The 72,089-nt window shown below is 35.2% G+C and overlaps 2 protein-coding genes across 2 annotated transcripts; both read left to right on the top strand.

Moving 5' to 3' along the window:
* Positions 1 to 1,663: 1,663 nt before the first annotated feature.
* Positions 1,664 to 5,541, top strand: LOC141618661 (protein FAR1-RELATED SEQUENCE 9-like). Its single transcript, XM_074435749.1, has 5 exons — positions 1,664 to 1,669; positions 2,489 to 2,545; positions 2,711 to 2,759; positions 3,315 to 3,812; positions 4,043 to 5,541. The coding sequence occupies exons 1-5, from the start codon at positions 1,664 to 1,666 to the stop codon at positions 5,539 to 5,541; spliced, it is 2,109 nt and encodes a 702-aa protein (XP_074291850.1).
* Positions 5,542 to 38,101: 32,560 nt separating this feature from the next.
* Positions 38,102 to 39,460, top strand: LOC141618659 (uncharacterized). Its single transcript, XM_074435748.1, has 3 exons — positions 38,102 to 38,299; positions 38,715 to 39,062; positions 39,164 to 39,460. The coding sequence occupies exons 1-3, from the start codon at positions 38,102 to 38,104 to the stop codon at positions 39,458 to 39,460; spliced, it is 843 nt and encodes a 280-aa protein (XP_074291849.1).
* The last annotated feature ends 32,629 nt before the right edge of the window (positions 39,461 to 72,089 follow it).

Raw genomic sequence — 72,089 nt, 5'->3', positions numbered from 1 at the left:
TTTAGGACCCCTACGAACAATTCTTACACCATTGATATCATTGGTCCGTAGAGAAATGCCATATGCATGTTCAATGCGAGGTGCAGTTGGGTGTATGAGGAAAAGCTGAGACCAATTCCTACAGACCAACGCCATATTTGCCTTATCTTCGTTAAAATCTAGTTGGTTAAATATGTTAGTCACTAGATCTTGATTATTGAAAACATCATCAAGTAGGGCTTGATAACAGTTGTCGGTAAACTGAACTTTGGCTAAGGGAGCAAATGACAAACCCATAGCCTCTTTTTTTTCACTTATGTAATTCTTGACAAAAAGTGCTTTATCTTCTTCATGAATATTGACTACCCACCCCTTGCACCAATTGGCCATACTTGGCTATGTATAAGTAGTTGACCAGTAAGAGAATGACCTACAAACATCACAAATTGAACTCTCGAATGAAAAAACTAGAAATAGGAACGAGTAAGGAAAAGAGTACAAGCAGTCCGTCATTTGAAAAGCACATAAAGCATGCCGAAAAACACTAAGATAAATTCAGGAAATATCACATTAAGCCAAAGAATACAGTAATGCATCCAAGTTTAGAGAGAGCATTAAAATGTAGTCTATCATTATTTTGGGGAAGGAAGGGATGAAACATAAAAATAGACAAAACTATGCAGGTTTTCTTACAACATACTTTGGTCAACAAAGATCATTTATAGTTGAGTTTGTTGGGTTTGGTGGGAAATAATCTTTCACTGATCGACCTCCTTTTATTTGTGTAATTTTGGCTGGTGTGTTTTTCTTCCTTGCAACAGTTTTTCGCCTCATATCTGTGAATGTATTGACTGATGTTAACACAAGTGAAATTAGAAATTTCGGCAAATGCACAACCGAGAGCATTTAGATTTTGGTAAATATGCAGATTTTCCGAGTCAAGGGCACTCTACTAATTAAGCATTGGCACCTTATCGACAATGAACCTACTGCTAATTTTAAAGTGACGACGTGTTTGATGCGGACAGGGCCTTATTTGATGCACATTGAACCCTATTTTATGCACGCTGTACCTTATTTCATGCACGGACAGAGGACAAGTATCCTAAAACCTCAACTTACTTGGCTAAAAAATACTGAAAACAACAAGCAACTCGACTATTTTTTCAGATCCAAACAATATAGATCATTTAAAACCAAAAGACTCTCACAAAATACAGAAATTCAATTATCTAAAAGTACTTGAACATGCAATCAGAATAAAAACTCATAAATCCGCAAATTCAATTATTTAAAATTACTTGAACATGCAATCAGAACAAAAATGCAGAAATCACTAAACTATAAGCAACGTATAACTCTGATTTTCTATGCAAATGTGTTCAACACATTAAAACTCTGAATTTCTGTCCCGAATCTAAGAATTCATTATAGAATAACAATTAAAATACCTTAATTAGGGAAATTACTACAAATTAGGGTTAATAGTTTAATAAGAATTGATGAATCTCGGAGGAATTGATGAATGTCGAAGGGAAAAATACATGCATGATAAAATTACAGGACAATCGCCATTATCGGAAGCATAGTACCTGAATTAGTAGGAATGAGATTGATAAATCTCGCGAAAATGCTCCTGACGAATGGATTGAACCGTAATATGAGAAGCAGGTGATCGGAAACGATGAAGGTAGGGTAGAGATGAGCAGCGACGACGATCGGAGAAGACGAACGGAAATGGCGACGGTTGGAAACGCGGATGATGAGGGTGGTAGAGAGAGAAGAAGATGAGTGAGAAAGGGAAAATTGGGAAATGATTGAAGTTGAAGGGTTTGGGAGTTGAGCGCGTAAATTGTAATATTATTAGGATTATTAATTAGTAATGTTAATATTAGTAGTATTATTAGTGGTTCTCATGGTTCTCATCATCCTAGTGGTTCTCATATGATCCCGAATCTATATATATATATATATATATATATATATATATATATATATATATATATATATATATATATATATATATATATATATATATATATAGGAATGAGATCATGTGAGTATTACTTATATATTTGAGGATTGAGGATTAATACTATGATAGGTATTTAGGATGAAAACAAGCAAGGGCAAATTTGTAATTTAACACTTGCCTATATAAACCACTTTTTACAGTCAAAACCGTTATTTCCTCCTTTTTCTTCTTCTCCCTTCAACTTCTCTCTCTACTGTAGCTTATTCCTCCATTGTTGAGCTGGAAAACCCTAGAATTTAGGCGTCATCTCCGTTTTTCGTCCTCATTCTTCACAATTATCATATTATTCCAATTAGTTCGTTTGCTCAGGTACGTAATTGGCGTTTTTCGTCCCTAAGTTTCGAATTCGTTGTAACATTACTCTGTTTGTTCTTCTTTCGTTTGAATAATTTGAATTTCATCTTGCTTTTGTTTGTTATTTTCAATTTAATTTTGTGTTTTCTAAAACTCGGTACGTTTTTGTTTTATTTCCAGGTTTTGCTGCTCATTCTTCACAATTATCATATTATTCCAATTATTTCCTTTATTCAGGTACGTAATTGTCGTTTTTCGTCCCTATGTTTCGCCTTCGTTGTTATCTTACTCTGTTTGTTCTTCTTTTCGTTTATATGCTTTGAATTTCATCTTGATTTATTTGTTATTTTCAATTTACTTTTGTGCTTCCTAAAATTCTGTACGTTTTTGTTTGCTTTCTAGGTTTTCCTGCTCAAAATCTCTGCATATTCAATCATCATTGCGATGTCTGGTATGTTATTCTTCTTAATTTTGTACTTTCAGCGTATTCTCGAATCTCTGCGTATTCTCTCTTTATTTTGTACTTTCAGCTTTCAATCACATGTTCGTTATACTTTTGGTACATATTTTTTGTTCATTGACGTTCTTATTTTGCTCAATATGTGATATTGTTTTCTACACCTGGTGATATTGTTTATGTTGATATGTACCATTGTATATTCACCTTTGTGATATTGTTTTTCAACTTCATGTGTGATATTGTTCCAGAGTACGTGATATTGTTTTCCTGGACATGTGATATTGTTCAGCCACTTGTGTGATATTGTTCCTGCAACATTCCTTGTGATATCGTTTTCCATCTTCATGTGTGATATGTTTCCCAAACAACGTGATATTATTTTCCTGGATATGTGATATTGTTCAGCCACTTGTGTGATTTTGATTTCGTCCATATCTTTAAGACTTTTTCTTGTTATTTTACATTTTACTTTTCTTGCCAGATCCTACAAGTAATGTAACTTCTTCTTCCTGAATGATCTTCATGTCTCTGCTATTACCTCTAAAGATAGTAATGATATTGTTGAGTCCTCAATTACTTCTATTATTCTGATTGAACCACCTGATGCATCTAGTTCTACTCCACATGTTGAACAACATTTTGTTCCTTCTCGTGTGCATCAACTACTTTTGGACTCCATACCTGGTGGTAGTGAATTGTGGACAAGGAATGTTGCACCTGAGTTTAAACCTTATATTGGCCAGTTGTTTGGGACGTTGGAAGAAGCTATTAGTTTTTATGATGTGTATGCAGAAGCATGTGGTTTTGAACCTAGGAAGTCTTCTCAAAAAAGGTCTGTTTCTGATGATGTGAAGTATAAATTTGTTGTTTGCAACCGTGAAGGTTTTAGAGATCGTAAGAGGAAGGCTACTGTTTTAGATAGTGGAAAGGAGCAGGCAACTCCCAGGCCTTTTGATATAAGGAACACTAAATTAACTAGGATTGGTTGTACTGCTATGATTGAGTTTTGCTATAATGGGGATGGTTATGTTGTTTTTCAGTTTCGTGAGTGGCATAATCACCGTCTTTGTTCACTTAGAAATCAACAGTTTCAAAAAAAAAACACAGGCACCTCCATCTTTACCATAAAAAGACAATTATTGATCATTCAAGGGTTAATCAAGGGCCAACAAGGGCATTTAGAAATATCAAGGAATATGTAGATGGCTATGAGAATGTTGGAGCTCAACTGGTTGATTTTAAGAATTTTGGAAGGGATATCTAATGTTTCATAGGAGACCGGGATGCTCAACTGTTTGTTAACTATTTTGAGGATAAACGTGATACCACTGAAGGTTTTTACTTTGCTTATGAGGTGGATTCTGGTAAATGCTTGGTTCATGCATTTTGGTGTGATGCAGAGTCTCGTAGAAACTATGCTTTGTTTGGTGATTACATCACTTACGATCCAACTTACAGTACGAATAAGTATTGTATGCTTTTCACTCCTTTTACTGGCGTAGACCACCACAAAAGGTCAGTTACTTTTGCTTCTGCCTTGCTATTTCATGAGGATGAAGATTCGTTCACGTGGGTCTTTCAAAAGTTCCTTGATGCTATGGGACAGCGAGAGCCACACTGTATAATAACTGATCAGTGTGCTGGAATAAAGCTGGGTTTGCGTGCTGTCTTCAAACATGCTAAGCGCAGATATTGCATGTGGCATATCATGCAAAAGCTTACTGATAAGGTTGGGCCTGTAATATCGAAAGAGACTGATTTTGTCAGCCGTTTGAATGCTATTGTTTGGGATGCTGAGTTAGAACCTCTTGAATTTGAAGAAAAGTGGTGTCAGTTGGTCAATGAGCATAATCTTGAAGGTAATTCCTGGTTGTCAACCATGTTTAGAAAAAGGAGAAAATGGATCCCAGCTTATTTTCGTGATGTTCCTATGGGTTGTCTCTTACGAACAACTCAACGTTCTGAGAGTCAGAATAATTTTTTCAAGCGTTTTGGAAATGCACATGGTACACTTGTTGAATTCTTGATGCGGTTTCAAAACGCCATTGATGTACAGCGCCATACTCAAAAACAACTTGATAGAGACGATGATTGTACTCTTCTACAATTAGCGACTTCTCTTAAGTTGGAAGCTCATGCATCCAAGGTTTATACAAATGCTGCTTTCGCAGATTTTCAAGTAGAAGCTTCTGCTTCTATTTGTTCCCTTAGTGTTGGTGGCTTCACACCACCTGCAAACGATGGAGAATTAATTGGTATTGCTGATGCCAGAACGCAGAAGACCTACCAAGTCGTCTACAATTCTCTAACGAATGACGCTGAATGTTCTTGCAAGTTGTTCAACAGGAAGGGTATTATTTGTAGACACATTATATGGGTTTACTCTGGAAAACAAGTACACACTTTGCCCGATAAATACATTCTTATGCGGTGGACCAAGAATGCACATAAGATCCCTCTTTATGGTCCACGTGGTGAGTTAATTGAGGATTTTAACGCCACTGATTTACGAATGATGGAAATGTGCAAGTTATGGTCAGAGTTCTACGCGACCATCAGTGTGCTCAAGAATGTGTCTACAAAGGACATCACTGATCTTGTTGACACACTTAAACAATTCAGGGTGAAAGTCAATCCGCAATCAGAGTCAATGACCAAAGAGCAGGAGTTGGAGATGCTTCTTGGGTGCAGTTCCTCAACTGAGGTGAGGATTCTACCACCTCGTCAGGCAAAGAACAAGGGTAGGGGGAAGAGAATGATCTCCAAAAAGTAACAATGCATAGCTAAAGCGGAGAAGCCTAAAAGGCTTTGTCGTAATTGCAAACAAATGGCTCACCATGATAAACGTAACTGTCCTAATGCTTTTTTACCTGATGCCGACAATAAGGTATGTTCACCATGAAAAGTCTATGTATGAAACTTTTTATATATGCTGTATGGTCACGAGTCAGAAACAATACCACATGTTATTTAAAATAATATCACATCTTATACTAAACAGTATCACTATTTGACTATAACAGAATGTGATATTATTTGAGGATAACAGAATGTGTCAACACATCTGTCTCAACTTTCTTTTATATTTTCCTGGTAATTTTAGAAACAATACCACACCTTATTAGAAATAATATCACACTTTTGTAGTACACAAAGATCACCGCTGAGGATAACGAATGTGATATTGTTTGTAATTGTTCTGAGATAGAAACAATATCACACTTTATTTGAAATAATATCACTCTTTATATAAAATAATATCACTGTTTCACCTTTTTGTATTTTCAGGGTAGTTCAGATGAGGATGATGCTGATGATGGTTGATCGGTCGAAGGAGTTTTTGTTGATGGCGCTCATTAATTATAGCAGCAGCAAATAGACGACATTCTTAGTGACTAGTATATTAATATAGACCACAACATTCATTAAAGTTTAGATTATACTTTATTTTATATAGAAAATACTCGTACTCGGAGAATATTTGATTATTTTATTTGTCTCAATTGTCTTGTTTTTGTATTTTGTGATACTGAGAAACAATATCACACCTTACATTTATATATTTCACATCTTACTTTAAACAGTATCACTACATCAGAACTACTATATATGCCTTTTGCTTTAAGATTTTCACATCTTGTGTTTTGTGTGTTGTCAAAATATGGCATTCATAATATGCTTCAGCTTTTCTAACACAATATCAACTTGTGTACACAACAATATCACAACATTGTGAAAACAATATCAACGTAAGACTTAAACTTTCATATTCATATTGTGATATTGTTTAGTCATCTGTGTGATATTGTTTACCAAACTGTGTGATACTGAGAAGCAATATCAACCTGTGTACACAACAATATCACAACATTCTAAAAACAATATCAACGTGAGATTTAACAATCCATATCCATAGTGATATTTTAAAGTAAACAGTGTGGTATTGTTTTAGCCCTGTGTGATATTGAGAAGCAATATCACAGCAACTATTACACAATATCACACCAAACGTGAAATAATATCACACTTTAGCAAGAGTTAAATGAGATCCAAAATAGCCATCACTACTTTACCATTATAAAAAGTTACTATTACATTCCTTTTTGTACTACCATTACATACCCTTTAGTTTAATTACAACTTCGTTCTAACAAATATAATAGTCCTAATTCCTTCCTCTACCTCTACCGCGGTTCTTCGGATTTGTAACGGTCTTAATCCTACCACGTTTGTATGTTATTGCGGGCTCGTTCCTACGATCTTCACCATCTTTTCCTAATCGGCTCCTCTCAGAAAGCATATCCATACCAACAAATCATTATTATTTCTGGACACCTTTGTCCTAATTACTATCTATCTTTTTGTATATACAATTGTAAATGGTTTTTACCTTTTCCTAGGAGATTGCCGAAAAATTGGCAATTCTGTGTTAATAATCGGTTTCTTAGTACAATCCTCCTTTGCTGTTTCCGGAACATCTTCTTTATTTGTCTCCTCCACAACAACATCAGCATTCTCTTTTGTTTGAACTTCTGCCATTGGTACTTCCTCTTTCTGCTTCCCTTTCGCCTTTTCGTTGTTCTTCCTCTGTTGCTTCAATCTCTTCCATATTTCATCCTTCCCATCTGAAAATTCTTTTACTTTTTTGATCAAAGGTGTTCTGTTCTCATTTATGTCAGCTAAAAGCAATGCTGCTGCCATTTCTAGCCAGTAGTATCGCCTATACACTTTTTGGTTCAGGTCGGCTTCAAACATTACACCGTCATATCGAATCATGTGCATCATTAAGAACTTTCCAAACTCAGTATTGTTCATCTCTGTCTTTTGCCAAGGGAAGTTGATGTTGACAACATCAAACAATATTATATCATCTGCTCTTTTCACGTTCTTCTTTGCTAAGTAGTCACTCATGTGCTCCGTCTACAATATTACGGTTGACCATTAGTGATAATTTCACAAACACAGAAATCCATTATTTCAATGTTAATATACACCAATACTTTAAAGAACTATCAATTAATCATACCACCAAATCTGCAACTTTGTGTATTTGTGTTTGCTCCCAGTCGGTGTACTCTGTGTTGTCCAGCACTTCTACTGTCTCGGTTTTGAAATTTATACAAATACAGAAATAATGTTCTTTCCATACCATTGGAATAAAAACCAGATCTGCTTGCAGGTTACAGGGAACTGTGTTTCTTCTAATGAATTCGTCCAATTCTTCGAACATCTTTTCTTTAATCAATTCCCTGTCTCCAGCTCCTTCGGTTTTTATTTCCTGTTTTGAATATATATGTTACAAGTCCTATTTTTGTTTTAAAGAGTGATTATATTTAATCAAACTAAATGGACAGCTTAACATGTGTCGAATCCCAAAAAACATCCAACTTGTTTCACATTTTTCTGTGTGCTCAATATGGTTCAGAATGAGGGACCAACATTCAATCACATTGCTACTGACGTGCTCATTTGGATGCAATGACAATATATCGTTTCCGACAAGATATTGATCATTACTGAATTTGGCAACCACCTCACTGCTCCAAACATTAACACAAACCAAATTAAAATAGTGCAGACAATATCACACTTCTCTAAAAACAATATCACATCCCTTAAGAAACAATATCACAAAAAATAGCAGTTATGATAAAAATAAAAGTACCATCAAATTTAAATAGTGCAAACAATATCACACTACTCTGAAAACAATATCACACTCTTTAAGAAACAGTATCAGAGAAACATACTCTAATGGGAAACTGTGGTCGTCCAATAGGCAGTAGTCAAGCACTTGTTTCCTCATGGTCAACATCTTTGCACACAGTGATTTGTTAGCCTTTATAAACCTTGAGACGACCTCCACGTTAGAATCTGCCACACCACAGTTGTATGTGCTCCCAAGGCCATCTGATTTCCCCCTCCTACTGCTTCCCACTACACTGGCAGAACCATCTTCTACCACAACTACAAAAATATTTATTTTTGTTATTTGAATATATAATGATTATATACAATGAAAATAAGTCAGTGTTGAAGAAAATAACCTGTTTTTTTTTTACAGGAGTTTGAACATTCTTTTTCCCACCTTTCCCTCTCTTTCTTTTGCTTGCTGCTTTCCTCTTTGCTAGTAATTTAGGAAACAGTGTCCCTTTGATTGCATTAAGGTTTGTAACCTTCCTCAGGACATGACTCCTAAATTTATTTAAATCGCTCAACACAAGCGTTGCTGCAATCTCCCCCCTGTACATCTACCTCTTCTTTTCATCATTCAGTTCACATTTAAAATCTTCACCCACAAAAAACATCATGTGGAACATCATGAATAATCCACAATCCAGATTCAACTCTTTTGTTTGCTAATCAAAGGCGACATTTGTTAGCACATAGTCCTGTACTTTCGCCCCACTTTCATAACCATTACTGTTGAGGTAGTGCACGTAAACAGCTCCCTGTTTATGTTTATAATAAATAACTATCAAATTTCAATCTTTAGCTAACAAAAGCATTATATCCTTAGTTCTTATTTTTAAATATAGTACTTACAGTTAAATGAGCAAGGTGTACATGCTCCTCGTCCTCAAAATGATCATATTCTCGGTTGTCCAAGTAGAACATTTTATCCCTCTTGGTGTCAATACAGACGCAAATGTAGTGGTCTTGATATAGCAAAGGTATGAACACCTATAGAAATATTTTATAGAAAATAACACTGTCCTTCACAGACCATAGCATACAATATCACAAGTAATGAGTGATAATATCACAGAATATATAATACAATATCACAACTAAAATAGCTACTTGATTTAAGAAATAATATCAATACTTACTTCTGACAATATCAGATAATTAACATAACAGTATCGAACTAAAAGTACTTTTAAATTCTTACCATATCTGAATTCAAATTCAGTGGCTGTTTATATTGATTTGACCACATGTCCCATGTCCTCCATACGTCTTCCTTCAGTCTTGTCAGTTCATCAACATCTTCTTCATCTACAAGTAAGATTTTCTCCATACCACCCTGTTTGTTTATAACAGAATTGATTAGTCGTGTTGACACATTTTTACACGTAATTTAAAACACAAGGAACACATGAAGTTTATGTTTTCCATACCGAGTGGGCAAGGCCATAGAAAATCCTTGTCGGTCTGTTGCTGTCTTTTGGCGCCATTTCAAACTGATTGAGCAATATTGCCCATGCCTCAATAATCACTGCATCTATTTTAGTGTCGGGCAACAAAGACTCAATATCGCTCTTTGGTATGGAATGGTAAATACCAAAGTCACAGACAATCTTTCTGTACCATTTTCCAAAAAAATTAGCATATTAGTTTTTAAATTATTTTTATGTAGTAGATTAATTAATGTCTTACATTCAAAAAATAAACTTACGTCTTCTTAATCGCATGATCTGTAAGGAAGCAATAATCTATGACTTCCTTCCGACGCTTCAAGACAGTCTCAAATAAATGGTCCTGTCTGACCATGAAATCTGAGACAAGTGCAGCAATCCTGTCTGGCAAACCACAGTCCATAGTACACCCCAAATTATGAGGTACCATATCTGCTGATTCAGGTATTTTGTTCATGCTGTCTGCGTGCAACAAATAGTCATTGATGCTCCACGTTCTCTCTGTTTCCAACTGAACATTTGGCACAACCTCCTTCATATGAGACCCCACACTTTTATCATCATTCTTCTCCCCAGCCTCTTTTCCACTGCCTTCTGTGCATGGGTTCTTAGTATTCAGGTCCTCAATAGTTGGTACATTGTTAACATTTTCCTCAACATCTTTTCCAATTCCCTCCTCAACATTTGTTACGTTCTCAACATTTGCTTTATTCCCATCCCTTTTTGCAGCCTCCTCATTCATTTCCCGAACCTCTTTTTCAATGCCCTCATTTGGTTTATCTGTATTAACCTCCTCAACAGTCTTGGTCCCTCCTAAACCAACATTGATTACACCTTCATCAAGCTATGTCAACACATATGTCTCCTCATTTATTTTTCCACACTCTTTTTCAACGCTTTCTTGATTAAGTGTATCACGATTCAACTCTTCATTGAATTCCGCTGCAACGGGACTTCCTACTCCTACACCAATACTGGATATAACATCATTCAATTTTTAATTCATGTCATTATCCAGTCCATCATCTTGGTCTTCATCATCACCACTGTCCAAGTTAGTAACATAATTAATATCATCATCCTGTTGTTTGTCATCACATGCCAAGTCATCATCACTGTTCTGAAGATCTTTATCTGTACATCCACCGTATTTTTTGTTCAATTCCTTGTACTGCACTTTCAACATTTCAGTCCAAACATCAAATGATGGCATCCCTTCTTTTGCTTTCTTCATTTCATATGACCTCGCTATCAACATGTCCATCAAGTTATGATATCCAAGATCTTTCATGAAAGGCAGCGTTTGAGTCTCCGTTGTACTGTTTTCAGGATTCTCAACCTCTTCTTCAGCAGCAGCATGTTCTTTAGGATCAACATCTTCCGCACCATCTACCTTCGCACCAGATTGTGTAGATGTAGTTGCTTCACCCATTGAACTTTTTGCTTTCATAGTGATCAGTTTTCTCATGTTACGTACATACCTACCTATGAACAATTCATTGTCCCTCTTCATACGTAGATAAATTTCATGAGCACGCTGCCAAATTACAAAATAAATATATTAAACACTAAAATAGACTCTTTGATAATAAGAAGATATGACACAATAATAAGGTTATTTAATATCAACTTTCATAACAATATCACAGCCTACTACAAATAATATCACAATAGTGCAAAAACAATATCATAACAATTTTTAAATCAATATCACAACAATCTGTTATTCAATATCATTTGCTTTTCTAAACTATATCACAATTATTAATTAACAATATCACAATATCATACAATATATCAAACAATATCATATCTAAAATAATTATCAGATAGCAAATGCTTTTATTCAATATCAATATCATAATAATATCACATCAGACTCAAAACAATATCACACTAGTTCAAAAACAATATCACAATAATATTTTAATATCATAGCTAAAATAATTATCAGATAGGAATTTATTTCATTAGTGCTTACATCCATTGCCCTTGCTCTGATTTGTTCATCAGTTTCAACACCACTAGGCAACTTTACCATCATATACCCCTCTTTTGTTTCCACTTAAGCTTCATGATCAGACGTCTGAGTCAGTAATATCTCTGGAGCTGCTGAAAAATATGGTGTTTTTTTAGGGACTTCTTGTTGCTGATAGATGGGGTACTGAATCTTTGATATTGGAGCATTCCCCAAAGATCCTATTTTTTTCTCATCATCCACTCTCTTTGACAATTTTTTATCGTCCCAATGTTGGATGAGTGGTAAAGTGTGTTCCAAAAAATCGCCCTTGAAATCGAACCTATGCATATATGCTAGCATAAGAACTATTACACATCCACTGACAGTTGACTTTCCCCCTTCTTTGAACACCCTAACACTTCTAACCATTTCCTCAAATACGTATTCACACCAATCAAATTGGCTTATCCTTGTCACATGCTCAACAGCCTTTACCAGTTTCAAGTCCAGAGATTTATTTGAAGACGGTGCTAGGAAAATAGACATGCTGTAAATTACAAACATTCTTTTAAATTCATCTCCAGCATCATTACATTCCATCAGTCTTTCATGAACATCTTTGACCATATTTGGAGTACTCTCCAATCCAAACTTTGCCCTCCATGCATTTTTCAGCTTTGTGTCTGTCACAGCAGTGGTGTTTCCCATGTGAGCGACGTCCACTTTCCGACCTTGTTGAGGAAGTTGAAATATGTCATGCACATCGTCTTTCGTCAACAGAAAATCAAATTTTTTTGTTTTGAACATGTTGCTTGTGTGATCAAATGCCTTCAGCAGCAATTTCAGAATTCCATGTGGAATTTTTGTTAGTTTCAACTCTAACAATTCACCAAAGCCAACATCAGAAACAACCTTCTTTTGTACTTCATTTAAGTTGGCAATCAACTCAACCAATTTCAGTGGCCTACATTTAGTTTGAAATGGTTGCACCTTCTTCTTTTTGATCTCAGGCTGCTCTACCTCTGCATCCTGTACCACCAATTCGGCATCTTTGTTTCTATCAGTCTTTGATTTCTTTGTTGATGGTTGGCCCTTTTTTTTGTTGACGGCAGGATGCTCTTCAACTTCATCCTGTAACACCATTTCGTCAGCTTTACTTTTATTTTCATTACCATTTTTTGACCTCTTGGTTGGTTGTTCAACCTCATCATTTTTTGATTTCCTCTTTCTCCTGTATGTTTTTTCATGTTGTTTAGAAGCTGTCAAGTCCATTCTGCTGAATCAATATCACACTTCATTAGAAATAATTTCACACCTTATTCAAAACAAATCACTATTGTATGTCACTGGTAATAACTATTTTTAAAGGAGTATACAGTTTCGTATTTCTGTAAACACTATCAATAATAGAACTACACAAAATTCATGAAGATTGAGTACCACTAATATTCAGATTCAATATCAGACCATACAAGTAACAATATTACAAGTTTGTCTTTCTCATTGCCAACACATATATCAACGTTACTCATTGTACTGAACAGAAACTTTCAATTCATGGACCTCATTGTCAAACAAATTCAATTCAGTGTTATGAAATTGTACTCGTTCACATTTAACCAAACGTTTAACCCTAATTTTCGCGATTCAAACAATTTGCAACCGTTATTTTGACAAATACACAATTTTGAACTTTCAATTTCACAATCGAACAGTGTTCAAACGAATAATTAAACGGTTTAATTTATTAAACAGTTTTTTAACCACTTTTAACCCTAATTTTTCACAAATAAACAATGTTGAACTTTGAATATCACAATGGAACAGTGTTTAAACATAAATTTCTTCATTGAATAGGTTAAAACCTATTCTTAATTGATAAAAACAATACGAAATACTAATTTTGCACTTCGAACAATGTCGAACCTTAATTTTTCGCAGTCGCACAATATTCAACGCTAATTTAGCAGATTTAAAGTGGAAAATATGTAATTTCAACTGTAACAGAAAAACATTCAATTAACAACTACGAAGTTGTACAATTAAATGAAAATTATTGGAAATTAACGAAGTTTATAAATAATTTTGATACTTAAACTAACAAATACTCGATTTTAACAATGATTTCACTAAAATTGAAGTCCTCGAGAGAATTAAGACAGAAATTGTACCTGATTTCCAGTCAAAATGCAATTGAATTGAACAATGACTAGTATTTCTTCGTAAATTGTTGTTGATTCGCGTTAATAATCGGGAATTTTTGTGGTTTTTTGAGTTTTTAAAGAGAGAAAGTGAGAACTCGAAAAAATTGACGCGCGGTTATGAATTTCAAAAGGCGTGCGTGTTTCTTTTCTTACCTTTTTTTAAGTGATATTGTTTAGTTTTTTGCGCGATATTGTATCCGTTACTCAATCCTCAAATATTTAGGGGTTCTCACCGGATCCCGACTATATATATATATATATATATATATATATATATATATATATATATATATATATATATATATATATATATATATATATATAGAAGAGATCATGTAAGTCCATATATATAGATTGAGTCCTTAAGTTCTATTGTGAGCCATTGGATAGAGAGAGATGGAGGGATGAGATGAACCCACCCAAAGTCATTAGAGAGGCTAATTAACACACCTTACTAATCCACCCTAATTAATCACTAATTTACTATATATTCGTTTTTCACCCACCCATTTCTCCTCTCATATGACACTTTTCACTCTTCTCTTCTCTCAAAACCTCAATAAAAAAAACCCAAAAAACCCAAATATAAAAAAACCCAGAAAACCCAAATAAAAAAAAACTAAAAAAATCCAAAAAAAATCAAAAACTCAAATAAATAAAAAAAACCCAAAATATCCAAATAAATAAAAAAACCAAAAACCCAAATAAATCAAAAACTTCTCTTCTTCATACACACCACCCCATCCGACACCACCAACCCACCGTCCCAACACCACAATCTCGTCAGAATCAGTTAATGTTTTTTTTTTTTTCCGGTTTTGTGTTAAATTAGTTGTTTGGAGTTGTTTTTTTTTTTTTCTATTTGTTAGTATTAATCATAGACATATTAAAGTTATTATAATGCATATTTTGACATTTCAAATATCGTCTTGTTTTTTATTTTTTCAAATATCGTTTCTTTAAAATTCGTCTTGTTATATAAATTTTTCAGTTTTAGTATTTAAATTTAAATGTATATTTATTTATTTTTCTCAAATTTCAATGTTTATAACTTCAACCTCTTGTTTTATAAAATTATTTAAAATCTCGTCTTGTTAAATTTCGTCTTATTTTATAAAGTTTTCAGTTTTAGTATTTAAACTTCAACGTGTATAACTTCATTGATATTATGTATAACTTCAATCCACATTATGTACAACTTCAATGCACATTATGTGCAACTTCAATCTCATCTTCTTATTGTGTTGGTTTCAAATCTGAATTTATATTTATACTAAAGTTATACAATTTTGTACTAAAGTTATACAAAAAATCATTAAAGTTATACTATTATGGACTAAAGTTACACGATTTTGGATTAAAGTTGTACAAAAAAGGACTAAAGTTATACTATTATAGACTAAAGTTACACAATTTTGGACTAAAGTTATACAAAAAATGACTAAAGTTATACTATTATAGACTAAAGTTATACAGAAAAGGATTAAAGTTATACTATAGGTAATTTACAGAACAAGTTTATATAAATTGTCATACTGTAATTGTAGTTTTTTTTTGTAACTTTAATACAAAATTATGTAACTTTAGTATAAAATTGTGCAATTTTAGTCTAAATAAAAAGGAGTGTAGATACCTCATTTCCGCACCTCCCGCAAGCCACCCGATGATGATTGGGCCGCATGTTTGGTACGCGGAACGATTTGTGACAGTTCGTAAGTTTATCGTTAAGTGGTCGCTCAAACACGTGTGTCTACCTCATAGTCGCCATCTACACACCGATACGGTCGTTTTGGCAGTAATTAGAGTACATTTGGAATCCGGGTCAAAAACCGTCTTCATTTTTCTAATAACCGTTTAAAATGCCGAGTCAGAATATTCCGGAACGTTCCAGATATTTCTATTCCATATATTTTCCAATCTTTTGATCTTTGGTAACATATATCCCAAGATTATCATATAAAATATTAAGGAAATAAGATTAATCCGCTATTCCATAATAGAAACACGGAAATCTTTCTTCCGCAAGAGAAAACCACTAAGGAAAAGACGCAGCAGGTGCTGCGCCTCTTCCAAGAGACGCAGTGCTTGCTGCGACTCTTCCTCAGTCCTTTTCTGCGTATTTTTCGTATCTTTTCGAGATTCACTTCCAAAGTTTCTCCGAAAACCCTAATTTCCTTCGTGTGACTAGTATAAATAGAGACCTTCGGTCTCACATATTTTTCACGCGAGTGTCCGCCCTTCTCTTCTCCCTTTGCATTCTAGACCACGTTCTTACTTTTTAGCGTCTACGTGCTTGAACTTTAGACCACGTAAGCTCGGATCCTTCTGAGTACCAGCCTCGTTTTGCATGACCGACCAATTTGACCAACTCCACAATCAATCAACTTAATCAATCTTATTCGTTTTCCTCCTATAGGGCGCTTTCGTCGTACATTCGAGTCGAGTATCACTAAACGTTAACTTAGTTCATCTCGTTTCGTCAAACATGTAAGTCTGAGGGTGTATAATCCTTATTTTATTATTGTTATTTATTTTTGTAATCACAATTGTAAGATTTATGTCGAAATATTCTTAAAACCGATTTATAAAACCTTGTTTTAAACCCCTTTTACGGATTACCAGGAGACAGACGTCGAGAAAGTACGCAGCAACTGCTGCGCTTCTTCAAAGGGACACAGCACCTGTTGCGCCTCTTCCTGAGGCTGCCGCAGTTCCTGCTTCCTTTCTTCTTCCTTCGTCTTCTGTTCGTCCTATTGTTTTGTTTCGTCTTCAATTGTTCATTGTTCTTTTAACACGATAATTCTTGTATGATAATTTTAACATGTAATTCATTATTAGTTTTAATTCATCTTTTAATTCCCGACTTAAATCCCTTATAATCCATATTTGCGGGTTTTCGTCATTAAAATAAATTTGGGTTTTAGAGATTCGATTCATCCATATTGAGTCTCTGGTATTCGTCATTGATATATTTTCATCTTTGGTTTATCGTCACCATCATTAATTCGTCATTAACAACTTGTTTAACCTAATTAATTTGTATTTGTAATTAATCTCTTTTAATCTTGTAAATAATTCGTCCTAATTAGTTTTTATCCATGTTTTATCGTTTTTATGACCTCAATCACATGTAAATAATCTGTTAATCACTTCCATCCGAGTCCAATAATATAATCAAGCATTAATTTTACCTACAAATTTTAACGAGATGCATTTCCGGCTTCACAGCCAGAACTCAACCCAGGAATAGACGCAGCAACTGCTGCGCCTCTTCCAAGGGACGCAGCTCTGCTGCACCTGTTCCCGGTTGATTTATGGCCCTGAAATTCCGTTTCTGCTTGAACTTAGTTTATTAATTACGTATTAATTAACTATTACTCGTATTATCACCTAATTTGTTTGTTTATTTATTTATTCTTTCTTTTCCCAAATCATCCGTTTTAAATGTATTTTCGACATAAAACCATTTAATCTAATGTAATTATTGTAATTTTCTTTATTGTATTTTTATTGTATTTCTTTTATCGTGTTGCTTATATTCTCTCACATGTAATCGATCTTAAATTCCTACTTTGACTCAATTGCATGTTAAATTACGTGATAACCGACTTAGTATTAATTCTCACATGCTAGGATTAATCTAATGGATGTTGCATTGCATGCATATAATCGACAACATATCGAATATAGAAAATTTCCCTAATCAGTAGTAGAGGCCGCTATCGAGGCGGGCGGGATTAGGTGTTCGATCAATAGAGCTTCCTAATACGTACCCTCACCCCTTACTCCAGATCTCTGTGAACATCGTGTTCATTGGCATCCACGAGAGTCATTCTAGACATAGAATGCTAAGGGTAACGAGTTCTTGGTGTTCATGTCACTACTTTGTGTCTTGACATGACATGAGGTATTCGAACGGTTTGCAATTTTCCACAATAAATTGGTGGCGACTCCACAAATGCAACAAAGAAAAGCTTGCTTCGCTTTTCGCCCCCATGGGCCCGCGTCCACAGTTTGGCGACTCCGCTGGGGATAATACACTTACGTGTAGCCAAGGGTGAAACTTGAACAAGGTTAGGGAATAGTTTGTATAAGACAGTTGTCGATTTTCATATTTCTATCTTCCTAGATCGTTTTATTCGGCCTTCCTAGGCCCAACCCAACCCATTCGACCAATCGTCCCGTCTAAACGGTCCTAATTCTTATTTGGGCCTAAGGATGGATAGCGATTGACGTCATCCATACCATGGTACCTACTCTTGTTTGTATCAAGGACTTTCACTACTCGATAAAATAGACTAGGAATCGGCCTTACTTCTGTTTGGTACGAGCCTCTCCACAGACCCTGGTTTTGATTATTCGGTATGGCAACCCACCTTTAAGCCAAAACCCTTTTAAGTGCATTCAGCATCCCGTTATAATGCCTGTATAAATACTTGTACCATATGTGACCACTATTTCTAAACAAAACCACGGCGATTTTTGTAAAAATCAAAATTTCTTTCAAAATGTAAAAATTTCGAACATAAGCCCAATATTAGCGCAAAACCAGTCAAAACTCTGTCCAATTGTCGAGTCAAAATCCGGCCCTCAAAACCCATTTCAAAACCTCACTTCGAGTCCACTCCTACGACTACACTACAGTTGACTAGGACCAACATTTTCAAACCTTGTCATTTCTTCAAAAAGCTCACTTTACACAAGTGGCACACTCCCACTTCACAAGTCAAACCTTTTCTTTGAGTAAGTGTGCTAGAATGGTCGATCGTGTTTTGATTCGTCGTCGATCTCTTATCCAGTTTTTTCAAGATGCCTGGAACTAGTCACGCAAGTGTCAATGGAAAACCACCGAATGGTAATGATCTAATCCTAGCCGCGCTCGCTGGTCTCGAAACTAGCCAAGACCAACTGAATAATCGCCTCAACACGATCGAGGGCCGAATTGTTGCTATAGAAACTAGGTAGCCTCCTGCAGAAAATGAAATACTTCATGATTTTGTGAATGACTTCGCGCGTGAAAATCCACCACCTTTTGTGGGAGCACAAGAGGTCAACCCTTCCATAGATCCGACTGCAGCTGAGAAGCGACTCCAATACTTGGAGGAACAACTGATGTTTCTCAAAGGGGATGATATCTATAGGGAAAACAATCACAAGTATGAGGCCGTGAGCTCCAAATTGCCAATCAACTTCAACATGACAGATATCCAAAAATTCAAGGGACATGAAAACCCTTTGAACGATATCCGTGCTTTCAAGGATTACATGTCTATCAAAGGCATTAAACCCGAGATGTTCCTAAGGATCTTTTCTTCATCTCTCGACACCATTCCTAAACAATGGTTTTATTCTCTAGAGCATAAGAAGATTGCCACTTGGGATGATTCCGCGATTGAGTTCGCTAAGTAATATTCGGATAATGCCGAAATCCAAGTCAACATGCGCACTTTAGAGGTTCTTACCCAAAATGACAAAGAAGGTTTCACCGACTTCCTAAGTTGGTGGAGGATGACTAGTACCCAACTTGTTGAACGTTAAGATGAAGCTACCCTCGTGGAGAAATTCGTGGACAATCTAAAACCCATCTATGCGAGTCATTTGAGGTACCAAAACATTAAGACCTTCAAAGACTTAACTGTACTAGGAATAAGGATCGAAGATGACATCAGTAAAGGGCTCTTGTCCAAAACGGTAGGTCGTGGATATGAAGGCTCAACAAGTCGTTCTTACGGCTTTACTAGCAAGACTGATAAAGTTAACCTTCTCGAGCCATCTAAGAAAAGTACCCCACCACGAAAATTCACAAATATTGGGGACACATACTCTAATGCTCTAAAGAGACTGATGAAACAGGGTAAGCTTCAACCCATAGGCCCTACACCCGAACCAGAAAAGAAATCCAAGTTCTGGGACGAGAATTCGTATTGCGAATATCATAGGGGCAAGGGACATGATGCAGAAAAGTGCTACAAGCTAAAGAATGTGCTTCAAGACATGATTGAAGACTGTCGCCTACAAATACCGCCTGGAGGCAAGCCTAACAATACTCAGAATCCTCTTGGATTTCTGATGATTACAAGTGAAAAATCTACCTTAGATTGTTCACCCCTCATTTCTCCAGTCGAAGATGAGATCTATGCAATAGAAGAAGAAGGGAACTACTCTACCATTTACCCTACCATCACCGACTTTATAGCATGGGCAAAGAGTGTGAATAGGCAAGTCTCAGAATTAGAAAGTGTTGTGGCAACCCTACGTGATCCACGTGCCATACCCAAAGAACGTGCGCCACTAAGTTTATCTCAAAATGCTACAATGCAAGAAGTAGTAGCCGTGGTTGATGAACTAGTCGACCAAATTATCCAATTGGAGGCCGAGATCATGAGGATGAAAGAACTTGCGACCATCAATGGAGTGTGGGCCGATGATGATGAAGATGAGTATCTCACTGAACACTACTTAGTCAAAGTCAGTGAGGAAATAGTCCAAAATAGTGAGGATCAAGATGTAGACCACCTTACTCGTTCGGGACGTCCATACCAAAACACTTCTCAAAATGGTCCCATAACAAATGGTCCAACCAACGTTGTCACATCAAATAATAACGAAGATACCTCTACTGACCATCTGCTAAAGCAACTACAGAAGACAAAGGCTGATCTTTCAGTCTGGCAACTAGTTGCAAGCTCATTCCTACATCGCCAGGCTTTACTGCAAGCCTTGGCCAAACTAACTGTGGCAAGTAATTCCACACCCGATGACGTAGTCAACTTGGTCTTCCAAGAATCACCTAAGCTAAGTAACCCTGTTACTTTATAAGATGAAGATTTACCACCTTTTGGCGCTAATCACAACTTGGCTCTTTACATCACTGTCATTTGCTTGAAGAAGAATGTGCCAATGACTTTGGTAGATGATGGCTCGGCAATTAACGTTATACCTTTGAAAACGGCATACAAACTGGGCGTGAAAGAGTCGGATTGGACCCCTACCAACCAAGGTGTTCGCGCATATGATGGTACACGACGAAAAGTGGTAGGACTTGTTAACCTGACCATAGCCACAGGGCCAATCGAACGAAAAGTCAACTTCCAAATAGTAGACATTGAAGCATCCTTCAACATACTTCTGGTAAGACCTTGGATTCACGCTTCCAAAGCGGTAACATCCACCCTCCACCAGAAGATCAAGATCCCACTAGATGGTAAAGTGGTGACAATCACCTCATCACCCATCAAGGCAGTAATAAAAAAGAGATTTAGTAACCAAGTACTCGCGGATCCAGTGCATGAACTTGGGGGCTTCCATAGCATATACGTCATAGAAAGCGAGTTGGCACCTTTATACTTCAATCCCTACTCCAATTTGGTGGTCAACCACATACTCAAATCCCAGGGATACTTCCCAGGAATGCCTTTTAATCCAATCCGAAGGAACACCTTTGCACCCTACAAAGAAGGCAACTTACAAAAGATACTACTTGGATTAGGGTACAAACCCACTAAAGAAGAAGCTCTCGAGATGCTCGCCCAAGTTCAAAACCGTAAGAACGTGGGAATCCAAATGCAACCCTATCTCCCTACCCTAAATGGATACTTCGTTAGGGAAGGAAGTCAAGAACTCTTTAATGGATTTCCCGAACCTTGGCACTATCTCGAAAGGAAGTTGGCCGGAATCGAGATCTTTCACGATTGCTACTTCATTCCTCCAGGAACGGTTCCTACTGTCAAAACTCGTCAAGCACCTTGCTTAGACGAACAAGCTGTTAGCCTACTATTTGGGGAAGATCGATTTATTAGAGCCGCGCAGGATGAGATCATTACCATGATACTTCAAGACGATCATTTCAACCCTACCGCATTGATCACAGAAACCAACTCAAATCAGCAAAAAGGATGGAGAAAATCGATCAAGTGGACGAACAATCAAGGAAGACTCTTCAAGCTCATCACTGGAGAAGGAGAGATGTTCAAAGGAGAACCAGAAGACGATGAATTCGAGTCAGAGTCAGAGTCGGAGTCAGAGTCGGAGTCTAGAGAAGTCCCTAGAGAGTCTCCTCATGTCGTCACTCCCACTCCCCTTGTTTCTCCTAGCTTAACATCAAATAGTAACAGTAGTTCGGGAAATGTCCCAACATCTGTCCCTTTACCGCCACTGACTACAGAACAGATGGCTTCTTTGTTTCAACTTTTCTCAAATTTTAATATGAATAAATCAGGTTCTGCTTACTCTTTGTGTTATTCTGAATGCAATTCTGTTTACGATGATAATGAGGATGACCCAGACCCAGACTCAATCGAAATACCTCCCTACATAGCCAAAGAAATACTACAAGAGGGGGAAGGGGGACCAGTAATAGAAGATACTGAACCCATCAACGTAGGAACCGAACTAGAACCCCAAGAACTTAGGATAGGGACGACCTTGAGCCCCGCCGAGAGGGCTAGTTTCATAGACCTCCTACACGAGTTCAAAGACATTTTTGCTTGGTCCTACAAAGACATGCCAGGAATCGACAGGGACATTGCAGAACATAGAATCCCGATTAAACCAGGTTTCAAACCCGTAAAACAGAAGATTCGAAGAATGAGGACAAAATGGGCTCTTAAGATCAAAGAAGAAGTCGACAAAAAATTCAAAGCCGGGTTCATCAAAGTTTCCGAGTACTCAGACTGGGTAGCTAACATAGTACTCGTACCCAAAAAGGATGGGAGAATCCGGGTTTGTGTGGATTTCAGAGACCTAAACAAAGAAAGTCCCAAGGATGACTTTCCTCTACCACATATCGACATATTGGTGGATAACACAGCAGATCACGCGCTATATCCTTCATGGATGGATACGCAGGATATAACCAGATCAAGATGGCCATAGAAGATATGCATAAGACGGCCTTTGTCACTCAATGAGGCACCTATTGCTACACGGTTATGCCATTTGGGCTAATCTATGTCGGAGCTACATATCAACGCACCGCAACTACACTCTTACATGACATGATGCATAAAGAAGTGGAGGTATACGTAGACGATATGATTGTCAAGTCCAAGGATAGAGAGGGACACATTGCGAACCATCGCAAGTTCTTCTCAAGGCTACGAAATTACAACATGAGACTCAACCCTCAGAAATGTGCATTCGGGGTAACATCTGGTAAACTCCTGGGATACGTTGTTAGTCAACGAAGAATAGAAATAGACCCTTCCAAGATCAAAGCTCTAATCAAAATGCCGCAACCTCAAACAGAGAAAGTAGTTAGAGGATTCTTAGGTAAGGTGCAATAAATAAGTCGATTCATATCGAAACTCACCATGATTTGTGAACCTATCTTCAAGAAGCTAAAGAAAACAGATCACACCATGTGGGATGATGACTGTCAGAAAGCATTCGACCGAATCAAGGAGATACTAGCCAAGCCACCAGTGCTCATGCCACCTCAACGAGATCAACCTCTTGGTTTATATCTCACGGTAACTGAAACAGCCATGGGCGCCATGCTAGCCCAAACCGTAATAAAAGAAGAAAGAGCTATCTAGTACCTTAGTAAGAAGTTCTTGGAGTACGAGTGCAAATACAAACCACTCGAGAAGACATGCCTCGCTCTTGTGTGGGCAACGAAGAAGCTACTCCATTACATGCTTAGCTACTCCGTCAAAGTATACTCCAAAATGGATCCTGTCAAATACCTCTTCGAGAAACCCGTTCTCAATGGACGCGTAGCAAGATGGACCTTGATGCTCTAAGAGTTCGATCTCAAGTATGTACCCCTGAAAGTTATAAAAGGGCGCGCCGTTGCCGAGTTCTTCGCAGAAAATCCCATCAATGATGCACAAACAATAGACTCCTGGGACCTTTACTTTAATGGTGCATCGAACTTGAGAGGATTTGGAATAGGAGTGTTGCTCATTTCTCCTGAAGGCGAGCATACACCAATATCTGTCAAACTCGACTTCGAGGTGACAAATAACGCGGCAGAATATGAAGCCTGTCTCATCGGATTGCAAGCAGCAGTAGGTTTAGGCATCAATAATCTTCGCGTACATATAGATTCATCTTTGATCATCAACCAAATTACGGGATCTTGGAAAATTCGAAGCGAAAGCCTAGCACCTTATCAAGCCAGAATAGACCAAGTTGCCCAATTCTTCGATCAAGTAACCAACCTACACTTACCTCGAGAGGAAAATCAATTTGCAGATGCTCTTGCAAAACTTGCATCTTTGATTAACATGCCAGATAATATGGTATAAATGCCTTTATACATCGAAGGACGGTCAGAATCGGTTTACGTGCACCAAATTACAGAGGAAGAAGAAATTACAGAGGAACCTTGGTTCCAAGCAATCATGAACTTCAAGCTCAATGGCACCTATCCACCATATATGGACAAGAGGGGACAACGTGCTATACGCTTACTAGCTTCCCAATACGTCCTCATGCAAGGAGAATTATACAAAAGAACGCCTCTTGGTGTAATCTTACGTTGCCTTGATCATTCACAGGCACGAAAAGTGATGGAAGAAGTCCATGATGGAGAATGTGGCCCTCACATGAGTGGACCAATGATGGCAAATAAAATCACACGTCTAGGGTACTATTGGACCACAATGGAATCCGATTGCATCAAGTATGTCAGACAATGTCATAACTGCCAGATATTCGGGAATGTGCAACACGTCCCTCCTTCATTACTCTACACCATGACATCTCCTTGGCCATTTTATGCTTGGGGAATCGACATCATCGGAAAGATCACGCCACCCGGAACAGGAGGTCATTGTTTCATTCTAGTGGCTATCGATAATTTCACCAAATGGGTAGAAGCGGCTTTCTACACTAGTCTCATAGCCAAGAACGTGGAAAAGTTCATACAAACCAACATCATCTATCGATACGGTTGCCCACATGAGATCATTAGTGACAATGGGTCATATTTCCAGGCTAAGACTGAGCAATTGCTAGCCAAGTACAAAATCAAGCATCACCACTCCTCGCCATACAGACCACAAACTAATGGCGCGGTAGAGGCGGCAAACAAGAACGTTGTCACAATCCTCAAGAAAATGATTGACAACTATCGAGATTGGCCAAGCAAGATACCATTTGCCTTATGGGGATATCGCACATCTGTTAGGACGCCCACTGGGGCCACCTCTTTCTATTTGACCTACGACATGGAAGCCGTGCAACCAGTCGAGCTCGAAATACCATCTTTGCGTATTTTACTCGAAAGTCAAACCCCGGAAGCCGATTGGAAGAGGCATAGGTATGAAGAACTCATCCTCCTGGATGAACGAAGGTTGCGCGCATTACATAATGTACAAACATATCAGGCACGTATCAAATGAGCCTTCAACAAAAGGGTTAAGCCAAGGAACATCAGAGAAGGAGACTTGGTCCTCAAATTAATTTGAGCTCTTTTACCTGTCGATCCACGAGGAAAGTTCAAACCCAACTGGGCCGGACCATTTCTAGTCAAGTCCATACTTCCAGGGGGTGAGGTTAGGATCATAGACTTAGATGGGAATGAATTTGCCAACCCGACAAACCTCGACCAATCGAAACGTTACTATACCTACAATAGGAACAAAACGCGCCTAGCGTAACCCCACGTGTCGCTCCTGTGGCACGAAATAAACGGCCCCTGGCCAAGCTAAATAAAGCTAATGTCACCTTGCTCTTGCATTTTGACAATTTGTCATCCTCATATCATTAAATAAATTGAATTGCAATTTAGGAGTAAGTAAAAAGCTCATGCTTATTTTCTATTTCAATACAAGCTCTTGCTTAAAACAATTATTCTTTTACGTTTACTTGAACTACGCACAAGGGTTTGATTTCATTTTTTAAATGAATACGTAGACAATCCTTCAAATGATACAACCCATTATTTTAAATGTAAATAGAAGGACATTTGCGTATGCATTTGGAATTCGACAAGAATAATAATAGAAAATCCCAAAGGTTTCATAACCAATCAACCTCTTTTATTTTATTTCTTTTAATAATAATACGCTACATAATAGAAATAAAAAATTAAAATAGAAAATAGGCTAGGATTCTAAAAACTCCACCTTCTTATTACAAACAATAATAATAATAATAAATAATAATAATAAAGACTCAGGCTATTCTTCCATTTTCCCTTTGCCTTTGTCATTTTTATCATATTTTTTGTCTCGACCTCGAGCCGGACGCTCTTGCGCCACTTCAGACCTAATCACCAACGGTCTCTCTCGTGGTATTGCCTTGCCATTCTTGTCAACCACCTTTTCCATGGCAGGAGAAGTCTTCGGTTTCTTCGAAGGATGAACAACTCGAAGCCCAGCTTCTTCCTCTCCCTCAGTCATATGCTTCTCTTTGTCCTTCTCTACATCACGAACCTTATAGTCAATAGGCTCGCGCTTCCTCAATCTCTCGCGCTCCTCTGGAGTAGTAGCTTTCCTCCACTGTAAGTAGGAATCAGACACCCATAAAGCACTAACAGAAGAATTCAAGAACAACATGTTTCTTTGAGCCCATTTGATGGCCCATTCTCTTCGGTTCTCAGTGGTAAGGGCCATAGCGGTCTGCGGGACGATATCAAGCTTCAGAATCGTCTGCTTCAATCCAACATGCCTCATCAACCTCTCCGGGAAGATGCATATCATAAACTCCAAGCCAGGAATGCGCACCGATCGGGTAGGATCCAAGGACGATACTCTAGTGACAGATTTGAGATACCACCATGGTACGATCCATCTAATCAGTGGACCATCATCACTCTTCAGTTTGTTCTCCCAATAGTTGCAGACTCAAGTGAAGTCAACCATGTAAAGTCTAGTCCTCATTGCAATTGAGCGAGCATGATAAGCAGGAACATTAACTGGGGGCTCGATCAATCGAAGACGCTCCATAAGCCAGACCTACCAAAACGCAGGTATAAAAAAAACAAAAGGAAACACAAAAAAAAATTTTGAAAAAAACAAAAAAAATATAATAAAAAGCTTCGTTCTGTTACCTGAAATATGATGGGACTTCCCAAATAAGGAAGGTCGTGGTTGGCTTTCTTGTTATCTAACCCCAACAGGATCTCTCCTAAACACAGGCAAGCTGGGCTCCTGCGCAGCTCCATTTGCTCAATTAAGCTCAAGTAACGAGGGTCGCCTCTCAAATCCTCATCAACATGCCCATATACATGCAGAAGGCAAAATCCGAATGCCTTTCGCCATGCAACATAGGAAATGGTAGGATCTGCCTTGTTTATGAATCGATCGATGAAGTCCAACATTCGCACTCCTTTAGAGGTCACAAGACGGTCAACCTCAGCTCTTGTCAACCCAAGCAAATCACTGAAATTATTATACCCTTGAGAAGTAGAGGGTATAGAAGGCAAATGCTCCGGGTCCTAACCACCGATTGCAGCAATTTCTTCGGGAAATGGGCAAATATCGCCTTCAGGAAAGGCAAATACGCGATAATTCGGGTCCCAATAATCCAGACAAGCATCTAGGAACAGTTTGACTACCTTGACAACTTCAAACTCAAGATCGATCCAAAATTATAGGCACCCATATCGTGTTTCTCCACATTAGAGAACTCATTTGTCCACTCTTTTAGACGGATTTCAAGAGTATTCATGATGTATGCTTAATTAGAGAACTTTTATGTAATAAGACGAGATAAAGACGGAAGAATTATGTGAATAAAACCTCTCTCGATGTCTATATTTATACTAAAAGCTGTTTCCTAAAATCTGTCGACAGACATCAAAATGACGGCAAGACTGGGCCTGCGCCTCTTCAAAGGGACGCAGCTCGTGCTGCGCCTCTTCCTAAGCCTTATTTCTGTGATTTTCCGCGTTGGATCTTTCCTAATTCCTCCAAGAATAATTTCCTATTCATATGGGTTATTGTTTTGGTAAACCCGTCAAATTACCATGTTGGGCGTTTCCTAAATTTCACGGGCATGCATTTCGAGGCAATATTGGCGTTTTCGTCATTTCAGCACACTTATGCATTTCTTTTTAAATTTCTTTTTTGGGGAATCATTTCACCAATTTAGATATTCATTTTCAAACTTACACATTTTCTTTTTTTCTTTTCTTCTTTTTTTGGGAATTATTTCACTACCATTCCATTTCACATTTCAAACTTATATGTTTCTATTTTTTCTTTTTTTAGGGGGTTGGGCGGGGCTCCCTACCATCCGGTCATTTTCAGTAATTTTTTTGCATTTTCGAGTCTTTGTCTTGCGCTAATTTAGATCATGTGTACAAATACGTGTTTTATGTGCAATCTCTGTGTTCATTTCGGCAGCATGACGGTGTAAACCGTCATCTACCAAACCTGTTCAAAGCTAACCTGCAGGTACAAACAAGGCAACCCAACAGCAAAGGCACTCAGGCCATCATATACAACCAAAAAGGGAATATGTACACCAAACGGGGGGCTCGAGCCCGAAACAAAAGGCATAAAGCGCAAAATGAAGGTTCCAAAATGTACAAAATGTATAAAGTACAACAACAAAAAAACGATAAAGAGCAACAAAATACAGCTGGTCGCCGCCTAGCTCAGTGACTCTCGGCTCGACAGCAACGATGTCGGCATCACAGATCTCTAGCTCCCTCAGCAGGCGAGCTGTCTCCTCCCGGGACTGGGCAAGCTCTCGCTCCAGGTCACGCTCCCTCTGCAAACGACAAGAATTGGCTCATGTCAATCATTTCAAACATAAGGAAAGTTAGAAATTTCGAAAATGAAGTAAACGGAAGTTTCATACCTGACGTCCTCGACCGCCAGCAAGTGCCTCGATGGCAGTAGCTCGTAGCCGGTTGGCTACCCTCCACAAAGCCACGAACCGGGATGGCGCAACCTACATTTCAAGGATTCTCAATAATTGTATAGGTTTAAACAAATGTATTCTTATTCGAAAGCTGATTAAATTGGGGAGCATACCCTCCGAATCAGATGCTGCCACTCGTCTAGGCCAGCATCTCTCACCACCGCATCAAAGTCGCGAAGCTCGGAGATCGTCGTCATCCCTGTCGCGTCAGTGTACTCGAGCGTCTCGGGGTATGCTGGGGGCTCGGTGCCCGCCACCTCAACCTCCTACAAAATTCAAATGGTTTTCATTAATTAATGATCATTCATCATGTTTTCATGTCAATCAAAAGGGAATAAAACTCTTACCATGACTGGCCAGTACACCAGCCTCCCGTAGAGGAACGTCGAGTAGTCCTCACCAGGAAGAAGGAGGGCATCGCCACCGACGCCAGCTAAGTCAGTCTCCCTCTCAGCATCGGAAGGATCCCTGAACATCGTCCGAGGAGGATCGATGGGAACCGTCAGGATATCTCGGGAGCACTGACGAGCCAAGCGCTCGCCCAAGTACCACACACGACCCATCGACGTCCTCAAAAGCAACCGGCTCGAGCTCTTAGGTCAAAGGACCTCAGCCACAAAAGGAGAAGCGCCAGTGTAGTCCGCCCAAGGCCTGGGCACCCACTATGAAAAGCAAACAAGAAGTCATTCATATGATCGGTTCTGAAAGGAAGCAATGAAAAGTAAACAAAGAAAAGTGGCTCGAAGATACTCACACCGTCCAGCTGCAGAGCGTTCACCTCCCGTCGACAAGCGTCGTGGAAGGAACGCCGACTCTTCGTGCGACACATCACCCAATCCCTCACGACGGGATAAGCTCTCTCCCCCGGCTCCTCCTCTTGGGCGCAAGGCCCGGAAAGTAGGAGTACATCCACGCCTGTAAAACAAGATAGTTAATGACGATCTTTCGTGATTCGATAAAGAAATGATCTTTCATAAAAAGAAATGGAGGTTCATACCTCCAACAACAGTCCAGGGCCAATAGTGGCAGGAGAAGTCCCCTTCTCTATCAACTCCGGACGAACCATGGCCCTCATATAGCGAATGAGGACCGCAAACCCAGCAGTGACCCAGTCCCAACGGCCTAGGCCACCCAGGTCAGAAAGGAAGGGAAGAAGCTTCGTCGACAGCTTCTCTCCCTTGTCTCCGAGGTAGATCGAACACAATAACCACCAGAGCCACAAACGAGCTCTCTACTCGGCTGTGCAAGGAGGAGGAGCCGTCTCCCTCCCATCGATCACCACCATCGCCGGTCTCTTCCCAGCAAAATAATCCCGAACATAGGAACTAGGCACCAACCCGGGCACCGCGGCAGCCTTCGGCATCAAGTTCCAGCCGATCAAGCTCCTAACCTCAGCCGAGTTTACCCTCATGGCTGTCTCCAGCCATGGCACCGCCTCCGTCCCACCCGGCAAGCCAGAAATCATGCCGTAATCCTCCAACGTGACCCCAACCTCACCGAAAGGCATGTGAAAGGTAGAGTTCGTATCCCAAAACCGATCCAGTAAGGCTCGAACCAGGCTAAGGTTAGCCCGAATCTTCCTCCTCGTGATGTCTCTCCAAGCCTGTACCAAGGCACCAAAAGCTCCTCGCTCGATGATGGCCTGCTCCTCTGCTGACAGTTTCTTGTAGGCCCCCATCATCGTCGTTTAACCTGAGAACGACCTGATGTTCCCGGCCTCCTATTTTGATTCAAAGTAAGAGCTATCTTTAGCTCGAAAGAAAGGGAAAAAGAATAGCAAATAGAAATGAAAACAGATGAATGGAAGAGTGATGAGTTCGAGTTACCAAGCTCTTCACCGTCCTGTAGGACCGGTGACCCTCCGCAGCCCAGATGAGGTGCCTGATGTCCCAAGTCTCGGCCCACTCTGGTGCTCCCCTAAGCTGGTGACCACCTCGTCCAACGTTGGCCCGCCTCGGGGCCTCCTCCTCCTCAACAACCTCCTCCTCGACGATCTCGTCCTCAGCAGCTGCCACTGCGGCAGTGAAAGCCTGCTCTAACGCCTCCTTAAGCGTACGAGAAGGGTCAAGAACTGTGTCCACGTCTATGGAAGCTCTCCATGGCGTAGAAGCCTCATCACCTGCAAAATTAAAGTGAATTTAGCCCGCGTCGAGTGACGACAAGCCTTAATTAGGGGATTTTCGAGTTTTCGGAGCTCCGAAATCGCTCTTTTCTCGCCATCTTTGGCCCATTTTCCCAAAAACCCGTCCGCCCATGTGGTAATTTGGGACAAGTAAAGCCTAAGTTGAAGTCTAGTCATGGATTCGAGTCGAAATTTCGACAGCATTTCGTTTTAACGGCGATTATGCCTTAGAAAAGTGTCCTGAAAAAGCTGTCACAAATCAAAATTCCGAAATGGTAGGAAGTTTACCCATCATACAAGGATTCAAAATACCAAATTGAATCGCAAATGGGCAATCCTAAGGCTATTTTCGAAGCAATATACGGTTTAGATGTGAGACCGTCTCAATTTCACTCAAAATGCTCAAAACTCAACGAAAGTCCAAAATAAATACATGGTTATGATCCTTATACTACCAATTATCCATTTGCAAGGTCAATTTTACAAGGCAAAATCATTTGGGGGAAAAGCCCCAAATTTTCGACCTTTTTAGGGTTGGAAACCCTGATTTTGTCGATCCAATTTGATCAAATATGGAAGATTAATGCAAGATTAATACACATACCTCGATTAGTCATGGTAAATGCAAGCTTTCGATCATATTTTAGCAATAAATGGTTGGAGTTTGAGAGAATATTTGAGGTCTTATGTTTCAAAACTATGAAGAGAATCCCGTGTTTCATCGAGTTTTTACTCAGAAAAGCCACACTCAGGAAACGACGCAGCAGGTGCTGCGCCTCTTCCAAGAGACGCAGTTCTTGCTGCGCCTCTTCCTCAGTTTTCCTCCCAATGAATTTTTGAAGATTCGTTATAAGTTCGTTATTCGTGGGCCCATCTTTGGTGCGCCTCTTCCTTGATGCCACACATCGTATATTTGGTTCATTTGACATTTGTTCTTCGCCCGGACCCGCATTTCTAAGCCAACTGCAAACTGTCCTAATATTTATCCATTTACCAAGACTTTGCTTGCCGCAACGAGCGAATATTCTTTGACAGGTGTTTCGACACGCCTTTATTCTTTTCCCCCAGCGAGAGTACACGGACAGCCAATCGCCCCTCTCGAGACATGGAGATCAGTTCCCGATTATGTTCCCCCAGCGAGAGTACACGGACAGACATTTGCCCCTCTCAACACGTGGAGATCAACATCGACCTCAAGCTCTTCCGAATTTTGTTTGAAGCCAACCCAAGCAGATTTCTTCTAGCAGTTCCTGATTACGTCCTGCTGCCTCTTCCAATATCGCGTTTTATTTCCCCTTGGATTTTCAAGGAACTTCAGATACGATCTCTTCTTATGGCTGGCGAGCTTCCTTACATAGTCTAATGGACTTTAAACGACCCTCCCCGATAGTCGACAGAATCTAAAATGTTCCCGACGACAGGTCATAGGCTTAGACCCCTTGAGCCGCCTCGCGTCGCCATAGTCATCAGGTTGTAATCTTCGATTGACATGATGGCTATACATTGACTTTCGCCTTATCCACGCCTCAGTCAAAGTGGTGGCTCTGTAGATACCTCATTTCCGCACCTCCCGCAAGCCACCCGGTGATGATTGGGCCGCATGTTTGGTACGCGGAATGATTTGTGACAGTTCGTAAGTTTATCGTCAAGTGGTCGCTCAAACACGTGTGTCTACCTCATAGTAGCCATCTACGCGCCGATACGGTCGTTTTGACAGTAATTAGAGTACATTTGGAGTCCGGGTCAAAAACCGTCTTCATTTTTCTAAAAACCGTTTAAAATGACGAGTCAGAATGTTCTGGAACGTTCCAGATATTTCTATTCCATATATTTTCCAATCTTTTGATCTTTGGTAACATATATCCCGAGATTATCATATAAAATATTAAGGAAATAAGATTAATCCGCTATTTCATAATAGAAACACGGAAATCTTTCTTCCGCAAGAGGAAACCACTAAGGAAAAGACGCAGAAGGTGTTGCGCCTCTTCCAAGAGACGCAGTGCTTGCTGCGCCTCTTCCTCAGTCCTTTTCTGCGTATTTTTCGTATCGTTGCGAGATTCACTTTCAAAGTTTCTCCGAAAACCCTAATTTCCTCCGTGTGATTAGTATAAAGAGAGACCTTCGGTCTCACATATTTCTCACGCGAGTGTCCGCCCTTCTCTTCTCCCTTTGCATTCTAGACCACGTTCTTACTTTTTGGCGTCTACGTGCTTGAACTTTCGACCACGTAAGCTCCGATCCTTCTGAGTACCAGCCTCGTTTTGCATGAACGACCAATTTGACCAACTCCACAATCAATCAACTTAAACAATCTTATTCGTTTTCCTCCTAGAGGGCACTTTCGTCGTACATTCGAGTCGAGTATCACTAAACGTTAACTTAGTTCATCTCGTTTCGTCAAACATGTAAGTCTGAGCGTGTATAATCCTTATTTTATTATTATTATTTATTTTTGTAATTACAATTGTAAGATTTATGTCGAAAATATACTTTAAACCGATTTATAAAACCTTGTTTTAAACCCCTTTTACGGATTATCAGGAGACATACGTCAAGAAAGGACGCAGCAACTGATGCGCCTCTTCGAAGGGACGCAGCACCTGCTGCGCCTCTTGCTGAGGCTGCCGCAGTTCCTGCTTCCTTTCTTCTTCCTTCGTCTTCTGTTCGTCCTATTGTTTTGTTTCGTCTTCAATTGTTCATTGTTCTTTTAACACGATAATTTTGGTATGATAATTTTAACATGTAATTCATTATTAGTATTTAATTCATCTTTTAATTCCCGACTTAAATCCCTTATAATCCATATTTGCGGGTTTTCGTCACTAAAATCAATTTGGGTTTTAGAGATTCGATTCATCCATATTGAGTCTCTAGAATTCGTCATTGATATATTTTCATCTTTTGTTTATCGTCACCATCAATAATTCGTCATTAACTGTTGGAATATGTGTCCTCCGACAATAATGTGATCACAACTGTCGATCATGATGATCACATGTTTAAATCTCATTTTAAGAATACATGTGGGAAGTAATATTTTACTGTCAACTGGTCCACACATATCGGTAATGATTGGCTGACTAGAGTTTGACATTACTATCGTGCGACGGTGGTGATCAGTTGATCCCCTTAGGTCATACCTAAAGGGTAACACTCTTAATTGAATATTTAATTGATCGTATGACGATACGAGTTAATTAAATTACTTATAATTGACGGACGGTTTTGGAAGTAATATTTACGTGTCTTATTGTAATTTGATTAAATAAGATACGGTCTAAGTAATCCAATTATTTCATTACTGAGATGAAATTATTGTTTACAGAAACAATTGAATCTGAATGAATAATTTATTATAAATACAAGATGTTGTGATTTATAAATTGGTAAACCATTTTGGTACAAGTAATTGTGAATTACTATGTTAATTTTTATAAGTGACATATTTTATTAATATGTTGATTTTTAAATTGTTAAAAATACATTTTATATATAAGATGTCATGTATTGTGTCACATGTGACATATTGACAAAATCACAAATAAAATGGACTCATCCATTTTATGTGTATGTACCGAAATGAAGGGTGTATTAGGATAAAAATTGTGTTGATTATTTATAAGTGGAAAACATAATTATAAGACCTAAACATAGCCTTGCATACATAGCTTTCTCTTGAGAAGAAAAGGAGAGCATGCATTGGGCTATCTCCCCTTTCCCATTTCGGTTTTCCCACATGAAAAGGAGCAAAAGTTTTGCTTATTTTTCCACTCGTACACTACATGCAAAACTAGTGTATTATTCATTCATTCACATAATAACTTAAAGAAGTTTAGAAAGAGAAACAAATACTCCAAAATTCCTCTCCTCTTGGCCTAAAATTCATGAGGACAAAACAATATTTTGGGTCAATTTTATTAAGATTAGTATTGTTCTAGTAATAATAATATTAGTCTTTTAAGAGGTTATCTTGGGTATAATTCCTTGGGAGGGATTCTAAGCTTGAATCCTTGTTCATCCAATATTAGGAAGCTCAAGAACAAGTAAGAAGGAGATCTTACTTGTGCCCTTTTAATCCGAAAATCCATAGTAAGAATGACGATTTCTTCTCTATTCTTACTTTTGTTTGCATGCATAAGATCTAAATTAATTTTATGACTAAAATATTTGTTACATATATGAATATGTTGTTTAATGAGATTAATAATTTCCTACATTAACAACTTGTTTAACCTAATTAATTTGTATTTGTAATTAATGTCTTTTAATCTTGTAAATAATTCGTCCTAATTAGTTTTTATCCATGTTTTATCGTTTTTATGACCTCAATCACATGTAAATAATCTTTTAATCACTTCCATCCGAGTCCAATAATATAATCAAGCATTAAATTTACCTACGAATGTTAACGAGATGCAGTTGCGGCTTCACAGCCAGAACTCAACCCAGGAACAGACGCATCAACTTCTGCGCCTATTTCAAGGGACGCAGCTCTGCTGCGCCTATTCCCGGTTGATTTCTGTCCCTGAAATCCCGTTTCTGCTTGACCTTAGTTTATTAATTACGTATTAATTAACTATTACTCGTATTATCACCTAATCTGTTTGTTTATTTACTTATTCTTTCTTTTCCCAAATCATCCATTTTAAATGTATTTTCGACATAAATCCATTTAATCCAATGTAATTATTGTAATTTTCTTTATTGTATTTTTATTGTATTTCTTTTATCGTGGTTCTTCTATGCTCTCACATGTAATCGATCTTAAATTCCTACTTCGACTCAATTGCATGTTAAATTACGTGATAACCGACTTAGTATTAATTCTCACATGCTAGGATTAATCTAATGGATATTGCATTGCATGCATATAATCGACAACATATCGAGTATAGAAAATTTCCCTAATAATTAGTAGAGGCCGCTATCGAGGCGGGCGGGATTAGGTGTTCGATCAAAAGAGCTTCCTAATACGTACCCTCACCCCTTACTCCAGATCTCTGTGAACATCCGTGTTCATTGGCATCCACGAGAGTCATTCTAGACATAGAATGCTAAGGGTAACGAGTTCTTGGTGTTCGTGTCACTACTTTGTGTCTTGACATGACATGAGTTATTCGAACGGTTTCCAATTTTCCACAATAAATTGGTGGCGACTCCACAAATGCAACAAAGAAAAGCTTGCTTCGCTTTTCGCCCCCGTGTGCCCGCGTCCACAAGGAGAAATGAGAAGAATAAGAGCTTTAATATTATAAATTTATAACTTTAATCCATAATGATATAACTTTTCTCCTAAATATTGTAACTTTAATATTTAAAGGGTACAACTTTAGTCCAAAATTGTATAACTTTAGTCCAAAATTGTATAACTTCAATCCACATTGTGTGCAACTTCAATGACATTGTGTGCAACTTCACTAACATTATGTATAACTTTAGTGTATATTTGTATAACTTTAGTCCAAAGTTGTATAACTCTAGTCCAAAGTTGTATAACTCTAGTCCAAAGTTGTATAACTTCAATCCAGTAGGAATGTGTGTAACTTCAATGAAAATATAACTTTTGTTTTCTCATTCCTCTTTGTTGACAAATGAAATATTAAGTATAACAACAAAAAATATAAGTATAACAAAAACAAAAAAACAAATAAAAACCAACACCATAAATTTGAATTTATATAAGTACTGTTTGTATAAATTTAGTCCATTTTTGTATAATTTTAGTCCATTTTGGTATAACTTTAATCCATTTTTGTATAACTTTAGTCATTTTTGATAAATTAATTGGAATTTTATATAATTTTATTTAACTTTAGTCCAATTTTGTTTTACGAGTGTAACTTTAGTCCAAAATTGTATAACTTTAATACAAAATCGTGTAACTTTAGTCCAAAATCGTATAACTTTAGTCCAACAAACGTATAACTTTAGTCTTACAAACTTATAACTTTAGTCCAAAATCGTTTAACTTTAGTCTATAATAGTATAACTTCATATTAGATGATGGATGCTTTTATGAGAGATAAACTAGAGAGAGAAAAGCTCTAAAATTCAGGAAACCTAAACAATAATGACGGCCGTTAAACACAACACCCATAACCGTTTTTCGCCATTACATAAAAATTCATCTTCTTCCTCGGTTTCTGGTGCTAAAAGTGCTCTGCTTGGTAGTAATGTTGCAAGTTCTTCGAAGCTGGGTCCTAAAGTTGCTACCTTTAGGGGTCCTACTTCTGCAGATACCACAAAGGTGAGATCTTTACATGAGATGCATGGAATTCCTGCCCTTACTCTGTCTGAGGAAGAAGAGGGTAATTGCCAGGATGGGTGGATACTTAGGAAAAATGGTAAAGATCAACCGGTCATGGAGCCTATTGCAGAGGAGGAATACTTGGTGGAGATGCTTCAATTCACGTCAGAGGACATCCAACCAGAGGTAGAATTTTGGAAAAACTCTGTCTTTTGTTATGTTTTAGGTGCCAATCCACCATGGAAGCTTATAGAGGACTATGTCTATAATGTTTGGGGAGATTTTGGCGTTGACAGAGTGTCGTTTTTGGATAATGGGATTTTCCTTGTTAGGTTTTCCAAACAGGGTAGTAGGGATGCTTTACTAAAATCTGGGTACTATCTGTTTGATAACAAACCTATAGTCATTAAACCCTGGGAAGTCTCATCTGAATTAGAGAAGGGTAAGGTTGATGTGGTCCCTGTTTGGATTCGTCTTGCTGGTATACCATTGAAGTTCTGGGGGAGATGTTTGCCTAAGATAGCTGGTCTTGTGGCGAATTTTGTTCAACTGGATGGACCTACTGTGGATAAAATTCAGTTGAGTTATGCTAGGGTTTTGGTTGAATTGAAAATGGATTAGAGTCTGCCTGATATGGTCAAATTTCTGGATGAACATGACAAAGTGATTCCTGTTTCTGTGTCATATGAGTGGAAACCTATTACCTGTACTAGTTGTACTGGTATAGGTCATCTTGCCACACAAATGCAGAAAGCCTGGTCCTAAGAAAGGGAAGAAATAGACCCAAAGCAGTATACCTAAACCAAAAAATCCTTCCCAACAAGTTTGGAGGCCAATGCAGAAAACTCAGACTTTTGCTCAGTCTCCTACTATTCTTACACCAGAGGCTTTCCCTCCTTTGGGTCAGGTTATATTGAGTCCCTTAGACAAATCTACACCTGCAAAGCAAATTATGAGGATAAATAGACAAGGGGGACTGGCTGGTGTCAGATTGTCTGGGAAATTCAGTCCATATACTTTTGCAGATGTCTTGGTAAGTAATGCTACTCCTGGAGGGGGAGTGGCTGAGAGTGGTAAGGACCCTCCAGAGACCATTCCTGATGCATAATATAGGTTTTTGGAATGTTAGGGGTCTTAATGACCTGAATAATCAGAAAGTGGTCAAATGGTTTATGCACAATAATGGGGTTGGTCTGTTTGGGGTGCTGGAAACTAAGCTTAAGCCTAGTACTCTGCTTAAGAGATCTACTTCTATTTGTGATGGTTGGAGTGTGACCACTAACTGTAGGTGGCATAAAGGGGGGAGAATCTGGATCTTTTGGAAACCTTCTTGTTTTGATATACAATTTTTGGCTTATAATGCACAATATATCCATATGTTAGTCCAGTCTCAAACTGATGGTAGGAAGTTTTACTTAACAATGATTTATGCTTTTAATGAGTTATAGGAAAGAGTGGAGCTGTGTGACTTTCTTAAACATGTGGCTACTGATTGTTCTGATCCTTGGCTCTGGCTTGGAGATTTTAATATTGTTCTATCTCCTATTGAAAGACTTGGTGGACAAACTACTGAGGTTGAAATGGAACAGTTTCAAGATTGTGCCTCCTTATGTTGTATGGATGATATTTCAGCTACTGGGGCTCTCTATACTTGGTCCAATAAACAAGTGGCTTCTACTAGAGTGTATAGCAGGTTGGATAGGGTAATGGGGAATCTTGAATGGATGGCTATGTTTGGTGATTACATTGCACATTTCCATCCTGAGGGTCTATTTGATCATTGCCCTTGTACTGTGGTGAATAAGAGAGCTGATTTGGGAGGGAAAAGAAGTTTTAAGTATTTCAATATGTGGAGCAAAGCTGCAGATTTCAAACCTAGTGTGCTTAATGTTTGGAGGAGAGATTTCCTGGCACTAAAATGTTTGGAGTAGTTAAGAAGTTAAAAGCCCTAAAACCAGTTCTCAAGAAGTTAAATAGTACTTGCTTCTCTGATATTGAAAATGCTACTGCTATTGCAAGTTTGGCTTTAGCTAATATTCAGCAAGCTTTGGTTGACAATCCTAGGGATCTGAATCTTATTCAACAGGAATTGGACTTAGCTAGGGATCTTAAGGAGCTTACTGTGGCTAGAGATAGCTTTTTATCTCAGAAAGCTAAAGTCCAATGGTCTGATATCCAGATGGCTTTGTACTGAGGGAGCTTATTCAACACTGCTTATTTCCATCATGCTATTAAAAAAAGAATTATGATGAATAAGGTATTCCAAATTGAAGATAAGGGTGGGAGGCTTTGTACTGAGGGAGCTGATATCCAGATGGCTTTGTTGGACTATTACCAGGCATTGCTGGGTTCTCATACTCAGACTCTTTCTGTACAGCAACATGTAATGACTGGTGGTCCCTGTTGTACTGAGGAACACTGGCTCATTTTAGCCCAGCCAGTTACTATAGAGGAAGTTAAGCACTGCATTTTCAGTATTCCTAATGGTAAATCACCTGGGCCTAATGGCTACTCAAGTTAATTTTATAAGGATGCGTGGGATATTATAGGTGATGAGGTTGGTGCTGCTGTTATTAATTTTTTTGATACTGGGAGGCTTTTGACTCAGGTTAACTCCACTGTTATCACTTTAATTCCTAAACTGGATAGACCTACAAGTGTGAAATATTTCAGACCTATCTCTTACTGTAATGTCCTCTATAAGGCAATTTCTAATATTATGTGCAATAGACTAGCAAGGGTCTTACCAGATATTATTAGTAGAAATCAAGGTGCCTTTGTTAAAGGGAGGAGTATTCTTGAAAATATACTCATTTGTCAAGATCTGGTAAGATTGTATAATAGAGGTATGGTGTCACCAAGGTGTATGTTCAAGCTTGACTTACAGAAGGCCTATGATTCAATTGAGTGGCACTTTGTGGACCAAATGTTACAAGCACTTAACTTTCCTGAGCATTTTAGGATGTTGATTATGCTGTGCATTACTACTCCTTCTTATACTCTTAATTTAAATGGTTCACAATTTGGCTTCTTTCATGGCAAAAGAGGATTGAGGCAAGGAGACCCTATATCTCCTCTCATTTTCTGCATTTGTATGGAGTACCTGGCAAGGGTTATGGAGTATGCCACTAGGAGATGGTACTTTAGATATCATCCTCTTTGTAAGAGCCTAAAGTTGACCCATCTTCTCTTTGTTGATGACTTGCTCATGTTCTGTAAGGGTGATATTAGGTCAATTATGCTTCTACTGAGGGCCTTATCTACTTTCTTTGAAACTTCTGGCTTGAGGGTCAATGCTTCTAAGTTAGAGGTTGTGTTTAATGGGGTTTCTGATGAGATGAGAATGGATATTGTTCAGGTTTCAGGGTTTCAACAAGGGGTATTACCATTCAAATATTTGGGGTCCCATCCAACCTGGCAGATTGTCTAAAGCTGATTGTCATATACTTTTGGATAAGGTGGTGCATAAGATCAGAGGCATTGGTGCAAGGAAATTAAGTTATGCAGGAAGGCTTGTCTTAATCAACTATGTGTTAAATACTCTCCATAATTATTGGGCTTCTATCTTTCTTATCCCTAAAGGAGTTATCAGAAGAATTGAAGCAATTTGCAGGAATTTCTTTTGGAGTGGGGAGTCTGAATATCACAGGGTACCTCTGATTGCTTGGGAGAAAATTTGTTGCAGGAAGAAGGAAGGTGGACTTGATATAAAAAGTGCTGAGGTGTGGAATAAGGCTACTGTTGGTAAATTAGTTAATTGGATACATACTAAAGTTGACAGGTTGCGGGTACTATGGATTGATCATGTCTATCTAAAAGGAGCAGACTGGCATAGTTATCAACTTCCTCCTGATTCCAATTGGAACTGGAGGAATATCTGTAAAGTTAAGGATATTCTGAACTCTGGTTTTGTGGGTGGTCACTGGCCGTCAGATGCTAGGGGCTACTCAATTCAGTCTGGTTACTACTGGTTGCAGGGTCCACACCCCCTAGTCCAGTGGTATAATAGTGTTTGGGCTACATACCTAAGCATTCTTTAGTTGGTTGGATGGTTAAGCATCAAGGTCTGCAGATGAGGGATAAGCTATTCCAGTTGCAGATTTGTGACATTAACAGTTGTGTGACTTGTGAACAAGCTGTTGAAACACATGATCATCTTTTTGGTAGCTGTGTTTATAGTTCACAGATTATTGATGGGATTGAATACTGGTTATGCAGGAGATTGTCTGGTTCTAACCTGAACTGTACAAAGCTGCAGAAGCTAGTTGTTAGGCTGGCATTGATGGCTACTTGGTACTGTATTTGGAAACAAAGAAATGAGTGCATGCTTTCCTTAACACTAGCTACACCAAGGAGAGTGATTAAGGAGATTCAATCAATAGTGAAGGCGCACATTCTTCAGAAAATTCAGACTACATTGCCTCAAAGGGATAAGGATTGGCTACTTAGCTTAAGTATTCAAGTATAATTTTAAGATTTTGTAGCCATTACTTGTATTGATAAATGTTGTAATAGTGTTTTATTATTAATGAAAAGCTCACATTCTACCAAAAAAAAAAAATAGTATAACTTCATTCATTTTTTGTATAACTTTAGTCCAAAATTGTATAACTTTACACATATTGCTATTGAAATTGTACATAATACCACTGAAGTTGCGCATAATGAACACTAAAGTTACACATTATAAATTTTGAACAAAAATTAACCAATAAGTCAAAAAAGTAGACTCCATTTTATTTTTTATGTTGAATTTTTGTAATTTTAGTACAAAGGGTGTAACTTTAGTCGTAAATAGTATAACTTTAGAGGTTAATAGTATAACTTTATTTTGATTATTGTATAATTTTGGCACAAAATATGGAACTTTAAAAAAAGAGAAATAAAAAACCAAAATACTAAAAATTAATATGGAGTACTTCAATCCATAATAACAAAAACCCGTTCATCAAACAAAAAAACCCGTAAATCTAAGAAAAAACCAAAAACCAATCAAAACAAACTTGAATGGTTGTGTAACTTCAATTCATACAATGTATAACTTTAGATGTTTATTGTGTAACTTTATTGTTTAAAGGGTATAACTTTAGATATAAATAGTATAACTTTAATTGCAATAATAAGACGAATTTAGATCTGAAAAATTAATAGATCTAAAAAAACCAACAACAACACACAAAATTAACACCAAATCTGAAATAATAATAAAAAAACAGATTTGAATACAAAATCTGAAAAAAATACAAAAAAAGATGGCTTTTTATGAGACGAGTAACTTTAATAGAAACAAGATAAAAAAAATGAAAAAAAAACAAGCACAACAAAAACAACACAAACAAAAACCCTCAAAAAAAATAAAATAATCAAAAGAATAATAAAATAACAAAAAAAAACCAACCACCACCACTTATCATACACCTACCAAACAAGATGAATTAATCAAAGTAAATCAGAAAAATTAAAAAAAAAATGGACAATAAAAATAAAACAAGGACCCATACAAATAAATAAATATATAAAAAACAAAACAAAACAAAACATGAACAAAAAAAACAAAAATAAAACAAAATAAAACTACAAAACTGGACTGAGGAGGGAGGCGGCAGAAGGCGGTGGTCGATCTGAGAGGAGGAGGTGCGGGTTGTTGTTTTTTGTGGTGGAGGTTGAGGTTCGGTGGTGGTTGTGGTGGTGATGTGGTTGGCGAGAAGTTGGTCGTGGGGCAAGAAGTTGGTGGTGGGTGTTGATGGGGTCAGCGGCATGAGGGAGTGGTGGCGTGTGGTAGTGTAGCCGGTGGGGTTGGGTGGGTTGGGTTGTTGGTCGGGTGGTGTAGTCGGTGGATTCGGGATCTATGAAGGCGGCGGTTTGGAGGTCGGAAATGGTGGCTGTTGGGTTTGGTCGGGTGATACGCATGGTGGTTGTAGTGGCTGTCGTTTTTTTTTTTTTGAGTTTGGTTTTTTTTTTTTGTATTGGTTTTTTTTTCGAGAGGATGGGAGGAAAATGAGAGAAAATGAGGGAATGAGAGAGAATGAGGGAGAATGAATAATGAGGAAGTGAGTAGGGAGATTAGAATGGGAAGGAGTTATACATGATTAGAAGAAGTTATGGAGGATTAGGAAGGGAGATTAGTGAGGGAGATTTATGGCCCTTCATTGAGATGTAATCTCATCCCTCCATTCCCTTCATCCAAGAGCCCTTATAAGGAACTTAGGGACTCATATATGAGGGACTTATGAGAATCCATATATATATATATATATATATATATATATATATATATATATATATATATATATATATATATATATATATATATATATATATATATATATGTATATATAGAGAGAGAGAGAGAGAGATAGGATCTTGTGAGTTTTGGTTCTTATGGTGAGTTGTGAGTTTGTGATTGGAAATCTCAGCCACTAGATTATATTAGAGATGAATGGTCAAAATCTAATCTTACATGTCATATAAAATAACTGTCATTTACTTATTTTCTTTTTTTCTAGTGTTACTCTTTTTTTTTAACTTTAAATTTTTTTTATCTTCTTTTTTTTAACCTCATGTTATTATGCTTTTTTTAATGCAACTTTGATTTTTTTTCTCTTATGTTTTTTCTCTAATGTTCTCATTATGTTACCCTTTTTTTTCTTTTTCTTTTTGTACCAGATTTTTTTTTGACTTGAAATTTTTTTTACTCTTATTTTTTTTTACTACATGTTATTGTGCTCTTATTGTTATTCCGCTGTTATTGTGATGTTATTCTGCTGTCACTTTGATTTTTTTTACGACTTTGATTTTTTTTCCTCTTTTTTTTACCACATGTTATTGTGCTCTTATTGTTATTCCGTTGTTATTGTGATGTTATTCTGCTGTCACTTTGATTTTTTTTTACGACTTTGATTTATTTTTCGTTTTTTTTTTACCACGTGTTATTGTGCTGTTATTGTGCTCTTATTGTGATGTTATTCCGGTGTCACTTTGATTTATTTACTACTTTGATTTTTTACTCTTATTTTTACCGCATGTTATTGTGCTATTATTCTGGTGTTATTGTGATGTTATTTCGGTGCCACTTTGATTTTTTTTACGACTTGATTTTTTTTCTTTTTTTTTACCACGTGTTATTGTGTTGTTATTCTACTGTTATTCTGCTGTTATTGTGATGTTATTACTTTGATTTTTTTCACTACTTTGATTTTTTTACTCTTTTTGTTACCGCATGTTATTGTGCTGTTATTCTGGTGTTATTGTAATGTTATTCCGGGGTCACTTTAATTTTTTTTACTACTTTGATTTTTTTACTCTTTTTTTTAACACATGTTATTGTGCTATTATTCCGGTGTATTGTTATTCTGGTGTTATTGTGATGTTATTCCGGTGTTACTTTGATTTTTTTTACTACTTTGTTTTTTTTTTTCTCTTTTTTAACCACGTGTTATTGTACTGTTATTCTGGTGGTATTGTTATTCTGGTGTTATTGTGATTTATTCCGGTGTTACTTCAATTTTTTTTACTATGATTTTTACTCTACTTGGTCTCAACATAGAGGTTTTTTTTAGCAAGGAAGCATTTTCTTTGCTCTCTCGGTGCCTTCCATTTCACCAGAGAAGCATAACCGACACATGACATTAACATTCCCATTCACATTGACAGTTGCATTAACATTCTCATTCACTTGCGCCGGATCCTGTGCAGCAGAATCTTTTGGTAGTTCCTGATCCAATAGAAAATACATTCAAACACAAATTATACACAATGTATGGTGTCACAGAGGTTTACAAAAAAATAGGAAGTACATGAACAATGTGTATAAACTCGACCAACAATTCAACATCGGATACATCATGACAGAATGTTTCTAAAATCTAAAACTGAGGCATAAGCTAAAAGGGAGTACAAAAATCAGAATGCACATCGTCGCCACTGTAATATTGCCGATGCTTACAATATTCGCCACTGTAATATTGTCGATGCCGATCTAATTACCCGAACTTGATACCATGATGACACCAAAGTGAAATTCCTCCGTCCCAATCATTTGTTTATTTTTGATAAAAATACTCCTCACAAAGAGAAAAAGGTAAACAAATGATTGAGACAGAGGGAGTATATAAAGTTGTGTATGTATGATCATAGTGTTGAGATAGCTACGAAGATTTATGAAGTATCTCCATTTCTTTGATACTAGTATAAACAACTGAAGTCAATTCTAGATTGTTATCGAGTTGGTGCTTTACTAGAAATTTGATAATGAATATGGTAAAACAAAGCATCCTTAACCTTTTCTATAGAAATAATGTTGGAAAACCCGTATGAGACATTCTCATAACCTGCTTTCAATCAGAATTAACCCTCATATTAAAACTGAGGCATAAGCTAAAAGGGAGTACAAGAATCAATATTCGGTTTTCTCAGTTTAATATTGCCGATGGCGACAAGAAGTTAAGGTTTATTAAATTAGATCGCCATTGTTGAAATCTGAAATTTTTTTGGGGATTTTTTTGACAGGGAGTTAGGTTTATGGAGAAGAGAGGAGTAAATATAAGAGTCGAAGAGGAAATTAGGAAGTAAGACGCGTGTTTTGTTATTATCTCAGCCGTGTATTTCGACTTATCTAATGGTTATATATATATATATATATATAGAATTAGGATCACATGAGTCCACCCTATCTTTTTGAGTCCGTGAGTCCATGATATAATATCACACGTTACATTAAATAATATCACAGCTTACAGTATCACACGTTATACTAAACAATATCACAGCTGGAAAAAAAAAACTTTTTGAAAAAAAAAATTGAAAAAAAAAACCGTGATATTGTTTTGTAATACAATATCACACGTTATGCTAAACAATATCACACATTATACTAAACAATATCACAGCTTTCACGAAAAAAAAAATTGTTAAAAAAAATTTCGTGATATTGTTTTGTAATACAATATCACAAGTTATGCTAAACAATATCACACGTTATACTAAACAATATCACAGCTTACATGAAAAAAAAAATTCGAAAAAAAAATTCCCGAAAAAAAAAAATTTCGAAAAAAAAATTCGAAAAAAAAAATTTTCGAAAAAAAAAAAATTTTGAAAAAAAAAATTTGAAAAAAAAAAAATTTCGTGGTATTGTTTTGTATAGTGCGTGATATTGTTTTATGGACTGATGGACTCAAATATTTAGGTGGACTGACCGGATCCTATATATATATATAAGGCGGATCTTTTTACTGTACCAACATAGTATAAGAACGAGGACGCACACCCAAGTGCTCATTATAAGTGATTGGGATATTACCACGAAATTGTTTAATCTGAACTGGTAACTGTACGGAGATGACAAAAAACGCCTAGCGCCTATCCACGGCATAACGGCATAACGGCAAAACGGTGTCTCTCCTTCCGCAGTTATCAATTCAGTTTGAACAAAATGTGTACCCTCACTAAACCTTCTTATTTTATGTTGATAGGTAATAAAACCATCTTAAAATAATAACACATCCATGGTTTAATATATAACTTAATCAAGTGTCGTCATAATTCAACAAAGGATTTAGCCTATTAGGCTCATCCTTAGAGTAAACTAAAATAAATTTAAAACAAGAAAAATAAAAACAAGAAAACTTACAAACTTAGATTGTGCTCAGTATAGAAGACTAACGGTTGACGAGATTTTATTAATAAGAAAGAAGATTTACAAGAGAGAGAGAGAGCTAAGAGAGAGGGGTAGGAGAAGCCTGCCTCTAACTAAAACGTTTGCCCGTTTATATAGGCAAAATATAAAAGCTATTCACAATTATTACAAAACACTTTATTAGTGTTAAAAAACTATTGCAAAATTAGTGCGGGAACTGCTATTAGTGCCCATTATTGTCCAAGCTTTTCATGCGTCATTGCATGCGTGTTTCCTGGGTGGTTTTTATTCCACTATTTTCCCTTTGTCTTTTGATTTGGCATTTTTGGCCCTGTTGTTGATTATTTCTTCTTCTATTAATAGTTGGACTTCTGTTTCTTCTTCCATTTCTTGAGCATCTTGAAGAAGTTCAAATTTATTCTTGCTATTGGATGCTGTTGATTTTGTCATTGATACATCACTTGTCTGGGATTTATTATCCTCATTCATTCTTCTTTGAGCTAGAGCCCTTTCGCCAATTTATTGTAATGGCAAAGAATTTCATCTTCATTTATCTTTAATCAAAATAATTCTTCGATGGTTGGAATTCTTCCAATTCTCCGCTTTCCTCAAAGATTGAAGATAATTAGACTATCAATCTTGTCCTGAATTAGATTGATAGTGTATATACACTTTAACTCATTAGTGTCTTTATCTTGTCTTAACATGGCGTCCCAAAAACGAGAATATGATTCTCTTTTTAAACAAAATAATTTGATATTATTATATCCTGTTTTGGGGATAAACTTCCAAATCCAGGGAATAGAAAATTCAATAAAGAAATTCATTTGAATAATGCCAGGAATATCATCCTGATCAGTTTTTGGAAGTAACTCCTTCCATTCGTCATAAAGATCTTTAAAGATTTGTGGCAGAATATTTTCATTAGGTCCATAAAATTGCCACCATTTAATTAACCAATTTGGCGATTTTGATCAAAAACTTCGTGGTAAATTTTTATTAGCCATGTGTGGCTCTTCGTAGGATTTTCATATAAGAAAACTTGATCAAAAGCCTGGACATAATCCCAGTAATTGTATTCAACTTTGATATTATTTTTGTTTATTAAGGTTTTAGAAGTAGATGGAGTTATTCCCCATTCTTCAATGGATATTATCCTTTTAATATTGATTTTTGAAAATCTCCAGAAATTTCCTGGATCTTCCCAATGATTAAAATTGCATTCATTATCAGAGAGAATGCCTTCATAAAATCCTCGACTTTTATAAGTCTCCATAGGATAATGGTTATTGGTTAAATAACGGTTATATAATAACCAAGGGTTATCTTCCCATTTCTTATCGAAATTTTGGAGTATAATAATCTCCCTTTCTTCTGGTGATTTCACCATTTTCTCTTTTTCATCAAGAGATTCTTTCATAATTTTTTTGAAAGATGGGGAACTTATATTAAGTCCTTTTTGTTTCCATATTTGGAATTCTTCAAATTCATCCGTTGTGATATTATCACATAAATTTTTGGCTATTAGCCTTTTTTCACCATATTGTGCCAAAATATTATTTGGTCTTATATAACCAGATGAGGATCCTGGTCCTGGGTTATTCCCAGTTTTGATAATTTCGGATGATTTTCCTGGGTTATTCCCATATCCGATAATTGAGGATAATTGTCCTGTATTATGGGTATTCCCATATCTAATAATTGAGGATGATTGTCTTCCTCTCCCTCTATTAGAAGGATGCATAAAGCGGCCACGGCCACGGCCTCGACCAAACTCCATTCCTGAAATAATTAACAAATTGTTATAGAGTTAAATACTCCCTTGTTAAGAAATCAGGGAGATGATTATCAGATCCTTTTTTATAATGTATTTCAAAATCAAAAGGGGCTAAATGAGCTTGCCACCTTGCAAACATTTGTTTGGAAACATCATGTTTAAAATCTTTTGAAACATAAATTTCGCAAACTACAATCGTTCTTATTGTAAATTTTTGGTTATATAAATCATTCTGAAATTTTAAAACACATCTGACTATGGCTAAAACTTCTTTAGCAACCGTTGCATAATTAGATTGTGCAGAATTCCATTTTCCTGAATAAAAACGGACTAAAAATTCCTGTTTATTATTAGGATCTATTTGTTTAAGAATCCCTCCATAACCAATGTCCAAGCATCGCTTTCTACTATTTTTTCCCAATGAGGGTTTGCCAAACTAAGGCATGGTAAAGATATAACTTTACTCTTAATTTTCCCGACAGCTCTAGTGTGATCATTAGACCAAGCACAGGATTTTTCTTCAACTTTGTCATATAAAATAGCTGTATCTTTTGCCAAGTCATCATAATAAGGTGAAATATAATTCAAATTTCCCAAGAATCTTTGAAGTTGAGTTTTGTCAATGATTTCATCTGGGAATTTAGAACCAAATTCAATACTTCTATTAATAGGAATAATTTGGCCTTTCTCAATATTATGACCTAAAAATCTGACTTTAGTTTGAAATAGAGACATTTTAGTTTTAGAAATAACTAAACCATTAGATATGACAATCTTTTTGAAAATATCTAAATGTTTAAAATGTTCTTCTATATTCATAGAGAAGATGAGAATGTCATCAATATAAACTATGATAAAATGACTATAATTGTTAAAAATATCATTCATAATTTTCTCAAATTCGATGGAGCATTTTTCAATCCAAAAGGCATAACATGCCATTCATATTGTCCAAAAGGAACATTAAAAGCAGTTTTGTATCTGTCTGCTGGTCAATTTGAATCGCTAATAACCAGATTTTAAATCAAATTTAGAAAAAATTAGAGCTTTATACAAACGGTCTAATAAATCCTTTTTATTAGGTATTGGATATCTAATCCATTTTAAGACCTTATTTAAAGGTTTATAATTAATGACTAATCTAGGAACTCCTCGTTCCTTTTCAAAGATTTTTGTTAACATAAAAAGTCATGCAAGACCATGGTGATTTGGATGGTCCAATAAGCTTTTTCTCTAAAAGAGAACTTATTTCTTTTTTGCAAAATCCTAAATATTCTGAATTCATTTGACAAGGCCTAGCCTTGGTAGGAACATTATCTTCCCTGAAATCTTCTTCATAAGGAAGATTTACTATATGCTTTTTTCTGCTCCAAAAGCATTAGGATGGTCATTACAAATAGATAAAGAAAATTGGTTTTCAATATCAATAATTTTTTGTTTTAATCTAGGATTATTAAGTTTTTGATCTATAGTTAAAATGTTAACTTCATGTTTTAAAAACTTAATTGATTTTCTTTTAAAGAAATTCTATCATAAATCTCATTTATAGTTTTCATAAAGGGTTTCATGATGAAACTGAAAGTAATAGTTTTTCCTCGATAATTTGCAGTTAAATTCTTATTATCTGCAGTAAAAGGATAAATTTTTGTTATAAAAGGTGTTCCAAGAATAATAGGAACCGAGAGTTTATTTTTTACTAAAAGAAAGCTTAAAGGTATGCAAGTGTTATTAACACATATATCAGCTTTTGGGAGTTTAAAATCAATATCTAATTTATCTCCTCCTGCTTGAGATAAACTATGAGTAGTTTTGACAAAATACCTGGAGTCAATTTCTCCTTCTTGTATGACATTTAAATCTGCTCCAGTATCAATTAAAGCAATAAATTCTTTAGAAAATTGATTATTAATTCTAAGAAGAATCTTAACATACCATTTTTGTCCAGCAACCATATTTATGGTTTGGAGAAATTTTTTATTCCTCTTTAATTCTGGGAGAGTAGTAACAAGTTGATTAGCTTGATCTTTGCCACTAGGGTTAAGAATAGGAATCTCATGGTTATCAACCTTTTTGTCATTAGATTCTTGATCATTGTTTAGCAAATCATTTTGAAAAATAAAAAGTTGTTCAAGATTAGAAATTCTTGTATCATTTCTTTGTTCTTCAATTTTTAGAAGTTTAATCTGAGATTTTAAATTATCCATTTCTTTCAAAATATCTTGTAAAGAAGAAGGATTAGAAGTTGTGTTTTTATTTTGAAGACGTTTATAAACTTCATTTAAAGAATAAGGTTTTTCTTCTCAAAATTTTTATTTTTATAATCCAAATTATTATGAGAAGTGCTAGGTATATTTTCAATGATTTGTGATCTTAAATCAGCACTTGGGATGGCTTTTAAAACATCCAACCAATCATTATTGGTGAGAACTTGTAATTTGGCATTTTGAAAATTGGATAAAAGATTAAAGTATTCATCCTTTTTGGGATTAATACAAGCTTTTCCCCGTCCACAGGGTTCACATTCTGAATTAGTAGTTTCAACTACTGTCTGTAAAAAAGAATCATTTTTAAGGATTTTTAAATTATTACTAGAATTACTAGAATTATCGAATTATCGGACATAGCTTCCGATTCACTTTGCAGATCAAGTTCATTAAGAAATAATTTTGAAATCTTGTCTTTAAGATCATCATCTATATCAAGATTATTAATTTGTTTTTGGGTCCAAAGAATTGTTTGCCATATGACCCTTTTTATTGCATTTAAAACACCTTATTTCTTTTGAAGGTATATAACCCCTTTTCCTATACTGCTTTTTATGGAATTTTCTTTGATTTTTCCGATAAGTTTTTTCTTCAAGTTTAGCTTTAGAATATCTTTTCTTTTTATATCTAGGAGAATAAATTCTATCATTGCTTTTGTTTTGTTTTCTACGAGAAGTAGAAGGCATATCCATACCAAATTGTTCACAAAATTCACCTAATTGGCTTCTTTCAATAATGTTCGATGTTTGAGTTTGTTGGTTTAATTTAATCTCATTACAAAGGTTTATTCCTTCAAATGTACAAGCTTTAATAAGGTGACCATAATTATATTTTTCGTAATTAATAGAAGGATTTTCTCCACGAAGAATTTTTCTAATTCTTTCAAAGAAATAAGTGTGGTAGACCATCAATAAATTTACCTTTCCAATGAGAGCTATTGCATTCCGGTAAAAGCATGACTCTGCTAAGGAAGGTGTCTTTGTACCACCTAAAATCAGTTAAAGTTTTACATCTAAAATTTTGTAAAAGAGTTCTTGTGGAATCATAATTATTCCCCAATTGACCAGTAAAATGATCAAGTATATTGACAAGTAAAGTGTAAACCGCAGTTTCTGTAGGCACTTCATCTTTAATTTCTACATTCGTAAAAATAGCTATTTTTTGTTCATTAGTGAGGTAATTATCCCACCATCCTTTAAGTTGACCGGTAAATCCTGATGCTATCATTTTAGCAACAAAGAGAATCACTATTATTAGCATTTTTACAAACTTGCGAATACATAAGCATTCTATGGCATTGGTTATGAATTTGTTTTTCAAAGAAAATAATCTATATTCCATTCATAGATATGAGATCCACTATAACTATTACTGATAATCTCAGCATTTTCTTCATGCCCAATATCAACAGGTGAAGGTCTTCTATTATAATATAGAGTATCAATAGGTTTTTGACTCCATTTATTTCTTGAAATAACATTCAAATCATCTTTTGAATTTGGATTGAATTCTTCACTTAAAGTTTGCAATTTTAAATTTGCAACCTTATTTGCCAACCGACTTATAAGTCGTTCATTGTTAATGTCGGATAAAAATTTAAAATTCTCTATATCGGAGGATTTTTATAATAGGAGTTATTTCTTGCAAAGAAGAAAGGTCTTTAGTCTTGGTATTTTGAATGACTTCATTAAGAAGATTTATGACTTTATTAGCCTTATGATGTAAATCAGAACATGTTCACCAAGAATTTTTAAAGATAGATTAGCATAATTATTTTGTTCGCTTAAATAATTTAAATGTTTAGTAGTCGTGCTAATAATTCCATCTTCATACATTTTTGAAAGGGGCATGTAAGAACACCCATCTAATTTAAATTTCTTAAGAGGAGGATAAATTCCCTTAACTTCATTACCATTGATAAGTTCAAAATTTCTTTCAAGAATAGTTAAATGATTATATAAATAAGTTGAACAATACCAAGGGACAAAATAAATAATCAAGCATTTACTTGATTTGCAGTATTCATAAAATTCATCTTGCAAAATATCTTGCTGTTCTTCATCAAAATTATGAAAAAACCAATTTCTAAATTTTTCCCAAATAGGAGATTCAAATTCATTACTAATTAATTTTCTGGTTAAGGAACCAGGAGAAAAATCTAGTAAGGCCTTCTTAATCATCAGTATAACTTATTTGGGACAATGTGTCCGCTTCCTTTTTAGAATGTCGTCTTAAAATTTTATCAGAATGCATTCTTAAAACATCTTCATCTGTTTCAATAAAATCTTCATCTCTTAATTGAGAAGTTGAACACCTAGATGTACTAGGTATATCTAAATCTTGATCAAGGGCTGAAATAAAAGTCCTATTAGAAAAAGATCTAGTCATTTTTGAAGTACTACTTCTTGGTCGAATATGTTTATTACCAAAATTTAAAGTAACAATGTGACTCCTTCAGAGTTCTGTCAGACATCAAGTAAATTAGTCTCCATAATTGGTTGAGGAGGCATAGCTTGGGTTATAGTCCAATTTTCAGGGAAAGATATTTCTTCCCATTTAATAGCTTTTCTAGTAGTGATATTAGATCTGTTACAATTGATTTCAATAATAATAGTCTCATTTATAGCTTTATCAGCTAATCTACAGTGAGGATTTAAAGTATATAAAGGTTTATAATAAATCCTGTAACAAATACAGATTAACTCAGATCCTTTTGCATAATTGTAACCATGAGTTTTAACATTCAAAGTTAAAGCATCTAATATATTAGAATCTGTTAAAGATAATTGTAAATTTGGGTAAACGTCAAAATATACTGGACCATGAGCCAGACTGGATTTAACAACTCCAATAATTGACTTTTGCCAATTCAAATTTCTGCCATCTCGTAAGGATGCAATATATATATATAGTTCTCATAAGTCCCTTACATCTTATGAGTCCCTAAGTCCTTATAAGGACCTTAGGATGGAAGGGATGGAGGGATGAGATTACATCTCATTCAAGGGTCACAAATGAACCTCCCTAATCTCCCTCCCTAATTCTGTATAACTCCTCCTAGTTTTGTATAACTCTTCCACCATTCTAATCTCCCTACTCACTTCCTCATTCACTCATCCTCTCTCATTTCTCGCATTCACTCTTTCTCTCTCATTTTCTTCCCACCCTCTCTAAAAAAAAAAAAACCAAGCTGATACAAAAAAAACCCAAACTAAAACAAAACCAAAAAAAACCAAAAAAACCACTCCACCACATCCTTCACTCACCCCAAACCCGGCACCCACCAACAACCCTCCTGACCACCGCCACTACCCCCGCACCACCCGACAACAACAACAGCACGCCACATCCCCTCCACGTCCACGTCCAACAACCCGACAGCCACCATCAACACCCACATCCCCTCCACGTCCAACAACCCGACAGCCACCATCAACACCCTCCTCCAGATCCCGCACCTCCTTCCTCCTTGGTCGATTTTTTCGAATTTGTTGTTTGTTGTTTTTGGTTTTATTGTTCTTAAATCCGGGTTTTCGATATTTTTTCGATTTTTTCGAATTTTATTGTCCAGATCCCGCACCTCCTTTCCTCCTTGGTCGATCCCGCCTCCTCTGAACCGCACGCACCAACACTCACCACCACCATTTTCATTTTTGAATTTTAATTTCAGATTTCGTTTGCTTTTTTCGTTGGTGTTGTCGTTGGTGTTGATGTCGTTGGTGTTGTCGTTGCCTTTGCTTTTTATTTCAGATTTCGTTTGCCATTTTCCTCATCCGACAACCACACCCTCGGATTTTTCGATTTCCATGGATTTCAATTGGTTTTTTTGGTTTGCTTTGGTTTCTTTGTTTATTTTATTTTGTAGTCCTTGCTTTGGATTTCGATGGATTTTGTTGTTTTATTTGGTTTTTTTTTGTGTGTATTTTTTCGATTGGTTTTTTTGTTCTTTTGATTGGTTTTTTTGTGTGTTGTTGTTGGTTTTTTAGATTTATTAATTTTTCAGATCTAAATTCGTCATATTATTGCAATTAAAGTTATACCCTTATTATACTATCTACAACTAAAGTTATATCCTTAAAACATTAAAGTTATACTATTTACGACTTACAAACAGGGAAATCGAATTAGGTTGAAATCGACGAGAAATCTTCAATCAAATGAAAGGCTCGACAATTCTTCTTCCTCTCCCTCTCTCTAGGTTTAGAAATGGTTTTATGAATGAAAAAATGAAATTAGAAATGACTCAACTGTTAAAAATAAAAACCTTGGCCAAAACATAAAAGAAACCGTCAACTCGCTGAACCGGTTTACTCGGTCAAGTGCACTCGGCCGAGTAACACACACTCGACCGAGTACCAACCAAGTACTCCAACTAAAATACGGAGTATTACAATTGTAGATGGGTAAATGGGTGATACGATTCTTGACCCAAAAGACAAAATGTGATGTAACCCGACTCAACATATACGATATAAACCCGACTTAATAACATTCACGACATTACGATGCAACCAATATAAAATGTATAATGACTAATATATAATAACACTACTACAAATCCAGGCAACTACAACGCCCCTTTAACAACGATTATTCACGAAAATCACAATAGACGTTGTAGAATGTATGGCGCGAATTTTACTAAAATCAATTACAACGGGTATGGTTATAAAAACCGTTGTTATTAGTTTTAACAACGGGTCACACATGCACAACCGTTGTTAATAATTTGGCGCAAAATTGGCGCAAAGTTAGTGAAAAGTAATCACAACGGTTATTTTTGAAACCCGTTGTTAAAACATATTTAACAACGGGTGTTTTTTACAACCGTTGTTAAAACTTATTTCACAACGGTTGTTGTTTAATAACCGTTGTCAATACCTTCCATACTATAAACCACACAAACAGAAGTCTGCTGCAGCCACAAAACACAACCCTTAATACACAAACACAAACACAAACACAAACACAGCAGACAAACAAACACAAAACACATACACACTCTCTTTCTCTCTTTCTCTATTTCTCTCTTTCTCATCGTCGCTTTATCTTCTCGCCGTCACTGTGATTTCATCGTCTATTACGTTCTGTATTTATCAGGTAAATCTCGCCGTCACTGTTAGTTTCATCGTCATTATTTTCTTTTTCTATTTATTTCTTTTGCATGTATGTGTTTTTATCGACCATTATGTTATTTGTTTAAGTATTGTTCGCATAATTAGTTAGTAAAACAATGAAGAAGCAAGATGAAGAAGTAAGATAAACATAATTAATATATATATATATATATATATATATATATATATATATATATTTATAAATACATAAATTAAAAAAAAAAATTACATATGTAAAAATGCAATTCGATATTTTCATGGAGGATCTTATTCCGCTCTATCGTATCCGTCCTCTCCTCCTTGGCTATTTGGAGGTTCCGTTCAGCATTGCTATATCGTCATATAGCCGCAATCGCTCGCTTTGCTCCGTCAAGCCATCTTCTTTGGCGTGCTTCAGTGCGGATCGAGCTTCCGCAAGGTAGCTCCTGAAACTTTCCTCAATATGGAGGAACCGGCGGATGAAGTTGTTGTTGTTCTCGATCATGGTAAGAGTCTTAAGGATGAAATCATTCATTTTGTTGGAGTTTTTTGAGTTTGATTTGAAAGATTAAGTAGAGTTTGTTTTAGCAGTTAGAGTTTGGAGATGAATATATGAGATAATGGAAATGTTAGTTGAGATATGCAATGTATTTATACTAAGCAATGTGTGGGTTGAGTTAATTGCTTTTTAATTAATATATATGTTAGGAAGTTGTGCCATAATAATCATCATCATATCTCTCAATAATGCTGCTTCAAATCCTATTACTAACGCTTCTCATTCCATATTATCCGTTCATATGTACAGTGATGTCAGTAATAATGCATGCATCGGAATTCTAACAGGCCGTAATTATGCATGCATCTAGTAATATTTAATTTAATTTTTTTTTATTTTTTAAGAACAAACAACAACGGTTATTTAAAAACAACCCGTTGTCTTTAGTTATAACAACGGTTTTGTATATTAAAACCCGTTGTTATAACTTTCCCCCCAAAATTGAGTCACACTTTCCACAACGGGTTTTTATACATAAAACCGTGGTTAATAGTTTTAACAACGGTTTCCTTAAGTAAACCAACCGTTGTTAAAACCTTCTACAACGGACGCTTTAACACTGTCCGCTTTTTTATATAACAACGGTTTTTGACCGTTGTTATAGCCTGTATCTGTAGTAGTGTAATATCCGTTTAATCGATTATATAAAATACGGGGTATTATAGTCTTCCCCCCTTAAAATGAACTTCGTCCCGAAGTTCGCTCCGGTACTCAAACATCAAAAGGGTATTGTATATCGTACATACGGACATCACGCATTCCTAACACAGTTAACACACACTTTTGACACATCAATTAAATATAACAGACACGAAATGTTACATTCTACCCTCCTAAAAATAAACTTCGTCCCGAAGTTTAACTCATCTTCACTTAACCCAACTAACTACAACTAATAACTACCTGAGAACACAAATGTATAACAACTAAATAACCCCCTGAGAACACCGTCATCTTTCCATCTCAATATCGATTTCAACTCAAGTAATTCAATAACTCAACACTAGTAACCAATTTCCATCTCAAGTGCAACATAAACATTAAGATTTTACAATCCTACCCAACTAAAAACATGGTTACGTCCTCGTAACCTCTTTATTATTATAACAAAAGTTCTCAAACTACTGCTAACAACTGAAAGAGGATAAATGATTCACAACTCACGCTCAAGTTAACTAATCCTTACTAAAGACAATCAATATACAAGCTCTCTCAAGGAAGCTACGATTCTTCTTTCTGACACAAGACATCGCCACGGATCGGAGCAAAAGCCACGTTGAATAACTTAAGACATTTCAGTATTAATCTAAACACTCTTCATATCAATCAATACATGCAATAACATTCACAGGATCTGCTTGTCAATCTAATTTATACATTACTACTCAGGTTACAAAGATGAAGATGCTTAGGTGCTCACATATGGTTCATGTCAAATAGTATATTTTCCAAGAAATATTGGTAACATTTATTCATGTGAATAATCAAATTATGAATGGAACAATGCTTTACAAGGTTACCAGTAAAAATCATTAGTAATTATTCATTTCACTAATCATTGTAATCTCATACCTTAGAAACATAGGGAATCAATCAACATAAGAAAAGAATTAGGGTCAAAACTTAATAAATCGATTTATAAATATTTGTAACCTAATAGGTCCAAATCGACTTTCCTTTACATATCCATGCAGATTTAGGTCAAGACACAGAATCACCAATAAAATGAAGACAACCAGTTTTAAAGACTTATCATCCTAGAAATATTTTTAATCCTCATAACAAAGGGTTTGGGATTTATTCACGAATGACGAATGCACATTGATTGGCAAATTTTACAAACTTATTGGTCGAGTCAATCAAGCGAGTAAAACAAATGATATTGGAAAGTTAACATACAAGACTATCATACATAAAATTTCGTTCTTGGTGTTAAATATATTTAAACTGCACCCAACACAATGACATAAAAGATTAAATGTATTTAACTACACCAATTTTACAAATATTCATTACATATCATGCTAATATCAACATACCATGTTAACACACAACTCACTTAAATCACCACATTACATTTCCCGTTTTGACATTCTTAACTAACCACAACCCACCAATTCACTACATGAACGAACAACATGACTAAATTAACCCACTATTTGTGACTCCGTTCTAGCTTCATTCCTCCGGACTAGCAAATATCATGAAACCATACAACCGGACACCGGCCGAAATCTCATTCCGAATTTATACTCACACGACAAAATTTAACTTCATTTTCAAAACTTTTACTTTCATACTTTGACGGTGAATAACTTTCTTAACATAAATCTTATAACATAGCCGTCCATAGAATCCATTTAACTCAAAATCGATAAAACTTAACTCAATTCCTTCAAACAATACAAGCTTAGGTGTCGACTCATATTTCGTAATTTACAGGTTCATCTTATTCATTTCAGTCCTATATTTACTAATGAACGACTATTACCTCAACATCGGATTTTAGTTGCACTTCTTTACTCGCTTATATTCACGGCTAACACGACTACAAACATCTAATCGGAGACCCCTTTTAGATAGTACACATTCCCTGGTGACGTCTCGTCAAAGCATACGATTCGTACCATAATGTAAAGCAAGTAACTACAAATTAACTGTGTTCAATCAAAATTTTACCTCTTTATTACAGATCTATTTATCACAGGTTGCATGGTCACACAAAAGTATAAGTACCAACTCAATTACGTGTTAAATTTTAAAACGATTTATCACGTCATAAGAACTAGACAAGAGTCTAACCATACAGTCAATATAAGAAGATTATTAGTTTAGATCGGAGGCACATTATAAAATTCCCGATTAAACTCCTTACGGAACCATCGATCGTCGTCATGAGTAATTAACTTAATAATGTAGAAGTCAAACAACTGAAATTACAATTGAGTATTAATAGTTATATGATTCACAATAACAACAAAATTACTTCCATATCACACATATGTTTAACATTTTAGCAACCATACCATTCAATTGTATCCATCACCAAGATAATTCATTTTCAGAAAAATAAAAGATATCGCATAAACAACTTAAACATGTACATATACCATCATATAACGTGTAAAACATTATCTATGACAAAAGATTAGTAAGGTGAACAAGTTCTCCGGTTTGCACGGTTTGAACAAATAGGCAACTCGCGGCTCAATTAAACGTAACTATAACGACTATCATTTAAACATACGCATGACATGTGAATCATCAAAGGGTTATCTCATTATAATTCGACGGTTCGAGAATATATTTCAAATATCGTAACTATATCGTAACTATATCAACTATATTTCAAATATCGTGACAATTGCAACAATCACCTTAGCATTTCATGACAATACAACTATGAACATATCCAATAAGGAACAACAACACTATTTTATTATCATATCATAAGTTTAGGTTCAATCAAATAAATTAATGCAATGAAAGTAATAAGTATAACTATAGGCACACAGACTCACATAAAAGACATGAGAACTCAGATGACATCCTACATGTGTGAACATTTAGACATACTCATTACTACCATCCATGTGTAAACATTTAAACATAATTATTATAAATATTCACGCGAGTATATTAGAACAATCAAGTTAACATTTAACGCCACCAACTTTACCAAGATATGACAATATAGTCTTATATTTATATATAGCCGACCACTATACAAATATGATGAACACACCAGAGATATTACAACATGCCAAACATATATAAAATATGCAACAACTGGACTCGTATAAAATATTTCACCCTCGATTAAGGATCAGATTAAGCTATTCAATTTCACACATACTATCATGCCAACAATGTTATAAACTAAACTTTAATTTTTTTATCACTTGTTAAGATACATAACCAATGAATATGTGTGCTACTATCATCATATAAGGACACTATAATTTCACATTAATAAGGCCCATGAAATACTCGAACAACTGTATGAAAACTCAACATAGAATTCACATTTTAAAAGTTATGATTCACGTTGTAACTTCCAAAAATCACGAATAAATAACCGTTCAACGAAAACTTGAGTTATATTACTTTTTATAACATACAGAGAGTTAATAATTCGTGAGAAAAAGAATGAGGTCCAAAGCTCAAGAATTCAATTTTTAAAGGATTTTGCAACTCAGTTGGTCCAAACAAGTATGTGACAGCAATTGGTCCGAAACTTGGGTCAGTTTGCAAAACTTACCATTTAATATAGAGACATCAAGAATTTTCATGGCTTATCAATTTGAAAACATATGCGAATCTTCTGATCGATGGAGTTGGAATTATGCAAAAATTATTAATACAATTTAAATGAGGAGTTTTACAAAATCGTTGGTCAAAACATCACTGCACAGGAACTTCCTGACCACAGCCCACTAAAATGTTTATTACTCCCAATCCGTATATCCTATAAGCATGAAACCAACGCCAAGTGAACACTAACTCACGAGGCTATCTCTCATAAAATTTTCATCCATAGAAAATAAACAGAAAAGAAATGGCAGTAAGGTCAATTAAAGAGTAAAATCAAACAAAACGAGTTTCAGCACTAAGTCATTCTTTACTATGTTACAAGCTCTTATGAACATACTATGTATACTAACCCATCCCAACTTAAATCTCACACTTTGTACTTACGTAAACATCTATCCCGTAGAATCCCTTCGCATCTCGATCTACTCCTTACATCTAAATCACGATTGCTATGACTAGAAACATGCAATTCAGTAGTGTTTCTGATTACTATCACAATACTATACTAGCATGGCTTCGGGATCACATAACCGCATATCATTAGACATAATAGTACTATCGACACATCATTCAACATTCATCCAGATAAATATCATCAATTCGCAATTATTTTCACGCTCACGATTACCACAATCCAACACTTCATTGATTATCAACCTGAACACGAAAATTTTATTTCTCATCTCCACAACATCATATGATCACGTCATCATTCATACAAAATACTTACCGCAACGTTATCCTGCAGCATGGTTAGAATATATGGGTCTCAAGGTGTACATCCACTCGATTATATCCAAGGTTTTCCTTCTAACTACCCCATTCACTCGATTTCTCTCGGGTTACCTGGTTCAAAACTGAGAGGGCAAAAGAGCACGCATTAAGGGCGCCTTCTTAACCGCACTGTGAGCTCCTAACAGTTTATTCCCAGGGGTTCATTTTATTTAGACACATCCTACGTTCATTGGGTTCATTGGTTTAGGCCTGAGGATCGTTCGCTCTGATACCACTTTGTAACACCCCGATTTATGGAGCCTTTAGCAAGACATTCCCTAATAAACCGGACTGTTACCATCTCGGTTTCCCGAGGTAGTGAATAACAAATTGAACTCCAAGGCAAATTATATAATTACTTTAACTTAATTATTACAAAACCTCTTTTACATCAAATTACAAAGAACTAACATAAATGAAACTGAAAGTCTTCTAAATGATGATCTAGCTACTAAGTCTTCGATCCAAAGTGTCTCACGCCCATCAAGCTCCCATCCTATCTCATAAACCCGTCAAGTCTGCTCGCCAATATTTGGGTCATCACAGGTGTTCACGAATACACAGGGTCAACCACGAGGTTGAGTAGGGAATACAATGAAACAACAAAATATGATATGCATGCTCCTCCGTCACCTCCACCTCCATCTCAACTCATATCTCATAACCCGAACGCCCACCATACCGATCCCCTAGGACTATCAATCGACCGTTGTCGATATACCACTTCGCAATGAGGTTATCCAGGGCGTGTCCCGCAGAACCCGCCCGGGCCTTATCACAACATCACAACGTATCACAACCTCGTCACCACCACACTATCCTCCAACTCCAATGCACATGAAATGCTTAACAGTAAACAATGCAATGCAATACGTATACCATTTAACTGATCAATTATAAAATCATGCCAGCTACAAAATGTTGTGATAGCATACTCAATACGATCAATTCAGTCAACCACATTCCAGTATATGAATCATAACATAAATCAACAACCACGAAACAAGTCAACGTTCACGGCTTGGTCATACGAAACACAACAGGTCAACCCAATTTAACAACAAATACGATAAGTCAAGTGTATTTCCCTACCTTTTCGCAATCCAAGCACGCACAAGCAATCAATTATGATCCTTCACATATCCATCACCTACATAACATAATTATGTATAATTACCACCTACTCAGTCAATTAATCATTCACATAACCTAGACTCATCGTAATTTAATAGGAATATCAACTTAAAGAACAAACACGACTTTTCCTGATTTTCCTGCACATGGCAGACTCGGTATAAAATGAATAACTAATTCCAGAAAATTCGAATTGATGCAAGGCCAGTTGAATTGGAACCCCATGAGTCTTAGCTACAAATTATATCTAACGTGTTTTTCTCAAATTCCAAACTTATCAAGGGTTTTCAGACTGATTTCCAAAAACTGTCAGAAACCGTCGCATAAAAAGTATTGATTCATAAAACGAGTTTAAAACATTATTTTTCAGAAATTCCAAATCCTATTATCATCTAGACTATACAAAGATGATGTAAGAAGAAGCCTCATAACTGAATCGACATAAAAATTAGGGTTTCAAATCATTTTCCACAACCAAATCAGATTCACGGATATTTCAGCGACATGTTCATAAATAAATTACCTAGGACAAACCATAAAGAATTTGACTACAAGATTTTATATGCATAAACTAGACATCAAATAAACAGGACTCTCTTTTCAAACTTTTCAAAGAAGACGACTTTAAAACAGTATAAACAATGGAATGAAATCGACTTACAAACAGGGAAATCGAATTAGGTTGAAATCGATGAGAAATCTTCAATCAAATGAAAGGCTCGACAATTCTTCTTCCTCTCCCTCTCTCTAGGTTTAGAAATGGTTTTATAAATGAAAAAATGAAATTAGAAATGACTCAACTGTTAAAAATAAAAACCTTGGCCAAAACATAAAAGAAACCGTCAACTCGCTGAACCGGTTTACTCGGTCAAGTGCACTCGGCCGAGTAACACACACTCGACCGAGTACTAACCAAGTACTCCAACTAAAATACGGAGTATTATAATTGTAGATGGGTAAATGGGTGATACGATTCTTGACCCAAAAGACAAAATGTGATGTAACCCGACTCAACATATACGATATAAACCCGACTTAATAACATTCACGACATTACGATGCAACCAATATAAAATGTATAATAACTAATATATAATAATATCCGTTTAATCGATTATATAAAATACAGGGTATTACAGTTATACCCTTTACAAATTAAAGTTATTCGATTTTGCTCTAAAGTCATAACCTTGAATGAGACGAAAAAATGAGTTGGTGTTCCAAATTCTATTGCTTGCGATATAAAATCTTGTCTTATTTTGTATTTTTTTTTTAAATAGTCTTATTTTACATCTTAATTTTAGATAATGGCTTTTTTTTTAAGATCTAATATTGTTGGTTTAAAGTTATTATTGCTGGTTTTATGATTTCGGTTATATATTGGACTAAAGTTATACAATTTTGGGTTAAATTATACGATTTTGGACTATAGTTATACCCCTAAAACATTAAAGTTATACAAAAATGGACTAAAGTTATACAAATATGGACTAAAGTTATACAAAAATGGACTAAAGTTATACAAAAATGGACTAAAGTTATACAAATATGGAATAAAGTTATACAAAAATAGACTAAAGTTATACAAATATGGACTAAATTCATACAAAAAGTACTGATATAAATTCCAATTAATTTATCGAAAATGGACTAAAGTTACACAAAAATGGACTAAAGTTATACAAAAATGGGCTAAAGTTATATAAATAAGGAGTAAAGTTATAAAAAAATGGGCTAAGGTTATACAAAAATTGACTAAATATATAAAAAAAATTGACTAAAGTCATTAAAATTATACACATTTCTACTGGAGTTATACATTCGTTGAGTAGAAGTTATTCATATCGTTAATAGAGTTATACATTCATTGAGTAGAAGTTCAACACATTCCTAATGTATTTGTATATCTTTAGTCTATTTTTGTATAACTTTAGTCTATTTTTGTATAACTTTAGTCCTTATTTGTATAAGTTTAGTCCATATTCGTATAACTTTAGTCAGTTTTTGTATAACTTTAGTCCTTATTTATAAAACTTTAGTCCATATTTGTATAATTTTAGTTCTTATTTGTATAACTTTAGTCCATATTTGTATAACTTTAGTCAGTTTTTGTATAACTTCAGTCCATATTTGTATAATTTCAGTCCATATTTGTATAACTTTAGGCAATTTTTGTATAACTTTAGTCCATTTTTGTATAACTTTAGTCCATAACAGTATAACTTTAGGCAATTTTTGTATAACTTTAGTCCATTTTGGTATAACTTTATTTCATAACTGTATAACTTTTGCCCATAACTATGTAACTTTAGTCATTTTATATCATTTTTATATAAAAATGTGAAATATAGGATTAAAATCAACAAATTATAAGAATTTTATATAGCAATTATTAAAACAACAAATTTTATGAAAAACATTTTAGTAGATCAAAGATGAAAAAAAAGTATCTCACAAAAAAAAAAACGAGATTTGAAACTCGAAATCTTAAAAAAAAACGTATAACAAGAAGAGATTCGAGAAATTGAATAAAAAACGAGAACTAACAAAATAAAAGACAATTAAAAGAAAATAAAAGACAACAAAAAAAATGAATGGAAAAAACAACTCAAAACATAAAAATTAACACTAAAACGAAAAAAAAAAATACTGAGGTGGCCGCGGTGGGGTGGCGGCCGCGGGGGTGGTGGGTGGTGAGTTGGTGTCGGGTGGGGTGGGGTGGTGGTGGGTGGTGGTGAATGAAGATGAGAGGAGTGGGTGATTTATTTGGGTTTTGGATTTTTTGGATTTTGGGTTTTTTTAGAGAGGAGAGAAAAGTGAGATCTAGAGAGAGGAGAAGGAGTTGTGATAATGAGATGATGAATGATTAGTGAGGTTGGTTTATTGAATTGATGAGTTAATTAGAGAAAAGGTGGAGGGGTTAATTTATAGCCACATATTGACATCAAATCCTAACCTTCCATTGCCTTGATCCAATGGCCCTTAGAAGGACTTATGGACTCAAATATATAAGGTGGACTTAGTTGATCCCTTCTCTCTCTCTCTCTCTCTCTCTCTCTCTCTCTCTCTCTCTCTATATATATATATATATATATATATATATATATATATATATATATATATATATATATATATATATATATATATATATATATATATATGGCTTTATTTGTACTCTAATTTGGAATTTAATGCTTCACATTAATTCAACTTTTTCTTATTCTTTTTTAAATAATAATGATGATGACATGGCTTGTTAAATTGCTATTAGAAAAGGGAATTGTGATGTTTGGTGCTTTGTCTAGCCTTTATGTATATATATATATATATATATATATATATATATATATATATATATATATATATATATATATATATAGAGAGAGAGAGAGAGAGAGAGAGAGAGAGAGAGAGAGTCGGGATCCGGTGAGAACTCCTAAATATTTGAGGATTGAGTAACGCATACAATATCGCGCATTATACTAAACAATATCACTTCCAAAATAAGGTAACAAAAACAACACAGAAACTCTCGGTTATTAAAGCGAATCACTAACAATTTACGATGAAATACGAATCATTGTTCAATTCAATTGCGTTTTGACTAGAAATCAGGTACAATTTCTGTCTTAATTCTCTCGAGTACTTGAATTTTAGTGAAATCATTGTTAAAATCGAGTATTTGTTAGTTTAAGTATCAAAATTATTACTAAACTTCGTTAATTTCCAATAATTTTCATATAATTGTACAACTTAGTAGTTGTTAATTGCATGTTTTTCTGTTACAGTTTATAATTACATATTTTTATGTTTAAATCTGCAAAATTAGGGTTGAATATTGTGCGATTGCGAAAATTAGGGTTCGACATTTTTCGAAGTGGAAAATTAGTATTTCCTGTTGTTTTAATCAATTAAAAATAGGTTTTAAGCTATTCAATGACGAAATTTATATTTAAACACTATTCGATTGTGATATTCAAAGTTCAACATTGTTTATTTGTGAAAAATTAGGGTTAAAACTGGTTAAAAACTGTTTAATATTGTAAACCGTTTAATTATTAGGGTTAAAACTGGTTAAAATTAGGGTTAAAACTGTCTGAAAAAAAGCCTTGAATTGACAAATTTACCCTTACTAATTAAACATTGTCATCATTTGCCTCACCCATTAACACACATATCTACGACTACCACCACTAAAAACTATCAAATTAGTAAGAGCAAAATCTTTAATTTAGAGATTTTTATAAGATTTGGTATCAAGTTTGTAAGAAAATGTTATTTTAGGTATAAGATTTTAAAGAAAATTATCTTAGGTATAAGATTTGAAAAAGTGAGTTATTCAAGGTATAAGTTATCAAATTACCCATATATATATATATATATATATATATATATATATATATATATATATATATATATATATATATATATATATATATATATATATATATATATATATATATATATATATATATATATATATATACATATATCATATATAGATATTTTATTAGATTCGTTATTTTTGACACGTGGATGATTCAATAAAGGCGTGGAGAGCACCCCTGGCGAAGACGTTTATATTGTGGAAGACAATCTTTAGGATTATTTGCTTAATAAGGTAAGTAGGTGTTTCTCTTTTAATTGTGTTTATGGCAATTGATGTAATTAATATGATTTAATGATTGTTTTGTATGATTGGTGCATGTTTGATTATTTGTTATCATATTAATTATGTTTTCGCATGTTTGTATATATTTTAATATATTAATTATATATCAAATGTTGTTTATATGTTTATTATGGGTGTCATGAGCGCAATTAGGGTTTACGAATAAACCCTAGTGGCGGCTTGATAGGCGGCCAAAGGTGCTCTCCAAAGTTATAGCTAAAGCTAGTATAACCTTGATGATGATTCGAGTGTTATAGCTGAAGTTAGTACGACTTTGGGTTGTTACTCTAGTTATGGATGAAACAGGTATAACCTTGGAAATATGAATCCAGGTTATAGCTGAATCTACTATAACATTGGATACGAGTTAAGGTTATGGCTGAAACTAACGTAACCCTGAGATTTATGGCTCAAGGTTATAGTTGGAACTATAACTTTGAGTTGCGTGCCAAGTTTATGGTTGAGGTATGTATAACTTCAAGTTGTATACATTGAAGTTATAGTCGAGGTTACTATAACCTCGCATCCAGAGTTCATGTTATGGTTAAGGTTACTATAACATTTATCGTTAATACTTGCTTCACATGTTATGTGGTGTTCAGTTATATTGTATGACAATATGTGTGTATGAGTGGTTGGTTACTCTTATTCATATGATAAGTAGGGTAGTCAGTTATACTATCCTTTGAGTTAAGTCATGATGTTGTTCACACATGTTGGTACAGTCAGTTATACCTTGCTTTGGATTTCGATGGATTTTGTTGTTTTATTTGGTTTTTTTTGTGTGTGTATTTTTTCGATTGGTTTTTTTGTTCTTTTGATTAGTTTTTTTGTGTGTTGTTGTTGGGTTTTTAGATTTATTAATTTTTCAGATCTAAATTCGTCATATTATTGCAATTAAAGTTATACCCTTATTATACTATTTACAACTAAAGTTATATCCTTAAAACATTAAAGTTATACTATTTACGACTAAAGTTATACCCTTAAAACATTAAAGTTACACTATTTATGACTAATGTTATACCCTTTACAAATTAAAGTTATACTATTTTGCTCTAAAGTTATAACCTTGAACGAGACGAAAAAATGAGTTGGTGTTCCAAATTCGATTGCTTGAGATATAAAATCTTGTCTTATTTTGTATTTTTTTTTTTAAAATAGTCTTATTTTACATTTAAATTTTAGATAGTGGCTTTTTTTTTTCAGATCTAATATTGTTGGTTTAGAGTTATTATTGCTGGTTTTATGATTTCGGTTATATATTGGACTAAAGTTATACAATTTTGGGTTAAATTATACGATTTTGGACTATAGTTATACCACTAAAACATTAAAGTTATACAAAAATGGACTAAAGTTATACAAATATGGACTAAAGTTATAAAAAAATGGACTAAAGTTATACAAAAATGGACTAAAGTTATACAAATATGGACTAAAGTTATACAAAAATAGACTAAAGTTATACAAATATGGACTCAATTCATACAAAAAGTACTGATATAAATTCCAATTAATTTATCGAAAATGGACTAATGTTACACAAAAATGGAATAAAGTTATACAAAAATGGGCTAAAGTTATATAAATAAGGAGTAAAGTTATACAAAAATGGGCTAAGGTTATACAAAAATTGACTAAAGATATAAAAAAAATTGACTAAAGTCATTAAATTATACACATTTCTACTGGAGTTATACATTCGTTGAGTAGAAGTTATTCATATCGTTAATAGAGTTATACATTCATTGAGTAGAAGTTCAACACATTCCTAATGTATTTGTATATCTTTAGTCCATTTTTGTATAACTTTAGTCCATTTTTGTGTAACTTTAGTCCTTATTTTTATAAGTTTAGTCCATATTCGTATAACTTTAGTCAGTTTTTGTATAACTTTAGTCCTTATTTATAAAACTTTAGTCCATATTTGTATAACTTTAGTTCTTATTTGTATAACTTTAGTCCATATTTGTATAACTTTAGTCAGTTTTTGTATAACTTCAGTCCATATTTGTATAATTTCAGTCCATATTTGTATAACTTTAGGCAATTTTTGTATAACTCTTGTCCACTTTTGTATAACTTTAGTCCATAACAGTATAACTTTAGGCAATTTTTGTATAACTTTAGTCCATTTTGGTATAACTTTACTTCATAACAGTATAACGTTTGCCCATAACTATGTAACTTTAGTCATTTTATATCATTTTTATATAAAAATGTGAAATATAAGATTAAAATCAACAAATTATAAGAATTTTATATAGCAATGATTAAAACAACAAATTTTATGAAAAACATTTTAGTAGATCTTAGAAGGAAAAAAAGTATCTCACAAAAAAAACGAGATTTAAAACCCGAAATCTTAAAAAAAAAACGTATAACAAGAAGAGATTCGCGAAATTGAATAAAAAACGAGAATTAACAAAATAAAAGACAATTAAAAGAAAATAAAAGACAACAAAAAAATGAATGGAAAAAACAACTCAAAACATAAAAATTAACACCAAAACGAAAAAACAAAATACCGAGGTGGCCGCGGTGGGGTGGCGGCGGCGGGGGTGGTGGGTGGTGATTTGGTGTCGGGTGGGGTGGGGTGGTGGTGGGTGTTGGTGAATGAAGATGAGAGGAGTGGGTTATTTATTTGGGTTTTGGTTTTTTTGGATTTTGGGTTTTTTTAGAGAAGAGAGAAAAGTGAGATCTAGAGAGAGGAGAAGGAGTTGTGATAATGAGATGATGAATGATTTTGTGAGGTTGGTTTATTGAATTGATGAGTTAATTAGAGAAAAGGTGGAGGGGTTAATTTGTAGCCACATATTGACATCAAATCCTAGCCTTCCATTGCCTTGATCCAATGGCCGTTAGAAGGACTTATGGACTCAAATATATAAGGTGGACTTAGTTGATCCCTTTTCTCTTTCTCTCTCTCTCTCTCTCTCTCTCTCTCTCTCTCTCTCTCTCTATATATATATATATATATATATATATATATGGCTTTATTTGTACTCTAATTTTGTATTTAATGCTTCACATTAATTCAACTTTTTCTTATTCTTTTTTAAATAATAATGATGATGACATGGCTTGTTAAATTGCTATTAGAAAAGGGAATTGTGATGTTTGGTGCTTTGTCTAGCCTTTATATATATATATATATATATATATATATATATATAGAGAGAGAGAGAGAGAGAGAGAGAGAGAGAGTCGGGATCCGGTGAGAACTCCTAAATATTTGAGGATTGAGTAACGTAACAATATCGCGCGTTATACTAAACAATATCACTTCCAAAATAAGGTAACAAAAACAACACAGAAACTCTCGGTTATTAAAGCGAATCACTAACAATTTACGAAGAAATACGAATCATTGTTCAATTCAACTGCGTTTTGACTAGAAATCAGGTACAATTTGTGTCTTAATTCTCTCGAGTACTTGAATTTTAGTGAAATCATTGTTAAAATCGAGTATTTGTTAGTTTAAGTATCAAAATTATTACTAAACTTCGTTAATTTCCAATAATTTTCATATAATTGTACAACTTAGTAGTTGTTAATTGCATGTTTTTCTGTTACAGTTGATAATTACATATTTTTATGTTTAAATCTGCAAAATTAGGGTTGAATATTGTGCGATTGCGAAAATTAGGGTTTAACATTGTTCGAAGTGGAAATTAGTATTTCCTATTGTTTTAATCAATTAAAAATAGGTTTTAACCTATTCAATGACGAAATTTATATTTAAACACTATTCGATTGTGATATTCAAAGTTCAACATTGTTTATTTGTGAAAAATTAGGGTTAAAATCGGTTAAAATCATTTAATATAGTAAACCGTTTAATTATTAGGGTTAAAATCTGGTTAAAATTAGGGTTAAAACATGTCTCTAAAAAAGCATTGAATTGACAAATTTACCCTTACTAATTAAACATTGTCATCATTTGCCTCACCCATTAACACACATATCTACGACTACCACCACTAAAAACTATCAAATTAGTAAGAGCAAAATCTTTAATTTAGAGATTTTTATAAGATTTGGTATTAAGTTTGTAAGAAAATGTTATTTTAGGTATAAGATTTTAAAGAAAATTATCTTAGGTATAAGATTTGAAAAAGTGAGTTATTCAAGGTAAAAGTTATCAAATTACCCATATATATATATATATATATATATATATATATATATATATATATATATATATATATCAGTATATTTATTAGATTCGTTATTTTTGACACGTGGATGATTCAATAAAGGCGTGGAGACCGCCCCTGGCGAAGACGTTTATATTGTGGAAGACAATCTTTAGGATTATTTGCTTAATAAGGTAAGTAGGTGTTTCTCTTTTAATTGTGTTTATGGCAATTGATGTAATTAATATGATTTAATGATTGTTTTGTATGATTGGTGCATGTTTGATTGTTTGTTATCATGTTAATTATGTTTTCGCATGTTTGTATATGTTTTAATATATTAATTATAAATCAAATGTTGTTTATATGTTTATTATGGGTGTCATGAGCGCAATTAGGGTTTACGAATAAACCCTAGTGGCGGCTTGATAGGCGGCCAAAGGTGCTCTCCAAA

The sequence above is a fragment of the Silene latifolia genome, chromosome X, assembly GCF_048544455.1.
Source record: "Silene latifolia isolate original U9 population chromosome X, ASM4854445v1, whole genome shotgun sequence".
In the NCBI taxonomy this organism is placed as follows: Eukaryota; Viridiplantae; Streptophyta; class Magnoliopsida; order Caryophyllales; family Caryophyllaceae; genus Silene; species Silene latifolia.
Note: the sequence above shows the minus strand (reverse complement) of the source record. Positions and strands in the feature narration are given on the sequence as shown.

Coding starts and splice junctions, on each gene's coding strand:
- LOC141618661 (XM_074435749.1), top strand. Junction 2,546..2,710: donor CAATTATTTCCTTTATTCAG/GTACGTAATTGT, acceptor TTTGCTTTCTAG/GTTTTCCTGCTCAAAATCTC. Junction 3,813..4,042: donor TTATGTTGTTTTTCAGTTTC/GTGAGTGGCATA, acceptor AATGTTTCATAG/GAGACCGGGATGCTCAACTG.
- LOC141618659 (XM_074435748.1), top strand. CDS start 38,102: ATGCAGAAAACTCAGACTTTTGCTCAGTCTCCTACTATTCTTACACCA. Junction 38,300..38,714: donor ATACTTTTGCAGATGTCTTG/GTAAGTAATGCT, acceptor AATGAGTTATAG/GAAAGAGTGGAGCTGTGTGA. Junction 39,063..39,163: donor ATCATTGCCCTTGTACTGTG/GTGAATAAGAGA, acceptor TAATGTTTGGAG/GAGAGATTTCCTGGCACTAA.